General features: G+C 43.0%; 2 protein-coding genes, 1 long non-coding RNA gene and 1 other non-coding gene across 6 annotated transcripts in view; 1 reads left to right on the top strand and 3 right to left on the bottom strand.

Moving 5' to 3' along the window:
- The first annotated feature begins 5,776 nt into the window (after nt 1-5,776).
- Nucleotides 5,777-14,521, top strand: LOC138963852 (macrophage-expressed gene 1 protein-like). 2 transcript variants are annotated; one of them, XM_070335709.1, is made up of 8 exons: nt 5,777-5,974; nt 6,302-6,493; nt 6,874-7,034; nt 8,822-9,005; nt 9,148-9,249; nt 9,997-10,241; nt 10,618-10,930; nt 12,131-14,521. In XM_070335709.1, exons 1-8 carry the CDS (start codon nt 5,777-5,779, stop codon nt 13,193-13,195), a joined length of 2,460 nt encoding a protein of 819 aa, XP_070191810.1. In that variant the 3' UTR covers nt 13,196-14,521. The 2 variants fall into 2 exon arrangements, with proteins under 2 accessions (XP_070191810.1, XP_070191811.1); XM_070335710.1 differs by lacking the exon at nt 9,148-9,249.
- LOC138963857 (uncharacterized) lies at nt 5,866-46,006 on the bottom strand. 2 transcript variants are annotated; one of them, XR_011454941.1, is made up of 3 exons: nt 45,886-46,006; nt 33,591-33,780; nt 5,866-6,003 (listed from the first exon to the last, which is right to left on the bottom strand). It is a non-coding gene; the product is annotated as an uncharacterized lncRNA (long non-coding RNA). The 2 variants fall into 2 exon arrangements; XR_011454940.1 differs by lacking the exon at nt 5,866-6,003 and adding an exon at nt 16,934-21,972.
- Nucleotides 15,544-15,617, bottom strand: Trnah-gug (transfer RNA histidin (anticodon GUG)). The gene has a single exon. It is a non-coding gene; the product is annotated as a tRNA-His (tRNA).
- A 14,725-nt stretch (nt 46,007-60,731) lies between the features above and the next one.
- The window catches only part of LOC138963866 (zinc finger protein 184-like), a 24,153-nt gene continuing 12,795 nt past the window's right edge, over nt 60,732-72,089 (bottom strand). The window contains exons 2-3 of the mRNA XM_070335722.1: nt 70,593-70,782; nt 60,732-65,579 (exon numbers count right to left, since the gene is read on the bottom strand). Of these exons, the coding sequence (XP_070191823.1) occupies nt 62,833-65,579; nt 70,593-70,689 (2,844 nt within the window). The 5' untranslated portion in view covers nt 70,690-70,782 and the 3' untranslated portion in view covers nt 60,732-62,832. The remainder of the gene's footprint in view (nt 65,580-70,592; nt 70,783-72,089) is intronic.

Raw genomic sequence — 72,089 nt, forward strand, 5'->3', positions numbered from 1 at the left:
ACAGTGGTTAGAGCGGAGCGTGAGTTCGAACCCCACCGGGGGGGGGGGGGGGGGGGGGAATACAAATACCCGATTTCTCCGAGCGCTCTCCAGTCCAGCCAAATGGTTACCTCCCTAACCTTCGCCGTAGGTCGTGAGTACTTTAGTAACAGTCCGGACTTTAATTGCGAATATCTCGAAAACTAGGTGGAATTCTGTAATGAGCTTTTAGAAATGCCTCAAACACCTAAAAATCTATTATCTCCTAAACCCGCATTAAAATTGATTGACAGGTAATTAAATAAACAAAGGTCAAACATCGACTATCTTCGCAGCACGTCGTGAGTACTTATGTAACCATACTTCTAACAGTGTAATGTGACTTTCTGGTTCTCTTTCTGAGAAGAGTTCTGATCTATTTCAAGATGGCTCAAGGAACAAGCAGCGAACTTGAGCGGGAGTTTGAGAACCGCGGGTAATTTTTTCTTCTACATCCTTTTTTTTTCTTTTTTTTTTCTTTCCTGTTCTTTTTGTATCGTGTGTGTGTGTGTGTGTGTGTGCCTACGTTTGTGTGAGATGTGGTTGTGCCTTGTTCTTGTTTTGTTTACCCGTGCATGTTTTTCCTTCTTTGAGAAGTATGGTTACATTGGTACTCACGACGTGCTGCAAAGAATGTTTTTAGCGACCTACGGCGAAGGTTAAGGGCAGATTATACCTGCGCAGTTTCAGCGGCACAGACGACGCACTGCATATTATTTATGCCGCGATAGGGATCATGACGAGTACTTGGCCTGTTTTCCTTTCACGCAACGTGTCGCGGGCTGGGATAATCTGCAGTGCGTCATCGGTCCTGCTGAAGTTACATAGGTGAGCGCCAGGCCTTATGACCAAACATGCTATGGGACTGCCTTTACCAGCAACGTTGGCTTTAGTTCATGACCTTAAAAGAAGCTCATTACTCTTGTCGATAAATCCAGTATATGTCATTGTCCCCAATTGCTTGAACACATTTGTGTTGAGTGAAAGTGAGATGTATATTCTGTTTGGATGTTAAAAAGTGTTTTCTGTTCAAAAGGATAATTTGCTGACGTTTTTATTCCATCTCTCTATTTTCGCTTTCGCTATACACTTTGTCTTCTCAGTTTGCTGCGTAGTTTTGTTTACCTGGTTTTTCTTTTGTCATTTACGGTATAAGTTCACATGCTGCTCAATCCAATGTTACGACTGCAAACTAGACCCAACTCAGATAATGACTGCATTTAATCCTATTTATTGTAAGACAGTTACAATTAACACCTTGTGCGCTGATGTGTTGCTAGAAAGAATTACTAAAAATTATGACAATCATTCTTGTAATTAACGTTTCTGGCTAGCCTCTTTTCATAAGAACTTTAATCTGAGTAACTTTAGCTTGACCTGTTATCAGAAAAGCCAAGAAAGCGGCTCATTCACGTGTCGAGGGCCCCAAAGGGGGGGGGGGGGGGGGTATCATCACAATCACGGGAAGGGAAATTTTAGCTTTCACGATCACAGTTACCTTGATTTTTGTTTTCACGATCACGAACACCAGTGGCAAATCACGGTCACGGTAAAAGTTGCAGGTACAGAAAGCACGTGTCAAAGTAAACACAACCACACAGTTATTCGCTCCTCTGGATCTATTGTTTATTCAACACAAAGTGACAACTGTTGCACTTTTTTATTATTTTTTTGGAATTCTCTTTCATTCACACATAGAAATACATATCATGATTTGTAATCAGTAACAAGAATGTTGTTTTCATTGTTTTTTCTCTCGCTCTCTGAGTCTCTCTCTCTCTCTCATACAGACACTTAAAGGAATATACACTCCAGGGCCGGAGAAGTTAAGCCAGAGGGGGGGGGGGAGTTACAACCTGGGGTCCAGGGATAGACCTTGTGGGGTACATGGGCAAGGCCCCGTTGGGGGGTCTGGGGGGCTTAGCCCCCCAGAAGCTGAAGAGTTTTAGCTATTTTATGAACAATTTATGGCTTATCCTTGATTTTAAACATGATCAACTGGTGTCAGCAGCCACTCATTATTTCTTTTAAAGTTAGTATTAATTTTTTTTTGACAGCCGGGGGGGAGGGGGGATTCCGGAACCCCTGTAACCCCCCCCCCCCTAATCCGACACTGCACTCATACACATTCAACTCCCACACCCTCATTCACACACATGAATATATATATACTTGCACAATTTCACATTTCCAGAGCTAAATCTTTTACACCTATTTTCTCAAAAACTATTGGGTGGATTGAAATTAAAGTACATGCCGTATGTGTGATGGTAAAATCTATAATCCTGACTAAAAGTCAGTCTAGGAATCATGAAGGTGGGCACGGCCCAAAGGAATATACACTCTTACACATTCAACTCCCACACCCTCACTCACACACATGAATATATACTTGCACAATTTCACATTTCCAGAGCTAAATCTTTTAAACCCATTTTCTCAAAAACTATTGGGTGGATTGAAATTAAAGTACATGTATGTGTGATGGTAGAGTCTATAATAACAAAATCCCCAACGAACATGACTTTGATCGACTTTGACATGAGGATCAAGTGACCCAAACTGGCACGTCTCCCCGCCATAGTTCCTGAATTTAACCCATTGTTGATAAGTTTACAGGCGCTAAAATAAATCCAAGCCTAATGCAAAGAAGCGACAATTAGAATCTATGCCAAGCGTGTCCACGTTGCTGGGATGAAAAACACATTTCCAGTTTCGGTTTTGGCTACACGCAGGTTCGATCAGACTCGAGCCAGTCGAGGTTACACTGAGCGAGTGACAGCCGGACGTGGCAATGTCGACAATGTCAATGATCTCAATCAAACTCAAAGATCTTGAACAAATTTCAAGATCTTTGCCTACATTCAGAACAGTCATAGAGCAACATAGATAGGGCCGGACTAGGGGGGGGGGGGGGGGAGGGGGGGTTACAGGGGTTGCGCACCCCCCCTGGCTTTAGCATACTACCTCCCAAACGCTTTTTTTGTTTTTTGTGGGGGAGGGAGGGGGTGGTGGGGTTGCATCTGGATCATCATGAAATCCGAGGAGAAATCGCACCTCTCACCCCCTTTCGAAAGACATTTTTCTTCAACGATTTTTGTGATGAAAAGTAGGTTATGAGTCCTCACAATCTCAATTCTTCTTCATTGCCTATACAGCTTGCTGTCGAATTTACCTTTTTCGTTCAAGGAGAGGCTTCCTTTCCCTCCAGAAACATAAAAAAACGTTCAGCTTCACCCCCACCAAGGGCCCACCAAGGGGCTTTTCCCCCTGGACCGCCATCTGTAACCCCCCCCCCCCCCCCTAGTACTTACCTAGTCCGGCCCTGAATAGATCAACATACCTTGACATTTCGTCTTCGGAAAGACAGACCCGTAGCCTGACCTTTCCATCAAGGAAGGCATTCTCGCCGCCTTTGGTCTGGTTTGAATCCACAAAATATACCAGAGGTTCGATGACAGTACCGCTGCATGCCATTTTTGATCTTCGAATTCGAATTTGACTGAATGCACTCAAAAGGCTTTAGCACGAAGCCCTTCCATTGGATGAAGTTTGGCAGACTTTTGCAATTCGCCTTCTGATTGGATCTCTTTTTTTGTGTGTGATTAGTTCTCTTAAAGGGAAGCAATCGCTGTCAAAATCATATTTCTGAATGTGTTGTTGCTTTCCTTCAATCAGGATTGGCTCCTTGACGAATAGAGGATCATAGAGTGATACAGCTGTGAAAAATGTACGTTGAAAATAAAATGCTTTGCAATAATGCCCATCACGATCACGAAAACAAATGACGATCACGATCACGAGACTTGATTTTTTTGTCATCACGGATCACGGGCAAAGTCCCATCACGATCACAGGAATGGAAATTTCGGCAATCACAGTCACAGAAAGGTCAAAAACGCCAATCACGATCACGATTTTAAACCCTTTGGGGCCCTCACGTGTTGATAGTTCGGTTTAAAGTCGCAATATCAATGCCACAGTGGCACTCAAATAAAAGTTTGTCAAATGGCATGAAATTGCATTTCACTTGCACTTTTAATTTTACCTCAAACCATGAACAATATCACACAACAATATCACACAACAATATCACACAACAATATCACACAACAATATCACACAACAATGATTCTTGGTTTAAACATTGTTTGGTTTAGCAATTGATTGGTACATTACATGATTAACATATTAGAATCAAAAACAAGCTTAGCTATGAGCTTATAATGGCAATCCTAGAAAGAAAAGAAAACTACAAATAATTAAATCTTTATTACGAGACCTCTGACTCATTGCCCACACAATTTAACAAAGACTAGAAAGGTTAGAACAATTGGAATAGACAGAGAGAGAGAGAGAGAGAGAGAGAGAGAGAGAGAGAGAGAGAGAGAGAGAGAGAGAGAGACAATGACAATGACAATGACAATTCTTTATTAACGAGGGTAGTAGATTAAGCAGTGGTCTGCTTTTTTACATCCAGCCCTCGCCCTAAAGAGGGACTAACTACAACAATGAAGTAAAAATACAAGATAAAAAATATAAAAAAAAATAAAAAATTCTACATTTTAACAGATAACTAAAGTGAAAACACATTATACATATGTACACAAAATGCATTGCATTGAGGTAGATTGCGAGTTAAATGATGTGAAATAGAGCAGCTTGCACTTTCTCAACATCATGCTCTAAGCCATACATTGCATTTTAAGGAAAACAATCAACCAAGCAAGTCATTGCAAAAATCATCACACATCTAAATAGTGGTTGGTTTTTAAGTCCCTTCATCCGAAAAGGGAAAAAGAGAGAGAGAGAGAGAGAGAGAGAGAGAGAGAGAGAGAAAGAGAGAGAGAGATAGAGAGAGAGAGACACACATACACACACACACACACACACACACACACACACACACACACACACACACGTACACACACACACACACACACACGCACACACGCACACACACGTATACAGCTTAATTGACATGATTCTGATGACTGTATGCTGTTCGTTGGCAAGCTGACCACTTGCAAACAACTTTGGCCAGCACAATGGGCACATTTGATCAGTCCAGGGACCTATATTAGATAGATGAAAGATGTTTACGTGACATAAAAGCAAATTACTTCCTCCATTGAAAGTAGGAAAATCCCGACATGTCTTAACCTGTGACGCTGCGTTATGAGTAATTTGCACGTGATGGTAATTAATTAACCTTACTAGGAAAAATTAACACAAATTAGTCACATTTTTATACTGCCAAATTAAGGCTTAGATCATCAAAAACAAAAGTCTTATTTATATTTATGTCTTTCCATTCAGTTCTCGACATTTGTTTTCGATGGCATGCAAGTTAAGAAGGCTAGTGGGGTGAATTCTAACACGTACTAATTCTATCCATAATCAGCAACCCCTCAATTTGAGATCTCGCTAAGCGGTTCTTATATACACACAACGGGCAATGCCAGTCAGCCTTTGACGATCACTGTTTTCCACGATTTTTCACGTGTTGCGTTATGTTTAAACCTGTTCTTTTTCGATAATTTACAAAGATCATCGTGATATTTTGGTTACACACACGCGCGTATAACCGCGCGTACGTAGCCCCACCCCCTACTCACACCCACACACACAGGGCAGCACCACAACTAAAACACAACACACATGCGTAATATCGGTATACGCTGTCCAACCAAAATAAGCTGACCACCATCGACAGAAAAAAAAATACAACATATAATTTTGCAGGTGATTGCCAACCATGACGCGTGCCTCTGTGCTGCTGCTTGGACTGGCCTTGACCTCTGACACAGTCCTGTCGTCTGCTGTTCGCTACGTCGCCGAAAACAGCAACAACGACGACAGCATTCCCTATGCCGGCCAGGGCCCTCCGCTCTATCCTCTGGGTGACCCACGGCGATGTCTGGAAGTCGGCAGGAGGAACGGTTATGAAATGATGGTAAGGGCTTGGATTTTATGTTGTCTTTCCTGGAATAAGTAGAGATGTGTCACTGTCATCATCATCATCATCATCATCATCATCATCATCATCATCATCATCATCATCATCATCATCATCATCATCATCATCATCATCATCATCATCATCATCATCATCATCATCATTTCCTTTTTTCCTCTTTCTTCTTCTTCCACATCGTCGTCACCCTGTTTATAGCGATTTTAGCTACAAAATTGCCTGTCATAATTTAAACCCTAACTTTGAAAGAAAAAAGTAAAAATCATATTTGTCACCAGTATCATTTTATCATTTTATCATTTTCAGCGCTTTGAAGTGCTGCCCGGTTTTGGTTGGGACAACCTTCGCAATGTGTACGAAGGTCAGGTTGTGACCTTCAACTACTCTCAATGTCGCACCACTGACGACGGCCGTTTCTTACTACCAGACTCCGTTAGCGCTGTACCGATAAAAGCCAGCTACGTACACACCTTTGCTGAGCTGATCACGCATTGGAAGGTATATATTACAGAGTACTTAATTACAGTATTGTACATATTTTGCATTTTGGGGGGCATATTTTGGCTTCACTTGTGAAGTAACGGAATTTTTTCAAAAGATATTTTTCAAACAAATCAATTTTAAAGCACTCCTCTCTCAGACTCCCCCTTCCCATCCTTTCCTCCCTTAGTCCTCCTCTTCCGTTCCTATCTTCCTTAGACCGTCTCTTCCTACTTAGACCCCCTCTTCCTATCCCCTCCCCTGTGTGTGTCCGTCTGTGTTTGTGTGTCCGTGTCTGTGTGTGTATTCTGTGTGGTTCTATGTCACTGCCTTCAACCTCTCTGTCCGTCCGTCTTTGTACCTTTCTTTCTTTGACTATCTGTGTGTGTGTCCCGCAGAACTGGACAAGCAGCACTGCCCGGTCAATCAACGTGGATGCTGGCCTGAGCTTGACCAATTTTGGCATCAGCGGCAAGTTTTCCTCGGACTTTGAAGATGTCAAGTCCAAGCAGATAGGGGACAAGTCTCTGACCACTCGCGCTCAGCTCAGATACACCAGGTGGGTAATGGCCAGTTAGGGTTTAAACGTCCGTGAGAGTTGTGAGCTACTGAGGAACTGATGTTTATTTCTTCTTGGATTTGAGCTGAATCTTTTCAGAGGTTGTTGTTGTTGTTGTTGTTGTTGTTGTTGTTGTTGTTGTTTGTTAGCCGTCTGCTCAGCTCTAGTCAGATACATCAGGTGAATATGGGTACCGCTCAGTTGGCGTCTAAAGCTTTCTGAGCTATTCAGGAAAGTGTACTTTTTTCCTGTTTAAAGATGAGTCATGTGTTTGTTTTGTTGTTGTTGTCGTTTTGGGAATGTTGTTGTTGTTGTTGTTTTGTCGTTGTGTGCGTGAGTGCGCGTGAATGTGTACGTGCGCGCGCGTCTTTGTGTATGGGAATAACAAAAGAAATACGTACAACCCACAAGATGTTCCTGCTTCATCAGAAAAAGTACTTCAACTGAAATGTAAACAGGTCAGCATGACACAATATCCGTTGTTCTGAATAGACTGGATGTTACAGGAAGCAGAATATTTTGTGATATTGAGAGATTCTCAAGGCCTACCCATGACGTAGATTATCCAAGCTGACCGCATGTTAATCAGCCTGGAATACTTCCAACTCAACATTATGAAGCAAAGTTTTAGGTTATGTCAATGAGCATCCTGAATGCTGAACAATACACTGGGTTTTTTTTTCTCAGAAACAAATCACCATTCGACTCAAGTTTTGTCACGTATTGTGTACATTGAATAATAAACTGCTCGTTGTTGTTTTCTTGATATTTTTTTTTTATATCTGTCACACCCACGACTGTTTCAATGAATTTCAAGGACAGAGTCACAGAGAGTTGTCTGACAAAAAGCTATTCTTCCATTGTTTTCCTCGTCTAGTCGAAAACAAAGAGATAACACAGCACACGAGGAAGGACTTTAACGCCTGACAGGAAAACATGATCAATTGAATTGACAACAATTCAACGTTGACGCTCCATACCCAACCCCCCTCCCCCCCCCCCCCCCCCCCCCGTCCATTTCTCTTTCCCTTCAAAGATGATCAGAATTATTGTCAAAGGACTGTTTTTCCGGCCTTTGTAATTCAAAATTAACATCTTGTTGTTCTAAACTTTGATTATTCATATCCCTCGACTTGTACTCTGCATTCTTTGACGTTGATATGATGATGATGAAAATGAAGATAAAGATGATGATGATGATGATGATGATGATGATGATGATGATGATGACGATGATAAGAAGGAGGAGGAGGAAGAGGATCGTGGTCGTTTTTGACGCACTTTTGTAGGTTGTCCAATGTAACTTAAACTAAATAAAATCCCGCGAAAAGTTGCTAGGTGGCATATCTTTTAAAACGTTTTGAAGTTAAAGATGAATGTCATAATAGGGCACAGTTGGTATTTGCTGCAACAGACTGGTGAACCAACAGTTAAATCAGCTACAGGAGAATGTACTACATTGCATAGTTATTTTGTGTTAATTATGTTTGTACTGTGCTGTACTGCACTGTACTCTGTATGTTGCATCTCATAGGTCTGGGGATTAGAATTGTATTGTATTGTATTACAATGTGTTGTGTTTTGTTGTGTTGTATTGTATTGTATTGTACTGTATTGTGTTGTATTGCATCGTATTGTATTGTATTGTATTGAATTGCACTGCATGGCTTTGTTGCATTGTATAGCATCATATCGTATAGCATCGCCTTGTGTTACATCACATCGCATCATATTGTAATTTGTATTGCATTATATTGTATTATATTGTTCTTTTCTCTCTTCTACAGATACCAAGTGCAGCTACAGCCAGACACCCCCCTCCACCCGGTGTTCAAGAGCCGGGTACTGTCCATCGCTGCGGCCAACGAGTTGGGGGAGACGGAACAGGCCCGCTTCTTGTCCCAGCTGCTGGTCAGGGACTTCGGTACACACGTGGTGACCAAGGCTGACGCCGGAGCTGCCTTGGAACAGGTCGGTAGAACAGCTGCTTAAAGAAGAAGAAAACATGTCTCTGTAGTGCGTTTCCCGATAAAGGTTGCCCTTAGTTGAGTCATAGACCATTTATCCTGGACCGCCAACTAGCTCTCTCTCCGCTCTTTCTCTCTATTACGAGGTAGCGCCTCTCGCATTTAGGAACCTACGCTTACATGGCCTTTCAGAAATCAGGGGGACGTCATATCCGGTGTCGATTGTAAACATGGACGAAGTTGCCGAGGTAAGTTCTGAAAATGCTAAAATAAACTCAGCAAAAGTGCATATGGAACATGTTTTTCGTTGAGGTTTGTTAAGTTTAGTTTGGAGTTTTGGAAAATCCAGTTCATTGTCACCTCCCATTGTCACAAATAACTGGAGCGTGCTTTCTTTTCACTGTCTTCGAATCGCTGGCCTTTCAAACCGGACGTGACGCGCCCCTGAAAGTCGAGAGGCGTAACTTGACCTCGAAGGGTCACGGGCAGTGACGAGTGGGCGGTCCAGGCTATTTGGTCTATGGTTGAGTGCAAAGTCGTCTTGGCGAAGTCTTCTTTTTTAATCAAAAATTCAGCGCCAAACGGCTGAGCGGCTTCGTGCAGCCAGCTTCGTGAAATAGACTTCGCGAAGTCGACTACGCCCAATTAATTTGAGGCGTAATGTTCAAGGTTAGTGCCTAAAGTGCAACTCTCTCGGTCAACAGTCCGACATGTTGTTGTATTCCTTAAACGTGAAAATAAGTCAGTTTATGGAATGCATCTAATTTCAAAGTTAAAAGGGTCCCTCAGTTTTTGCCGACGATTTTGCATCAGTTTCGAGTCAAGACTGGCATCCCGTCTGCAAAGTGTGGTTCTTTTACAGCAGCTCGTGAACATTACCAGAACGTGTCTGTACGTCTTCACGTTTTTGCTGCTGCCTTCTTGAAAGTGTTCGACATTTCAACATCCTACAAAACCAAAGCAGAAATAATGACGAAAGCTTCCTCTCTGTACAGGTAGACCAGATTCGAGAAGACTGGGTGCTGAGTCAGAAAGAAAAGAAGAGCGACATTCTGGCCTCTGCTTCCGCCTCTCTTTTCAAAGTCTTCAAGATGTCGGCCTCCTACGAGACCAAGACAGACGACAAGTTTGTTGACTCTTACCAGAAACAACGCACGTCTTCCAGCATTCTCACCAAAGGGGGGCCACTCTTTCGACCTGCCAATTTTACACCGGATATGTGGGCGCTTGCGGTGGATCAGTAGGTTTCATTTCTGTTTGTATGATTGTAAGTGTGTTTGGTAGAGGATGGGGGGGGGGGGGGGGAGGGTTGAGAAGGTTGGGGGAGTAGGCGGGAGAGCTTGTGGGGCGGGGGGGGGGGGATCTTTGCGTCTTTTTTTCAGGGGGGTGTAGGTTTGGGGGGGGGGGGGAGGGGGTGCTGGTTTATGTACGTGGGGGGGGGGGGGGGGGTATAGGGGTGCCGTTGTAATTGTGTGTGTGTGTGTGTGTGTGTGTGTGTGTGTCAGTGTGTGTGTGTGTGTGTACTTGCGTATGATGTGCGTGCATGAATGCGTCTGTCTAATTGTCTCTTGTATGCTTATTTCTCTCTCACATCGGAGTCACATAATTCTCTACAGGGACCTGGTAGCTCTGGACAGATCCGGGGATCCCATCTACTACGTCATCACGGGGTCCCAGCTCCCAGAACTGCCAGCCTCCACGCTGAGCGAGGTCTACACCAACGTCAAGGAAGCTGTGGAGACCTACTACTCCTTCAACAGGATTCCCGGATGTCTGGACCCCACCTCCCCCAACTTCTCCCCCTCCGCCAACACGGAGGATGGGTCCTGCAAGCCCCCTCCCACCAACCTGACCTTCGGAGGCGTGTTCCAGACCTGTGCCATGCAACCCGGGTCCGACAACGGTAACCTGTGTGCTGACCTTCCGCAAGTACGTGCAAGTGTTTGTTTATAAGGGTTAGCTCCATTATTCAGTTGTTTCCCGGCCTTTCTTCGCTAGTACGGTTTCTATGCGCTATCGTGGTTCCATGTCTTCAGCAGTCATGCGCAGTAAGATATTTACTCGCAGAAGGCTATTTGGTCGAATTCCACGTCGTAGTTTCGAAAACACGGTTGTACCTTTCTTTTCAGTGTAGTCTTTGCTAGTTTGTCTGCAGTACAGGCTCAAGACATTACAGTTGTCAAAAGGTCGATGTTTTGTGTGTTTGTCTGCAGCACAGGTTCAAGGTCGATGGTTTGTGTGTTTGTCTGCAGTACAGGCTCAAGACATTACAGTTGTCAAAAGGTCGATGTTTTGTGTGTTTGTCTGCAGTACAGGCTCAAGACATTACAGTTGTCAAAAGGTCGATGTTTTGTGTGTTTGTCTGCAGTACAGGCTCAAGACATTACAGTTGTCAAAAGGTCGATGTTTTGTGTGTTTGTCTGCAGTACAGGCTCAAGACATTACAGTTGTCAAAAGGTCGATGTTTTGTGTGTTTGTCTGCAGTACAGGCTCAAGACATTACAGTTGTCAAAAGGTCGATGTTTTGTGTTTTTGTCTGCAGTACAGGCTCAAGACATTACAGTTGTCAAAAGGTCGATGTTTTGTGTGTTTGTCTGCAGTACAGACTCAAGACATTACAGTTGTCAAACGGTCGATGTTTTGTGTTTCTGTCTGCAGTACAGGCTCAAGACATTACAGTTGTCAAAAGGTCGATGTTTTGTGTGTTTGTCTGCAGTACAGGCTCAAGACATTACAGTTGTCAAAAGGTCGATGTTTTATGTGTTTGTCTGCAGTACAGGCTCAAGACATTACAGTTGTCAAAAGGTCGATGTTTTGTGTGTTTGTCTGCAGTACAGGCTCAAGACATTACAGTTGTCAAAAGGTCGATGTTTTGTGTGTTTGTCTGCAGTACAGGCTCAAGACATTACAGTTGTCAAAAGGTCGATGTTTTGTGTTGCTCGACATTTAAGACCTCCTCCTTCAGTTTTTCAGAACCTCGTTACTCGGATGTTCAATTTATAGCCTCCCTAAATTGTACCTCAATTTTAAGATGCCTCCCTTTTAAAGCCTGATTTTCTAGCAATGTTGAAGGTCGTAAAAGGGAGGTTATACTGTATTATAATGGCGTGTTGTGTCTTGTAATTGCAGGTGAACCCACTGACCGGCGCCTTCTCGTGTCCACCCCAGTACCAGGCGGTCAAGCTCCACTCTGGCTCCATGACCTCTAGCCGCACTGACCACGTCTGTCATCGTCACTTACTCTTCTGGAAAAGGTGCCACGACGAGTACCACGGCAGCAAGGCCATCTACAACTTCTACTGGTGCGTGGCCTCGGGTCCCGTTCCCCCGAACTCGGGCTACCTGTTCGGGGGACTGTACTCCTCCAAGGTAGAGAACCCCGTCACGCGAGGCCCCACCTGCCCGCCTACCTTCTTCCCGCTCAAGGTGGGCGACAAGGCCGACCTGCACGTCTGTATCAGCGACGACTACGAGTTCGGGGAAGAGTTCTCCGTCCCCTTCGCTGGATTCATCAGCTGCGACGCCGGCAACCCTCTCGCCGTATCTGACCCCTCCACCAGCCAAGGTCCCAAGAAGCTTCAAGGTCATGGTCAGAAGAAGTCCCTGCCCCCGGGGTCCAACCCGCACGGGACCCTGAAGCAGTTTTTCCACGACCAGGCGAGCGAGTGGCCACAGCGCTGCCCCGATGGCTACAGCCGTCACTTGGCCACTGTGGACCAGGGCTGTCAGATCAATTACTGCGTCATGACCGGAGCCATGGCCGGGCCCGTCCTGCCCCCCATCAAGCGACCCCCCTTCGTGTCCGATCCCCCGGTCCCTCCCCCGGACCCCAACAACATGGTCATCTTCGACCCTGCCACCAAGACGTGGAAGCGCAACGGAGCCGCACAAGCCATGCTGCAGCAGCCTGCCGCGCAAAGCAGCGGAGACAACTCCGACTCCTCCTCCGAAGCCTCCTCCTCCCTCTCAGCCGGAGCCGCAGCCGGAATCTCCATCGGAGCGACCTTGGCTTGTGTTGCCATAGCGACGCTGGCTGTGCTGGCGGTCCGGTCCAGACGTCAGAAGGGCCGAGCTGGGTACCGCCGTCTGCAGAACCCGTTGCTCGACCCGCAGGAAAACTACGGCAGCGTGCGCGAGTCCGGCAGAACACCCAGCACCGTCACTGTGGAAGTGGCTGGCGAGAACGGGCAGTAAGCGATTGGGTCCTGCCTGCTTCGATGGACACTCTAGGACTGAGCTGGTTTTATGGACTTCCGGTGGTAACGCTGACAGTCGGACCGCCTCTTGGTTATCCAACTGGGGTTGTCCAAACAAGGGGTTGAATGTGGTTGATTTACTTCAGTTAGACAAAGCTTTGAAAAAGATCCTGTGTAAACCTGCCATGGTAGCACGAAGCAAGCCATGTACTGTAGTATTATCTTTGCGTGCAATTGTCTTCCACATTGCTAAACTCATGTTCAGCAGTCCCACTTTTTTTCGGGAATTCGCGGTTTTCCAAGAAGTGTGTAAATAACAAACACATTTAATGTGTTCAGATTTGTTGTCAAATTGAACCGTTTTGGATCTTCTTCTTCTTCGTTCGTGGGCTGAAACTCCCATGTACACTCGTGTATTTTGCACAAGTGGAATTTTACGTGTATGACCGTTTTTCCCCCCGCCATTTAGGCAGCCATACGCCGTTTTCGGAGGAAACCGTTTTGGATGTAAACTTCAAAATCCCACCACCCCTCTCCTCTCCTTAAATTTCAGGGATTGGTGCATTTTGTTTACGCAGTCGGAGTCCTGCATGTTTCATCAACTCAAGGTTTTGAGCTAGGATAGATAACAACTCTATGTTTCTGTGGTTTTCGGTAGAGTGTCTGCAGCATGCTTACCTATGTAAACAATCATTTAAAAATTAAAGATAGCTGGTTGTGCGAGAATGATAGTACCTTTTAAATTGTCATTGATGTAGCAAGCAATACAGTGAATTCACAGGAGGCGAAACAGTGCATTTGTAGACAGGATTTGTATTTTAGAAGTCGCACGTAGTCGGCAAACAATACAGTGAATTCACAGGTGGCAAACAGTACAATTACAGAGATGATTTCAACGGTATTTAGGGCGTGGGAATTAAATCGAAATCGTACAGTTGGCAAGCAATACAGTCAATTCAAAGATGAAAAATAGTGCAATCATAGATAGCATTTGTATTTCAAATTTAAGAATTGAATCGAATGGGGTACAAATCTTAAAACAAAGAGGAAATGGGAATGGAAGGCGGAGGGTCGATCATTCCATGGTTTGAACTGTGTACATATTTGTGACATCTTTCACTTTGTTGTTTATAGGTGTGTGGGTGTGTTTTTTTTGTGTGGGGGGTCTCTTCGCATTATGTGCGTGCATATATGTATCTTCGTTATTTTCATCTTTTCGTTATAATAGTCTGCTATGTATCTTGTTCGTTAAATTTAGGGATTGAGAGGTCGACATGTGCTTTAATGTTTTGTATCTTATACAAATAAAAATTCGATTTACAAACTTTGTTGTTTATTTATTTATTTATGAATTTTTGATTATTTCAACGCAAGTGGCGAGTTGTGTGTGTGTGTGTGTGTTCGAATCTATTTTTTCAGATTGTTGTCAATTTTAAAAGAGGGGTTAACTTTCTTTCTTTCTTTATTTGGTGTTTAACGTCGTTTTCAACCACGAAGGTTATATCGCGATGGGGAAAGGGGGGAGATGGGATAGAACCACTTGTCAATTGTTTCTTTTTTTTTTCTTTTTTTTCCCTTACACCTGTTCCTTGTCCCGGTGTGCTCTCACGCCGCCCCGTCCCTGCACTCGCTGTTCCATCCACATCTGAATTTCGTTCCGCTGCCAGACTTGTCGATTTTACAGACGCTCCACGGAGGGATGTCGGGTCGTTGCGGTAGGCTACCCTCGGAAGATGACACTGCACTTCTGCTGAGTCACTTCGACGGTGTTCAGTAGTGGGTCTGTCCCGAGCTAACGGACGCAGCCCACTACCTACTATGCCCCCTACTAACGACATTGACTGCTAAGTCACGGAGCCAGACTGAGTGAGGGTCCCCTCCAGAGAGCAGACCGCCACCACGTCCCTCCGTCGACCCCCCAGAACGTCACACGTTGAAGACTGACAGCAGAAGTACTATTCAGGGAAGGATGGAACAGGAACACTGAGACCAAGGTCACCATGAGAGCTCCGGGCATGAAGGGCCACAAGAGCAAGGACAATTTATAATTTTTGATGATTAATGAGATGAGGATGATTACAATGATGATGCTATGGATTTCCAATTTTTTGGTTTGAGACTACGTGACAGGGCAGCACTCTACGCTTACTGTCATAATATATCCTGGTGTCAACCAGGCTCGAGAACTGCCGCACCTGCTGTGTTGGTCAGGTATACAGAACCTGAGCACCCTCAAAGTCGCATTCGTTAAGTGAATGACACTCGGCTGTGTGATTCCAGCCTTCCCATAGGAACCATAGCACTTCCACTCTGGGTAGGAGCCGACCGTAGCCCGAAAAACCCACATGACCCTGATGGGATTCGAACCCACGACCTCCCGGCCCACAGCCCGATGCGCTAACCACTGCGCTACGGGGGCCGGTGTCAATTGTTTCTTGTTCACAAAAGCACTAATCAAAAATTTGCTCCAGGGGCTTGCAACGTAGTACAATGTATTACCTTACTGGGAGAATGCAAGTTTCCAGTGCAAAGGACTTAACAATTTCTTACTAAAATCTTTACAAAAATTGACTATATTCTATACAAGAAACACTTAACAAGGGTAAAAAGAGAAACAGAATCCGTTAGTCGCCTCTTACGACATGCTGGGGAGCATCGGGTAAATTCTTCCCCCTAACCCGCGGGGGGAGGGGTTAACAAAAAACAACAGCGGGAAGTTATGGACAAAATAAAACATTCACTGCAACCTTCAGCATAGGTGTTTCAAAATAAAGACCAGAGTTCTGATAGTAAATGGTAGACAAATGGTGGCAGTATCAACTAAGGACGAATAGTGGCAGCATCAACTAGTGACAAATAGTGGTAGCTTCAACTCAGGACAAATAGTGGCCGCATCAACTAGAGACAAATAGTGGCAGCATCAACTAAGGACGAATAGTGGCCGCTTCAACTCAGGACAAATAATGGCGGCTTCAACTAATGAAAAATAGTGGCGGCCTTAACTCAGGACAAATGCTGGCGAATTCAACTCAGGACAAAAAGTGGCGGCATCAACTCAGAACAAATAGTGGTAGCTTGAACTAAGGACAAATAGTTGCGGCTTCAACACAGGACAAATAGTGGCATCTTCTACTCAGGACAAATAGTGGCAGCTTCAACTAAGCACAAATAGTGGTGGCTTCCACTAAGGACAAATAGTGGCAGCTTCAACTAAGGACAAATAGTGGCAGCATCAACTAAGGACAAATAGTGGCAGCTTCAACTAAGGACAAATAGTGGCAGCTTCAACTAAGGACAAATAGTGGCAGCTTCAACTAAGGACAAATAGTGACAGCTTCAACTAAGGACAAATAATGGTGGCTTCAACTAAGGACAAATAGTGACAGCTTCAACAAAGGACAAATAATGGTGGCTTCAACTCAGGACAAAAAATAATGGCGGCTTAAATTCAGGACAAATAATGGCGGCTTCAACACAGGACAAATAGTGGCAGCTTGAAGTGACAGCCCGGAGACGCCTTAAAAGCTTGTCTTTCTCACCCGCATCTGATCGTATCATAATAAATCATAGCCCAGTACTGTGAAGGTGAAGGAATAAAATTGGCAGAGATTGTATTGTGAAAGACTATTAAATCACTCACACACGCACACATACACATATACACACACACTTCCCTCTACACACAAAGTCACTGTCGAAAGGCATTCGAGTACGCAAAATTATATATTTTGGTGCAGAATTTTCATGAGACAGTTTAATGCGAAAGGACAAATCATTCATGTACAAGTCTCAGTAAATGCCATCAACACAAAAATGTTAAAAAAATACTGACATGGATAAAATCATGATAGTGTGTGTAGTACGTAGTAACATTTAAATCCTCCCGGCAGACTGAAACACTCATTGCGAAAACTAAGTTTTATCTGTTCTGCATCAAATAGGTGTTGCACTAGACAATAGATATAACACACTTCACATCATAATTATAGCCTGAACCTACGAACTAGGCCTCATGTACATCCTAAAATGTTCATTTCAATGACAAGACATTTTGAACCTAACATCACACTGGTGTCTTTCCTGTTTGTGATAACGTGTGTTGCTTCAAACAACCAGGCACACAGGAAATAAAATCACACTCTCTAAATTACATAATTTTAAACTAATGAGGCAGACTGAGAGCGCTATTTAGAGATCAGATAATCAAAGGAAAGTAAGCGCTCTAAATGCGTATGACATGTGTAATAGAGTTTGCGAGAGTTATACGGAACCAATCTCCTGGCAAAAAAAGCATTGAAATGAAAAAGCGACTGTCATCCTCAACTAAGACATAAGACATAAGACATGTCTTATGTCTTAGTTGAGGATGACAGTCGCTTTTTCATTTCAATGCGCTTACTCTATCTATTATACATGTCGTATGCATTTAGAGTGCTTATTTCGCTTTGGTTATTTTATCTCTAAATTACATGGTTTTTTCTATCCTTCATGTCAAGGCTGTGCATAATTTATTTTCAAGAGGGATTAACCCCTTGACTGCCTTATGACGGGTATAGCCGCAGCGCCTTAGGACGGGTTTACCTGTCTTCTCCGTTCAGGAATTTTCCAGAAATGCTACGTCACTGCTGACACACAAATATCAATCAATCAATATGAGGCTTATATCGCTCGTATTCTGTGGGTACAGTTCTAAGCGCAGGGATTTTATTTTTTTTATTTTTATGCAATTTATATCGCGCACATATTCAAGGCGCAGGGATTTATTTATCCCGTGTGAGATGGAATTTTTTTTACACAATACATCACGCATTCACATCGGCCAGCAGATCGCAGCCATTTCGGTGCATATCCTACTTTTCACGGCCTATTATTCCAAGTCACACGGGTATTTTGGTGGACATTTTTATCTATGCCTATACAATTGTGCCAGGAAAGACCCTTTTGTCAATCGTGGGATCTTTAATGTGCACACCCCAATGTAGTGTACACGAAGGGACCTCGGTTTTTCATCTCATCCAAAAGACTAGCACTTGAACCCACCACCTAGGTTAGGAAAGGGGGGAGAAAATTGCTAATGCCCTGACCCAGGGTCGAACTCGCAATCTCTCGCTTCCTAGCGCAAGTGCGTTACCACTCGGCCACCCAGTCCATAAATAGCAGCCAATGGCTTGGAAGGATACCTCACTCTCATGAATAAACATAAATGGTGACGCGGTTTTGCGTCTGAAGGCTTTCTTTTCTTTATTTGGTGTTTAACGTCGTTTTCAACCACAAAGGTTATATCGCGACGGGAAAACAGGGGAGATGGGATAGAGCCACTTGTCAAATTGTTTCTTGTTCACAAAAGCACAAATCAAAAATTTGCTCCAGGGGCTTGCAACGTAGTACAATATATTATCTTACTGGGAGATTGCAAGTTTCCAGTACAAAGGACTTAACATTTCCTACATACTGCTTGACTAAATACTTTACAAACATCGACTATATTCTATACAAAAAACACTTAACAAGGGTAAAAGGAGAAACAGAATCCGTTAGTCGCTTCTTACGACATGCTGGGGAGCATCGGGTAAATTCTTTCTCGTCCCAACCAATATGGGACTCCCTCTAACCCGCGGGGGGCTACACTCTGTACACACACATTTGTTCTCTCCTGAATGTATGAACATGTGTATGTTCAAAGTACGAGAACTTGAAAACCCAGCATCACACTCTGAACATGCATACTTTTACATGTGTCGTACCATATGTTGCTTTAAATATCCTGATGTTGAAAACCTAGTACCACACTCTCTACATGCATGTTTTTCTCTCCTGTGTGTATTAACATGTGTCGCGTCAAACAACCAAGCCTTTTAAACCCAGCATCACACTTTGTACATACATGCGTTTTCTCTCCTGAGTGACGTACCATATGTTGCTTTAAATTTCCTGATGTTAAAAGAATAGCATCACACTCTGTACATGCATGCTTTTTTTTCCCCGAGTGTTCTGACATGTGTTGCTTCAAACCACGAGATCGTAAAAAACGAGCACCACACTCTTTACAAGCATGCTTTTTCTCTCCTGTATGTGTCAACATGTGTTGCTTCAAATCATAAGACCTTAAAAACCAAGCACCACACTCTTTACAAGCATGCTTTTTCTCTCCATGTGTCAACATGTGTTGCTTCAAAGTACCAGACCTTAAAAACCTGGCATCACACTCTGTACATGCATGTATTTTCTCTCCTGTGTGTGTCACCATGTGTTCCTTCAAACCATGAGATCGTAAAAAACGAGCACCACACTCTTTACATGCATGCTTTTTCTCTCCTGTATGTATCAACATGTGTTGCTTCAAACCCTGAAATCGTAAAAAACGAGCACCACACTCTTTACATGCATGCTTTTTCTCACCTGTATGTGTCAACATGTGTTGCTTCAAATCACAAGACCTTAAACACCTAACATCACACTCTGTACATGCATGTTTTCTCTCTCCTGTATGTGTCAACATGTGTTCCTTCAAACCATGAGACCTTAAAAACCTAGTATCACACTCTGTACATGCATGTTTTTTCTCTCCTGTGTGTGTCAACATGTGTCGCTTCAAACCATGAGACATTAAAAACCTAGCATCACACTCTGTACATGCATGTTTTTTCTCTCCTGTGTGTGTCAACATGTGTTGCTTCAAATCACGAGACCTTAAACACCTAACATCACACTCTGTACATGCATGTTTTCTCTCTCCTGTATGTGTCAACATGTGTTCCTTCAAACCATGAGACCTTAAAAACCTAGTATCACACTCTGTACATGCATGTTTTTTCTCTCCTGTGTGTGTCAACATGTGTCGCTTCAAATTACTAGACTTTAAAAACCTAGTATCACACTCTGTACATGCATGTTTTTTCTCTCCTGTGTGTGTCAACATGTGTCGCTTCAAATTACTAGACTTTAAAAACCTAGCATCACACTCTGTACATGCATGTTTTTTCTCTCCTGTGTGTGTCAACATGTGTCGCTTCAAACCATGAGACATTAAAAACCTAGCATCACACTCTGTACATGCATGTTTTTTCTCTCCTGTATGTGTCAACATGTGTTGCTTCAAATTACTAGACTTTAAAAACCTAACATCACACTCTGTACATGCATGTTTTCTCTCTCCTGTATGTGTCAACATGTGTTCCTTCAAACCATGAGACCTTAAAAACCTAGTATCACACTCTGTACATGCATGTTTTTTCTCTCCTGTGTGTGTCAACATGTGTCGCTTCAAATTACTAGAGTTTAAAAACCTAGCATCACACTCTGTACATGCATGTTTTTTCTCTCCTGTGTGTGTCAACATGTGTCGCTTCAAACCATGAGACATTAAAAACCTAGCATCACACTCTGTACATGCATGTTTTTTCTCTCCTGTATGTGTCAACATGTGTTGCTTCAAATTACTAGACTTTAAAAACCTAACATCACACTCTGTACATGCATGTTTTTTCTCTCCTGTATGTGTCAACATGTGTTCCTTCAAACTACTAGATCGCAAAAACCGAGCACCACACTCTTTACATGCATGCTTTTTATCTCCTGTGTGTCCTAACATGTGTTGGTTCAAAGCCCAAGGTCGTAAAAAACGAGCCTCACACTCTGTACATGCATGTTTTTTCTTTCTTGTATGTGTCAACATGTGTTGCTTCAAACCATAAGTCAATGAAAACCTAGCATCACACTCTGTACATGCATGCTTTTTCTCTCCTGTATGTGTCAACATGTGTTGCGTCCAATGACAAGACTGTGTGAACCTGGCACCACACTCTGTACATAAAAGCTGTTTCTTTCCTGTATGGGGTCCTAAAATATGTCTCTTGGTTGTATGTACTTGTTTTTCTGGGTGTTTTGACATGTGTTGTTTCAAATCGGTGGGTTGGGCAAAGGTAGAATCACACTGGGTACATAAATATGGCTTCTCACTAACATGTGTGACTGTAATATGAACTACATGAAGGGATGTAGCCTCACCCGTTTGAACTGGGACAGTTTTGCATGGCCCTCTTTCTTCTACTTCACACAGGGGCATGCGACTTTCCATGCAACCTGTCCCTGACACTGCACTGTTGCTGATGTCACCCACACCATCAGATACAAGTTCCTCTATCTCTTGCTTCAACTGCATGCCACTGTGAGTGTTGGCTGCTGTCTGTGTTTCTGGTGTCTGTATCTCGTGTTTCAGCCAAGTATCACTATGGGTGTTGACTGAAATCAGTGTTTCTGGTGTCTGTATTTCTTGCTTCAGCCAGGTATCACTGTGAGTGCTGACCGCAGTCTGTGTTTCTGGTGTCTGCATCTCGTGTTCCAGCCAGGTATCACTGTGAGTGTTGACTGAAATCAGTGTTTCTGGTGTCTGCATCTCGTGTTTCAGCCAAGTATCACTATGAGTGTTGACTGAAATCAGAGTTTCTGGTGTCTGTATTTCTTGCTTCAGCCAGGTATCACTGTGAGTGCTGACTGCAGGCTGTATTTCTGGTGTCTGCATCTCATGTTCCAGCCAAGTATCACTGAAAGTGTTGACTGAAATCTGTGTTTCTGGTGTCTGCATCTCTCGTTTTAGCCAGGTATCACCGTGAGTGTTGACTGCAGTCTGTATTTCTGGTGTCTGCATCTCTCGTTTCAGCCAGGTATCACCGTGAGTGTTGACTGCAGTCTGTGTTTCTGGCGTCTGCATCATAAATGTCTGCACTGCAGGTATAGTCACTGCATTCTCTGTATCCACAAGCTCCATAACTGGCACTAGAAAGAAAAGCAAGACACATCCATAAAGGCCGTGCTTAATATGACCCATTCCTACTTCTAGTATCAATATTATATGGACGAGGGCTGTCTCAAAAGTTTGTAGCCTAGACATGAAGGAAAATTAGCTAGCTAGAGCTATAAAAATCAAAACACTTGTGGAACCGCTTTGTAACGGGTGATACACAAAGCAGACCTGGGAACCCCTATTTTGTTCTTGGAGTATTCTTAAACAAACTTAGCATATTTTCAGAAAGGCAATGGCTATTTTGCCGGTACCGGCAAAATAACGATATGTTACGGTAGAGGCTATTTTGCCGGTTGGACGCTGCTGAAGCTAGTAAAGTGAAACGTCTAGTCGGATTCTCCATCTCACAAAGGCAATACACAAGTAATCTTCAATATTTGTATTTCTGATGTGCAAACTTCAAATGCAATTACAACCTTGTCTTATACACGAATAAAAGCCACTAGTGGTACCCGTGCTACGCACTTTGTGTGCTGCGCATGCGATGTCATTTTGTTGGTTATGTGCTTGTGAAAATGTTGTTTGCACCCCCCCCCCCCCCCCCCACCCCCCGCACATTATCCCGCATATAATGAATTATATTCTCTTGGTGAAAAATAAAATGTTAACCCTTACACCGGTGCAATTCTGTAACACATGTTACATAGCCACTTGTGAATTAACAGAGAGAAAAATAACAAAAAACAGTCATATAGGTTTTCGCATCAATGGGAGGTAATCGGAACTGACCAAAAAGACTGCGCGACCGCACGCGACTATACAAACAAACAAAATAAAATACAGCAGGTATGACGTTTGCATGAATCCATGATTACGTCTACATGAACAACAGTGATAAAAGTGCGCATCTCTTCCCAGCCGTGCAGCGCTTTGAAAGTTGGAAGCATTAAAATTTAAACGGGTAAAAAGCCATCGTGAAGATACGAAAAAAAGTATGACGTCTAAAATACTTAATGATTCAAACGCATAGTATAACATATGTAATTGACAACAGAAAATATATACATGGTTCACACACACAATCGAGTGCACACATCCATGCTTATTTAAAGTCATGTACACACACACACACATACATACATGGCATCAAGCAACACACAATTAAATGACACATATGGAATATGGAAAACGTATTATGGACATGAACATGGCAAGTAATTTACACCGTTACCTACTACAGTAAAACCTGAGTCCAGCGGACCCTTGTTGTAACGGCCACCTGCTACATATGGACAGTTTACCATGGCACGAACACAATTTCAACAATAACTAACCTTTAACGGGCGGACACCTGCCACTTACGGACGCGGACACGATTTTTCGGACCGTAGGAAGTGTAAACACTGTCACAAACGGACACAACGTACATAAAAACGCAACTTCGAAAACTCGACTGTTATGCAGTCAGTGCTCGGCAGCCGTAGCCGTAGCACAAATGGTTGTTGATTGGTTGTCCTGTCCCTTTTCTGACCAATCAGTGGCTTGTTTAGATGGAGCCCCACTTTCGCTCACTCACTTTCGCTTCGCTCACTTTCGCTTTTCCGCATTGTGGATACAGTCACAACCAAAAGCAACAGTAGACTACTGTGTTTGAAAATGGAATCTCCAGCAGGAAAAAGAAAAGCGTTGACTTTAAAGCAGCGTGTCGCTGCCTTGAAAAAACTAGATAGCGGCCAATCATGCCGAGATGTGGCGAAGGAGATGGGATGTGGTAAAACACAGATCGCGAGGATCAAATCGGAAAAAGAAGACGTGATGATCTCTCTCTCTTTGTAAGCAATCGTTCGAAGGAAACAATAGTTAACACAGCTAAATTCTTGTTCCATGCATTTATGCTGAGACTAGAAAAACTGAATGAAACAAGAGCTGACCCAATTTGGTCAAGACACACTGCGGAATTTCCCGTTGAATGACTGATGAAGAGTCAGCTATTTTTAGCTTTGTGACGTCCGACTTGCGTAAGTTTGAATGCACAGTGTGTGTAGGGAACGGGGTAGGGGGGGGGGGTTGTTGTTGTTGTTGTTGTTGTTGTTGTTTGCTACATGTATCATTTGTTTACTCACATTTTCAGTGAGTCTCATGTTCAATCCAATAAATACATACCGTACTACAGGACTGACAAAACTGAAGTGTCTTGTTCATTTTACGTGCTCTTTGTAAAATATTGCCCCGGCCCCTCCACCTGTGAAGAAGGGACACCTGTCTAATAGGGACACTATTACCATTCCCCAAGGGTGTCCGTTAGAGACAGGTTTTACTGTATAAAATTGATGATATATATATACCACTCACTTGCTATTCGCCTAAAAGCTTGCGGTGTGCTGTGACACATATAAGAAACCAGAAGAAAAAAGGACTTTACTTTGGCGAAAAGAGCATATGCTGCTTATTTTTGTACATAACTGCTATAACTGTATTTTTTCCGAACACTTACATGTAAAAAACATAGATATATCTTACCATTTCACTAAGACAGCCAAAATAACGGTCAAATTAAGGGGAGATCATGATGACGTACATGTCTATGGTTGCACCGGGGGAAAATATTTAGTCGCTGGAACCTATAAGGTTATACGGCGACTTATCAGGTGATAATGTTTCGAACTTATCTTTTAACAAGAAGAGCAAACGCTCGATCGAGTCACTTTCGCAGTTCTGAATATTATATGAGGCATCAGATGGACAGGAAGAAATTGCTATTCACAACACAATGCATACCTGAAGCATACCTGTGACCTTGAAAAAGGTCAAAGGTCACCAAAGCAGACGTCAAAGTGTAGAGGTCACTGGGAGTCACGTTCACATAAAATTTGAGCCCGGTCACTTTTATAGTTTCCGAGAAAAGCCCAACGTTAAGTTGTGTGTTGCCGAACAGAAAAGGCTAGTTATCTCCCTTGTTTTTCTGATAACGTTCGTAAAAGGCTACAGATGTAAATACTTTGATGTAAAGAATAATCCTACAAAGTTTCAATCACATCCGATGAACTTTGTCAAAGATATAAAATGTCTAATTTTTCCTTTGACGCTGACCTGTGACCTTGAAAAAGGTCAAAGGTCAATGAAACCATCGTTAAAGTGTAGAGGTCATTGGAGGTCACGACTAAACAAAATATGAGCCCGATCGCTTTGATAGTTTCCGAGAAAAGTCCAACGTTAAGGTGGTGTCTACGGACGGCCGGCCGGACGGCCGGCCGGACAGACTAACACTGACCAATTACATAGAGTCACATTCTCTCAAGTGACTCAAAAATTAAGTAAACAAATCTATGGAATATTATTTTAGGTTCGTCTGGGGTAGAGAAATAAAACACACAGCTAGGTTCGTCTGAGGTGCGGTCGCGTGTTTAGTCGAACCGAAAGTTGAAGAAGAACCAATCACAGAATCTCTTTCGGCGAGGTCAAAGTTCAGGTCAAAGTTCACTGTTGTCTGCTCAAATTTGCGAGACAAACCTCTTCAAACTTTGTTCGTGGACAAAATTGGAAGTCGGGACCTAGCGGAATCGATTTCCTGGGTCACGTTAGCATGGTAACCGAAGGAGAAGGCACAAATCCGCGCGGTTTGGTCACAGGAATCGAAAAACCACCGAAAACCCTACCAGTATTATATAGTAGATATTTCTCTCTCTCTCTCTCTCTCTCTCTCTCTCTCTCTCTCTCTCTCTCTTAAAACACCAAATACACTAATTTAACTGGCAAATATCCGATGATCTCTATGCAAGGAATTAAATACTGGTTATTGTCTCTCTCTGATCATTCTCGCTGACTCTCTGTCTCTATGTGTCATGAATCACATGAAATAGATTGAATATACGGACGTTGAATATACAACAAGTCATCGTCACATCTCTCTCTCTATGATCATTGTCGCTGACTCTCTGTCTCTATGTGTGTGTCATGAATCACATGAAATAGATTGAATATACGGACGTTGAATATACAACAAGTCATCGTAGCTCAGAATTTGTCTGTCTCGATCCACCGAGGACTTCTTTGAAAAGGGAACGGTTTGTCAACCTTGCATTTTTTCCGGCTAGGCAGTCCAATAGCATTTACTACTTTTTCTTTTGGTCTGCCTCTCTTCCGGGATTTTGGTGGTAACGTCACATTATCAAGAGACGTCGACGTAGGCCTTGGTGCGGATGAACCCTCCTCGTCAGACGTTGTGGGCCTTGAATGAACCCTCCTCGTCAGACTGTGGTGTTGTTGGTGGTAGTGGGTTTGGGGCGGCTGTCATATCATACACTAGTTCCCCAACGGCTACATGAGACGTCGTAGGCCTTGGTGCGACTGAACCATCCTCTTGAGACGTCGTAGGCCTGGGTGCAAATGAACCATCCTCGTCAGACTGTGGTGTTGTTGTTGGTGGTAGTGGGTTTGGGGCGGCTGTCATATCATACACTAGTTCCCCAACGGCTACATGAGACGTCGTAGGCCTTGGTGCGACTGAACCATCCTCTTGAGACGTCGTAGGCCTTGGTGCAAATGAACCATCCTCGTGAGACGTCGTAGGGCCTGGGTGCAAATGAACCATCCTCGTGAGACTGTGGTGTTGTTGTTGGTGGTGGTGGGTTTGGGGCGACTGTCATATCATACACTAGTTCCACAACCGCTACATGTTTTCCAGATCCCCACATTTTTACTACAAAATCTAACACGCTCAATTTCTCTTGGCAATCAAAGTTGTTTTCTGCAGCTAAAGAAGCCAATTGTTGTCCGAGGTGGAGTTGATAATAAAACTCACTATAAAAGTTCAAATTTGTCAATCAGTGAACACTTCTCTCCCCCAAAGAAATTCTCATCAGAAACTGTCATTTATTGGTGAGTATTTAATCACAGGCGGTAACTTTCACTTTACTAGCTTCAGAGAGAGAGAGAGAGAGAGAGAGAGAGAGAGAGAGAGAGAGAGAGAGAGAGAGAGAGAGAGAGAGAGAGAGAGAGAGAGAGAGAGAGAGAGAGAGTGAGAGAGAGAGAGAGAGAGAGTGAGTGAGAGAGAGAGAGAGAGAGGAGAGAGAGAGAGCCTCTACCGGCAAAATAGCCTCTACCGTAACATATCGTTAAAAAATAGCCATTTCGTTTCAGAAAAATGAGTGTACTCCACACAACATTTGAACATCGATGATTCAAACATGATTCGCACGAGTCCATTGCTCTTGCACAGTTAAGTTTACCGATACATTGATCAAATGCAGAGTTATAAAGTTATTTTTAATCATTAAAATAAACAGTGCCCCAGTAAATAGACAGGAATGACAGGGATACATTTGTGAAGAAAAGTAGTCTGGGACTGATTGTATTTTAGGCAAAAAGGGCGTACAAAATACGGTGAAATCGTATGGGTTCCCAGGTTTGACAAAGGGTCATCTATGTAGTCTTAATAGTTGTGACGTCACAATTAGTCAAAATGACCTACCTGCCACTGCCTGAAAAAAATGGACAAAATGCAGTGCAAAGCGGCTCAACATTTCCAGATAAAGGGCTGAAGTGCCAAACATTCATGTAAACACATAGAAAGTTTATTGGTGGAAGGTCCCTCCTATCCTTTGAATTTCAAAGCCACATTCATTAGATTGTATAAATGGCATCTGCTGAATTGCATGCAGCGCACTGTTTTGGTCAAACGACGCACATCTTGTCTGGTTCCCATGGTGCATAGCAATTAGGCCGTCTTGAAATCGGAGGTTACAAATCATCGAATACAATTTGCAGAACACCCCTGGTACTAAAAGTAAAAGAGACTGACATGCCATGTTGAGACGCAGTTGACTTTCTTTCTTTCTTTATTTGGTGTTTTACATTGTTTTCAACCAGGAAGGTTATATCGCGACAGGGAAGGGGGGAGATGGGATAGAGCCACTTGTCAATTGTTTCTTGTTCACAAACGCATTAATCAAAAATTTGCTCCAGGGGCTTGCAACGTACATACAATATATTACCTTACTGGGAGAATGCAAGTTTCCAGTACAAAGGACTAAACATTTCTTACATACTGCTTGACTAAAATCTTTACAAAAATTGACTATATTCTATACAAGAAACACTTAACAAGGGTAAAAGGAGAAACAGAATCCGTTAGTCGCCTCTTACGACATGCTGGGGAGCATCGGGTAAATTCTTTCTCGTCCCAACAAATATGGGACTCCCCCTAACCCGCGGGGGGTCGCAGTTGACTGATTAGAATATCTTTTTCATGACAGTTCCATCCTAATACCCATACATATCCTTTTATAACTACACATGCAGTCAGAAAAACAAACAAATAACCTGGGCCGCTTTTGGAGGGGTTGAATTTCATGATAAAACAGTTACCCCCCTAACCATGCTTATCTTCCGCCAATCCGTGCCCATTTCATGCCAAACTATGTCGTCTTATCAGTCTAGTAAATATGAACTTGACTGATCACAAGTCTTGCGTTTTTATTGATTATCCCCCTTTAGCATGATGGGGGATACTTGTGTTGCATGGTTTGTATGTCTTGTCATAAACAAAACAAACAAACAAAACTTCTGCCTCCCCAATTTATTTTCTGTTCAACTGTTTATATTATCTGTGCAGCATCTGTTGGAATATCCGGATAACTCAGATCTGCTGGATATAGTACAAATGTCTCATGGGATCTGTGCACATTCAGTAGAACCCCCCTTTTAAGACCCCCTTAGTTAAGACTCCCTCCTTTTTACATTTAGTCAAGTTTTGACTAAATGTTTTAACATATCAATCAATCAATCAATGAAGCTTATATCGCGCATATTCCGTGGGTACAGTTCTAGGCGCTCTGCAGTGATGCCGTGTGAGATGAAATTTTATACGGCCAGTAGATTGCAGCCATGTCGGCGCATATTTACCTTTCACGGCCTTATTCCAAGTCACACGGGTATGGTAGACAATTATTAACTGTGCCTAAGCAATTTTGCCAGGAAAGACCCTTTTGTCAATCGTGGGATCTTTAACGTGCACACCCAATGTAGTATACACGGGGGGTGGTTCGGACACCGAAGAGAGTCTGCACACAAAGTTGACTCTGTGAAATAAATTTCCGCCGAACCTGGGATCGAACTCGCGCTGACAGCGGCCAACTGAATACAAATCCAGCGCGCTACCAACTGACCTATATCCCCGCCCCATAGAGGGGGAATCGAGACGAGGGTCGTGGTGTGTGTGTGTGTGTGTGTGTGTGTGTGTGTGTGTGTGTGTGTGTGTGTGTGTGTGTGTGTGTGTGTGTGTGTGTGTGTGTGTGTGTGTGTGTGTGTGTGTGTGTGTGTGTGTGTGTGTGTGTGTGTGTGTGTGTGTGTGTGTGTGTGTGTGTGTGTGTGTGTGTGTGTGTGTGTGTGTGTGTGTGTGTGTGTGTGTGTGTGTGTGTGTGTGTGTGTGTGTGTGTGTGTGTGTGTGTGTGTGTGTGTGTGTGTGTGTGTGTGTGTGTGTGTGTGTGTGTGTGTGTGTGTGTGTGTGTGTGTGTGTGTGTGTGTGTGTGTGTGTGTGTGTGTGTGTGTGTGTGTGTGTGTGTGTGTGTGTGTGTGTGTGTGTGTGTGTGTGTGTGTGTGTGTGTGTGTGTGTGTGTGTGTGTGTGTGTGTGTGTGTGTGTGTGTGTGTGTGTGTGTGTGTGTGTGTGTGTGTGTGTGTGTGTGTGTGTGTGTGTGTGTGTGTGTGTGTGTGTGTGTGTGTGTGTGTGTGTGTGTGTGTGTGTGTGTGTGTGTGTGTGTGTGTGTGTGTGTGTGTGTGTGTGTGTGTGTGTGTGTGTGTGTGTGTGTGTGTGTGTGTGTGTGTGTGTGTGTGTGTGTGTGTGTGTGTGTGTGTGTGTGTGTGTGTGTGTGTGTGTGTGTGTGTGTGTGTGTGTGTGTGTGTGTGTGTGTGTGTGTGTGTGTGTGTGTGTGTGTGTGTGTGTGTGTGTGTGTGTGTGTGTGTGTGTGTGTGTGTGTGTGTGTGTGTGTGTGTGTGTGTGTGTGTGTGTGTGTGTGTGTGTGTGTGTGTGTGTGTGTGTGTGTGTGTGTGTGTGTGTGTGTGTGTGTGTGTGTGTGTGTGTGTGTGTGTGTGTGTGTGTGTGTGTGTGTGTGTGTGTGTGTGTGTGTGTGTGTGTGTGTGTGTGTGTGTGTGTGTGTGTGTGTGTGTGTGTGTGTGTGTGTGCGTGCGTGCGTGTGTATAGAGCGATTCAGACAAAACTACTGTTCCGATCTTCATAAAAATTTCACATGAGAGTTCCTGACTATATTATCCCCAGACGTTTTTACATTTAGTCAAGTTATGACTAAATGTTTTAACATCGAGGGGGGAATCGAGACGAGGGTCGTGGTGTATGTGTGTGTGTATGTGTGTGTGTGTGTGTGTGTGTGTGTGTGTGTGCGTGTAGAGCGATTCAGACCAAACTACTGGACCGATCTTTATGAAATTTGACATGAAAGTTCCTGGGTATGATATCCCCATTCATTTTTTTCTTCATTTTTTTGATAAATGTCTTTGATGACGTCATATCCGGCTTTTCGTGAAAGTTGAGGCGGCACTGTCACGCCCTCATTTTTCAACCAAATTGATTGAAATTTTGGTCAAGTATTGTTCGACGAAGCCCGGACTTCGGTATTGCATTTCAGCGTGGTGGCTTAAAAATTAAATAATGACTTCGGTCATTAAAAATCTGAAAATTGTAAAAAAAATATTTGTTTTAGAAAACGATCCAAATTTACGTTCATCTTATTCTCCATCATTTGCTGATTCCAAAAACATATAAATATGTTATATTTGGATTAAAAACAAGCTCTGAAAATTAAATATATAAAAATTATTATCAAAATTAAATTGTCCAAATCAATTTAAAAACACTTTCATCTTATTCTTTGTCGGTTCCTGATTCCAAAAACATATAGATATGATATGTTTGGATTAAAAACACGCTCAGAAAGTTAAAACGAAGAGAGGTACAGAAAAGCGTGCTATCGTTCTCAGCGCAACTACTACCCCGCTCTTCTTGTCAATTTCACTGCCTTTGCCGTGAGCGGGGGACTGACGATGTTACGAGTACAGTGGTACTCCCCATGTAAGACCTCCAAAAATCTTACAAATTTAGGTCTTAAAGGGGGGGGGGGGGTCTTACATGGGGGGGGGGTCTTACATGGGGGGTGAGGTCAGGTCAGAAAAAGACAGTGAGAGAGAAAAAGTCAGTGACAGAGAGAAGCGGTAAAATCGTCATGTCCAAGAATCACTGACTCCATCACGGCTTTTTCTTGGATGAGTCTTCCTGTGATGGGTATGTTGCGTCGACGTGCATCACAAAACCAACTCCAAACGCGTTCGTTGAGGTCACCATAAATACATTTCCTTGCCTTGGAGTATTTGCGGTCACAATTTTCGCCGGTCTCCCATCGATTGACCACGTTTTCTTGGTCGCTGACGATCGATTGAATCTGAGTTTTTCCTACCTCAAACGACCGCGCGATCGAAATTGCCGTTTCGCCCTTACGGCTCCGTTTCACCACTTCCATCCTCTGTTCCAGAGTCAAAATTTTCCTCTTCTTTCCGCGCGATTGAGCGTTTGAAGTTGAAGGAGAGTTCGAGTCGAAGAAGAAGATCGTTGATGCTCGCACGTGTCAGAGACATAGATAGAAGAGATGCGAAGCGCTGTCTTCCCGCTTGCGTTATCCTCGCCTACGGCAGGGGCAAGTAATCCTCCCACTAGCGCCAAGCTGGCAATTGTTCGCGTACTCTTCGCCTACGACAGGGGCAAGTAATCCTCCCATGACTGGCGCCAAGCTGGCAATTGTTGTGTTTTTAAAGAGTTATAACTGTTTCATAGAAAATCATAGATACTAAAACATGCAAAATGTTGATTATTTGCACTCAAGAGAAACAGAAAATCACAAGAAGAAGACTATTGCATTATTTGGTGATTAGAAGATGAATCCTAAAGTAAGCAGTTTCGCTCATTTCTCCTTAAAAACTTTGTATCCACACGCCAGTGTATGTGCGAGAACCACTTGAGTGAGACTTATAAGCATCAAATTTAATTACAGCGCGTCAAAAATTATACAAACAGATTAATGTATACACCAGTAATGCATTTGCCAGTCAAGGGAAAGCAAAGTTTCGCACAAAAGAAAATATTAGCTCCCAAACATTGCCTCCACGCACAATGGACTTAGAAACAATGGCCGCAAGAACCGAAGGAACCGTTTTTGACTCACTTCGGGAAGCCAATCCTCTCAAATGCATTCGTGTGCACACTATTGAAGCTACAGAATATGAATCAAGTTTACTTACCACTGATATCTCTCGTCTGAAGCTGGATATATCCAAAGAAATATGACAGAAAAGCACTTCAAATCGGTGTCAGAGAGCAAGCGAACAACAACTTAGTACGGGATGGCGCGAGGTCATGCTGACCGAGCGCGGCCCGCGTAGCCTAAGAGTTCACGCGAGCGGCCCTCGCTTCGCATCTCTGTATGTATGCCTCTGCACGTGTGTTTGTTGATTTTTCGAAAGGAAGTGGACAAAGAAAAGGGCATGTTGGGATCGTAAAATTGTGAACGCCGGACATGCGCAATCAAGACCTAAACGCGTCGTCTGTTATATTTCCGGCCGAGTGATTTTTGCGATCTTTTTTCAGAGATTCAAGCAAAATGTTACGATTTTTTGTTAGGTTTTGATTTGAAAATGTCGTTACAAGGTCGCAAATTGTAACAACTAGTCGGTCGCAAATCGGGTTCTGGGGGGAGTCGGCCATGGGGGGTGATTTATATAGCAAAACTAATCCGTCAGCAAGAATGAGGTCTGAGAAGGGAGAGGGTCTCTGATGGGGGGGGGTCGTTCGTCGGGAGTACCACTGTATACGGTCTTGCTGCGTTGCATTGCGTTTAGTTTCATTCTGTGAGTTCAACAGCTACTTGACTAAATGTTGTATTTTCGCCTTACGCGACTTGTTTTTTGTTGTTGTTGATAAATGTCTTTGATGACGTCATATCCGGCTTTTTGTGAAAGCTGAGGCAGCACTGTCAACGCTCTCATTTTTCAACCAAATTGGTTGAAATTTTGGTCAAGTAATCTTCGACGAAGCCCGGACTTTGGTATTGGATTTCAGCTTGGAGGCTTTAAAATTAATGAGTTTGCTCATTAAAGATGTCATTAAAATCTTTTTTTCCGCAAACAGATTTGAAATTGATTGCATTGTATTCCTCACCTTCTCCTGAATTCAAAAATATATAGATATGTCAGGTTTACTCTAAAAATGTGCTCAGAATGAAAGAAAATAGGTTCAGGAAGTACTACGGACGCGTGCTTCGCGGCGGCGAGCGTGACCCGTCTTCGATATAGTTAGCCGAGACTATTTGAATGTAGTCTCGGCGATGATTGGTTTGTGGTTTTGATCTTGACTAAATGTTTTTATATGGCTTCGCGCGACTTGTGACTTTCTGTTCTTAACCTCTGTAAAATTACCCGAATTTTAAGACTCGATTTTCTCAGACTTTTGTAGGTCTTAAAAGGGGGGTTCTACTGTATATGTTATCAGAGTCACAATTACAGCAAGTAGTCTGCAGGAAAGTAACATGATTTCAGCAAGTTTTACACATGGTGCATTTGTTATAGTTCTAGACATGCGGTTAGCCTTACCGTATGGCTGTGCCATGTGCCAACACTGCGATGTCTCCTCGGCGACATCAATCTCTATCTTGACGTCTGTCACAACTGCTGAGTCTCCTTCCTCCATGCTGCGGTGAGAAGGCCCTGAACATTCACTGTTAAGTCACTGACTTTTCCTGCTTCTTCCAAGTGCACATCGTTGACGATCCTCGAGTTCTCACTGTGGGAAGAGAAAGAAACAAGTCGCGTTAGGCGAAATTACTACATTTACTGATTTACTCAATCTGTCAAACTCACAGAATGAAACTGAATGCACTGCATTTTTTCACCAAGACCGTATAGCATCGTCAGTCCCCGCTCACGGAAAAGGCAGTCAACGGGCGCAGTGGCGTGGTGGTAAGACGTTGGCCTCCTAATCGGGAGGTCGTGAGTTCGAATCCCGGTTGCTGCCGCCTGGTGGGTTAAGACTGGAGATTTTTCCGATCTCCCAGGTCAACTTATGTGCAGACCTGCTAGTGACTTTAACCCCCTTTGTGTGTACACGCAAGCACAAAACCAAGTGCACACGGAAAAGATCCTGTAATCCATGTCTGAGTTCGGTGGGTTATGGAAACACGAAAATACCCAGCATGCCTACTCAACGAAAGCGGAGTGAAGCTGACTTATAATGCTCTCAGAGTATAGTTTGGGGAACCCAAATGGGCAAACGAGCTCACACGTAACCAGAAAATTCTGGAACGCTGAAGAAGAAGAAGAAAAGGCAGTGAAATTAAGTGGTTGTGCTGAGCATGACAGCACGCTGTATCTCAATTCTTTTTAACTCTCTGAGCTTGTTTTTAATCCAAACAGTAACGTCTGTCTGTATGTCTAATCCAAACATAACATATCTATATTCGTATGTCATCGTTAAACACGTACGTGAGTACAGTATGTTTTGGTCTTAAATTGTATATCATATTAATAACATCAAATCATCATTGATTTTAATTCTATCTTTTTGGAACCTAGTCACAAATGGTTGATCAATAATCAATTTTGTTTCTTCAATCATTTTCAACCCTGCATGGTCACAATGACACACAATCCACATTGTTAGAGTTCGGTGGGTTATAGAAAGACGAAACCTTTAACTAGCATGCTTAACCCCCCCAACCTGATAGAAGAAGTCCGACTGATCCTGCTACCAATGCTTTATCAATTTTTTCAGGTCAGATACGTCAGCATCTGCATAATCTAGCTGGCATTTGGTGCACATTTCACAAACACAGCTTAGTTTTGAAAGTGAAGTTGGTAATTAAATAAGTACGAAGAACTCTTTGTCTGAGTTTGTAGTTTTATTTACTCAAAACAATGACCACAACATCTGAAACGACAAAGAAAGGAAAGTTACTAAAAGGATGAAAGTAACCCTTGAACTAGATGAAGTGAAGATAAACTGTAATTACTTGGAGTAAACTAAAAGGCAACAATATCTACTCACAATAAGAAATGATTTAGCCACCGTGCGTGTATGGTACGTTTGCCAGGAAGTGACTTAAAAGGGAAACACAAGAAGCGACTTAAAAGGGAAATCTCCCCAAATACATACATATTACTCTAGTAATCTTAAACTTTAGCGTGTTAAATTCATAGCTAGCTCAGAATCCAGTGACATTCTTTACTTATTTTTAATACAAGTCCATGTAAGCAAGCCAAAGAACATTTGTCGTGAAATTAATTGAAGGATTGAGCTCCAAACTTAAGCATACTTATATAATTTGGTTGTTCAATCGACGAAAATGCACCGAAAATGGCGTACGTTGTCAACCATGGGACATCATTTACACGAAAGAGTTTTCTCCCTTGTCTGCTCATACGGATACTTCCTTCTTTGACCCATGTATACGAAATGCATTTGTACAGTTCATCGGAGTTCATTCCGTAACTTCAAAGGGATCTAAAATGACTTGATTATGATTACAACCACAAGTTCTACAAATTTGGAGACTTTAATGCCTCTGAATTATGAGCTATGAATTTAACACGCTAAAGTTCAAGGGCAATCTGGATCTGGATCTGGATTTGTTACGTTGCAGGAACCACTGTTGGTCATCTTCGCAATGGATGCGGGAGAGCGCATACAATAATTTCGAATACAATAAAAGTCCTGACTTTGGTGGGACAAGTCATATATACAGTAGTCCCTTCCATTTCCGGCCCTTTCGTGGGCGTGAACCTGCCCGGAGCGGCCAGCTTTCCCATGACTAATGAGTTTTCCTTTTATAATTGACTCTTAATGGCCGTTAACCTGTCTGACGCGGTCAACGGTCACTGATTTTTGCCCTAAGGTGCCCCTCTTACTCGACAGGAGCGGCCACTTGTCACTTTCGCGGGCGAGCGCCTGTGGTGTGTGTGTGTGTTGTATGCACAGACGGCACAGCACGAGCAGACGACATGAATACTGACGCATGCGCAAACTGTAAATACAGACATGCGCATGCATGTACATTTACGGCAGTCACTTCCGGATCGATCACAGCTGATGTGAGTTTGAAACACTTGTTTATCTGACACTCAAATACATATATATAATAATCCAAACAACACACATAGAAACATACGAAACAATAGCTTAGCCAGGACGATCGAGTTAAACACGCAAATAATTAAGATGTATAAACGAAAGCAAAACTAACAAAGACAATGAATCGGCGGCTCGTGGATGATCGCTTTCTTTTCTTCATGAAAACTTGATCGTGTTTTTGGGGGTTTTTTGGAGGAGGAGGGGGCCTGTAATGAACGGCCACCTGATATTTGCGGTCACCTTTGCAATGACTAATGGGTGACCGGATATGGCAGGTACTACTGTATACTGTCCCGTCACATCAATGTCTTTCCGCTCTTAGTGACTTATTAAAATGTTAAAAACTGAGCTCTGTAGGTGGTCAGTGTTGGGGCAGCCCTGATGACGGCAGTCTCAGCGCTGAAGATGCTGCGCTGGCTGGCTGGGCTGGTCGTGCTGGGAGGTCTGCGTCACTCAGCCGATTCCACTCTGCGACTGTCTGTACGAAGAAGGAGTTCTTGTACTGGTCTGTCTTGCAGGTGGGGATGCGGAAGCCTCGTGTGTTGTTTACAGCTTGCCGCTCGATGATGTTGCTGCTTTCATACCCCTAGAACCTTGTGGGGACGACTCTCCGCCGTCCGCTCACTTTCTTTCTTTATTTGGTGTTTAACGTCGTTTTCAACCATTCAAGGTTATATCGCGACGGGGAAAAGGGGGAGATGGGATAGGGGAAAGGGGGGAGATGGGATAGAGCCACTTGTTAATTGTTTCTTGTTCACAAAAGCACTAATCAAAAAATTGCTCCAGGGGCTTGCAACGTAGTACAATATATGACCTTACTGGGAGAATGCAAGAAACACTTAACAAGGGTAAAAGGAGAAACAGAACCGTTAGTCGCCTCTTATGACATGCTGGGTAGCATCGGGTAAATTCTTTCTCGTCCCAACCAATATGGGACTCCCCCTAACCCGCGGGGGGTGTCCGCTCACGGCGGGGGTGAGAAACTTGTCTGGAGGGAGTGCGGGGATCAGGCCCTCAGAGATCCTGTTGAGGAGGTTGAGGCGTAACTGCCTGCGTCGCTCTTCCAGTGGGGGGAGGTTCAGGTTGTTCAGCATGTCGCTGACTCAGCCCGGGCTTCTCGACTTGTAGTCTCGCGTGATAAAGCGGGCTGCTTAGCGCTGAACTCTCTCCAGCCTCTCGATGTCCCGCCGGAGGTAAGGGTCCCACACGGTAGCTCCATACTCCAGCGTGGATCGGACAAGTGTTATGTACGCCAGGCGCCTGCACTCCTGTGGGCAATTCCGGAGATTCCGGCTTAGGAAGCCCACAGTTGATCCAGCTTTGCGGCAGATGTTGGAGATGTGGGAAGACCAATTCAGGTCGGCGGAGAGTAGTACTCCAAGGTAGGGGTTGCGTTGGACCTGCTGGAGGATGACGTTATCCAGGCTGTATAGGTAGGACGATTTGCTTCTGGTGGAGAGGATTCTTTCTTTCTTTATTTGGTGTTTAACGTCGTTTTCAACCATTCAAGGTTATATCGCGACGGGGAAAAGGGGGGATAGGGGAAAGGGGGGAGATGGGATAGAGCCACTTGTTATATGTTTCTTGTTCACAAAAGCACTAATAAAACAAGAAGAGCAAACGCTCGATCGAGTCACTTTCGCAGTTCTGAATATTATATGAGGCATCAGATGGACAGGAAGAAATTGCTATTCACAACACAATGCATACCTGAAGAATTCAAGACATACCTGTGACCTTGAAAAAGGTCAAAGGTCACCAAAGCAGACGTCAAAGTGTAGAGGTCACTGGGAGTCACGTTCACATAAAATTTGAGCCCGGTCACTTTTATAGTTTCCGAGAAAAGCCCAACGTTAAGTTGTGTGTTGCCGAACAGAAAAGGCTAGTTATCTCCCTTGTTTTTCTGATAACGTTCGTAAAAGGCTACAGATGTAAATACTTTGATGTAAAGAATAATCCTACAAAGTTTCAATCACATCCGATGAACTTTGTCAAAGATATAAAATGTCTAATTTTTCCTTTGACGCTGACCTGTGACCTTGAAAAAGGTCAAAGGTCAACGAAACCATCGACCGGCCGGACAGACTAACACTGACCGATTACATAGTCACTTTTTCTCAAGTGACTCAAAAATTGCTCCAGGGGCTTGCAACGTAGTACAATATATGACCTTACTGGGAGAATGCAAGTTTCCAGTACAAAGGACTTAACATTTCTTACATACTTTCTTTCTTTATTTGGTGTTTAACGTCGTTTTCAACCACGAAGGTTATATCGCGACGAGGGAAAGCGGAGAGATGAGATAGGGGAAAGGGGGGGGGGGGGGGGGGGGGAGATGGGATAGAGCCACTTGTTAAGTGTTTCTTGTTCACAAAAGCACTAATCAAAAAATTGCTCCAGGGGCTTGCAACGTAGTACAATATATGACCTTACTGGGAGAATGCAAGTTTCCAGTACAAAGGACTAAACATTTCTTACATACTGCTTGACTAAAATCTTTACAAACATTGACTATATTCTATACAAGAAACACTTAACAAGGGTAAAAGGAGAAACAGAACCGTTAGTCGCCTCTTACGACATGCTGGGTAGCATCGGGTAAATTCTTTCTCGTCCCAACCAATATGGGACTCCCCCTAACCCGCGGGGGGTGGTGGAGAGGATGTAGCACTTTTGCGTGCCCCACTTCTTAGCCCAGATCTCCAGCTGTTTGAGGTCTGCCTGCAGGGTGAGGTGGTCTTGGAAGGTGTGGATCTCCGGGTACAGCAAGCAGTCATCTGCGAAGAGTCGTACTGTTTTTTTGTTTTTTTTCCCACAAATAGCATATTATTACAAAGTACAGAAAAAAGTGCTTGTTCTGCTAATTAAGAACAGTACAGACAAGCATAAGGAGGTTAACCATAAGTTAAATAAAGTATGGTGAAAAGCAGTAACAAAAGCACCCGCAAAATACATTTTACAGAAAAAGACAATTTGTTTGTTTGTTTGCTTAACGCCCAGCCTACCACGAAGGGCCATATCAGGGCGGTGCTGCTTTGACATATAACGTGCGCCACACACAAGACAGAACTCGCAGCACAGGCTTCATGTCTCACCCAGTCACATTATTCTGACACCGGACCAACCAGTCCTAGCACTAACCCCATAATGCCAGATGCCAGGCGGAGCAGCCACTAGATTGCCAATTTTAAAGTCTTAGGTATGACCCCGGCCGGGGTTCGAACCCACGACCTCCCGATCACGGGGCGGACGCCTTACCACTAGGCCAACCGTGCCGGTCAGAAAAAGACAAACAAATAGCCACAACAACAAAGAACAAAAAACAAGACAAAAAAAGAAGATAACAACAACAAACATTTCTCTATTTCTCCCTAAAATATTACTTGAGTTGCAATGTGCTTTTACATTTGACCAAAAAAAACCACCAAAGAAGAAGAAAGACAACAGGCGAAAAGAAAACCTTCTAACTTTGGTAATAGAAAAAAGTCCTCAGTGAAAAAAGTGGCTATATTGCTTCCACTCTGTAACGAACTGTACATAACGTCCATCTATTATGCATTGATATTGTTCGGCCTCAAACCAATTTTTCACATAATTTACAAAGGCTGTGACGGTAGGTTCTCTCCCTTGTAATTTTGCTAAAAAAAATAATGTACTTAGCAATCAAAATCATTGAATCCAAAATTCTGTCTGAATACCAATTAATCTTTACACCACATATAATTAGCTCCAACGAGAACTGCACTCCATGACAGTGGGCAAAATTTGTAGTTAACCATGTAAGAACATCAGACCAATAATCCTGAATCTTTAAACACTGCCATAACATGTGAGATATTGTTTCTTCTGCTTGATTACATAGCGGACATAATGGCGTATCAACTAATTTCCGCAAGAACAGGAAACGTCCTGTTGGTAAAATTCTTTACAAAATTTTGTATTGGAACCAGCGGAGCTTCTGCTCAGTTGTGCTTTTTTAAATTTTTTGAAAAACCATGGCCTTATCCATATTAATTTGTAACTCGCGTTCCCACTTCTCTAGGGCTGTTACTGGTGGTAGGTTTTTAATAATAAAAAAATTAAATCTGATTTACCCTGCTATTACTCAAAAAAGACCAAACACAAGCCTCCCATACATCATATTTTTCATCTAATGTCAATTTCAATTTTCTCTGATATGCCTTTACCGAGGCAAGTAAGCCTTCGTATAACACAAAATCAACATAAACATTTGGATATAGTTGCTTAAAATCATCATAACTTAAATATCCATTGTCGCTTAACAAGTGTCCCACAGAAACAATTCCATTTTCTATCCAATCTAACATACAAATACATTTACCAGCTCTACATATACTTCTGTTATAATGTAATGGTTCTGAAACGAACTGTTCTAATGTAAGGGGCACACTTTTGTCATACAACATCTTGTAAATTGTCTAAAGACGTCAGCCCATAAGGGATTTTTCACCCTCAACATCAAAACATTTGCATACTCTCATCCACCATATTGCTTAACTTTTCTTACCAATGGACATATTGCATACAAAATTTGTGTTACTTTTCCATCATTACACAATATGCGCTTTAGCCAGCTAATTTTCAAACTTGCGAGGAATGACTTCACATCAATCATTTTCAAACCGCCATCTTCATACAACTGACATACTGTTAAACGTTTTATCTTATCGTTTTTTCCATTCCAAAGAAAACTGTACAACATGGCATTCAAGTCTTTTAAAAACTTTTCATCCGGGTCCGGCAGGTTTGTTAACAAGTGGGTTATTTTGGACATTGCAAGTGTTTTTATCACAACAATCTTTCCAAATGGTGATATATTCCTTCTTGACCAAATTTGAAGTATTTTTCTTATTTCATTTAACTTCATGTCAAAATTCAATTCAACAATATTTTTCAAATCACATGTAAAAAGAACACCAAGAACCTTGAAAGTAGCAGGATTCCAATTTAATTTCATTTCTGGTTTATATTTCACATTGGAAAAACACCGGGCTCCTATCCACACAACTACGGTTTTATCAAAATTTATATTAAGGCCAGAGACTGATGCAAATAACTGCAGCGTTTCAACACAAGCATCAAAACAATCTTTACTACCATCAAGGAAAAAGGTTGTGTCATCAGCAAACTGAGAAAGTAGAATTTCTTCATTCCTTATCTTAATACAGGTCCTTTGTCGCTGCCCTACACGCCACCAGGCGTGAAAGGCAGTAAGTAAGTAAGTTATCTTAATACCTTTTACCTTTACATTTTGATATATCATAAGTGCAAGCACCTCCGCACAGAGAAGGTACAGATAACAAGATAGGGGATCCCCTTGTCTGGTACCCCTTTTTACCTGAAACCATTCTGAATATTGTCCATTCACAGACATACATGATTTGATTTTATTATAAAAAGTTACAACCCATCTTTGTACATCTTCTCCAATTTGAAAAGCCTTTAAAACCTTGCTCATAAAGGTCCAGGAAATGCTATCAAAGGCCTTTTCAAAATCAACCAACAAGAGAAGACCAGGCACTCTATGCTCATTTGCATATGCTATTGTATCATACAACAACCTAATATTATCACCAATGGACACGCCGTGGATCGTGTAACTCTGCATTTGCGCCACCGCAACTTTTTCAGTGCATTACGCGGACGAAGTAGCACGCTGCAAGATAGGTCTCTCACAGAAAATGAAAATTTGTAGGACTTTCAGGCATCATCTAGATTCTTCATTAGTACATTTTAAAGAAGTATATACTCAAGGTCTAAGGTACGTGCTTTTTTAGTCGAAATGTCAGGTTTCGGCAGTTCTGAAGTCCGATTTCTGCTGGAATTGTAGCTGAAATTGCACGATTTGTCCCTTCCCTCGTAACTTCAACGAAACAGCACTAGTTGATGCATTCCCGTGATGATATCCTGTGAGCTAAACATGTCCTTTGTATTCTTGATGAATGCTGTTGCACAATTTTGTCTTTGGGTGACGCACGCGGCAAAAGAAAACACAAACAATTAGACTTCATGTTATACGCCACCGATGCTTGGTGTAATTCGCCACCGCAATTTCACGTCTTGGATGTTATTCGCCACCGCAACTGTCTAATGAATTGCATAATATGTTGAAGAGTTCAGTGATTCTGTCACTTCCAATTGAAAATATTGATTTGACACGTACGCTCACATGGTGACAATCGTACAACACACACTCACCATGTGGTACGAAGGATTAAAGCTGCTATTAGGAAATCAGAATTTGGAAAGATTTTTTTTTTAATTTTTGCAGATGGGCGGAATTAATTTACAGTTTTGAAATGGTGGAGGAAAACAAACTGGTAGGACCCGGAAGAAAACCACTGACGACAAGCTTTTAATGCATAGCGTAAACCCAAATTCACTTTATGAACTGTCCCGGCAAGGGATTGAACCCGCGGCCAAGGAAATCAAGCGGATCATAGGGGCAGTACGCTATCCATCCTGCCATTCGTCGCCTTACACTAAGTAATGTTCAAACCATGCGGAACGTTTTTGTACATTCTTGTATGTGTAGTCAATCTTCCGAATGTAAATGAATGCATAAGAGAACATGAGGACAAACTTTTCATCAGCGTGCCTTCCTAAAAGTGAAATCTCATTGGTGAAAACGTTGGTCTTCATGTTCTGATGTGTCTTTATTTTGCTGCGTAATCTGTTCAGATCATCACTAGCAGTCATCGATGCATTTCCCACTTGTAAATATAGTATTATTTTCACTCTTACGGGTAAGCACTGTTATATTTCCTATTGATGTCATCATACCCTAAACCTCTTGAATCTCACAGTCCCAGGGATTTGTTTGGGGGGGTCATATATATAAGCACATTCCAGTACATGTGGGTTATACACTCAAGTACAGATAAGCATACTTTTCATACAGAAGAAGAAGAAGAAGAAGAAGAAGAAGAAGAAGAAGAAGAAGAAGAAGAAATACTACAGTTTGATTTGTCAACTCATGGTGCCTTTAAATCCTTTGCATAGGCAACATCACGCCACGCCCCTGAGTTTAAAACTTGCAGCACTAAAGTTAAAATGCTCCTATCAATTGCTGTCAGTTTTGTGACAAAAATAAAGGTTTAAATGCCTCCACGATGTTGATGCGTTTGAAAATAACAATTTGCGTAGTGCGGTGGCGAATAACAAAAAATGCGGTGGCGAGTTACATCTAACATTGAATTGATGCGGTGGCGAATTACAGAGAGTTGTTGACACTCTGTTTTTATCTGCTTCTTGCAAAGTATATATGGAACTATATACAGAGAAACTACACGTGGAGATTCATAAAACATTAAAGTTATCAGTGAACATGTCCAAGAATAACCAGTAATCTCCGTTTTGTTGCATTTGACGCAGAAACTGAAAATATGCCCAAAACATGGGGAAACGAGAAGAAAAACAGATCGTCACGATCACCAGGGCCATCAAAGCATCAAAAAATATATACAGAAATATAGCTAAGGATATAAGTTAGTGAAATGCAACACTTGAGAACATGCTGAGTGCCTAGAATTCTAACAATTTCATTTATCATTCGAGAGACCTACCTCGCAGCTTGCCTCTTCGTCGGCGTGAAGCGATAAAAAGTTGCGGTGGCGCAAATGCAGAGTTACACGATCCACGGCGTGATGGACCTTCCCTTCAAAAGACCAGTCTGATCTTTACTGATCAACTTGGGCATAACTGCCTTTAATCTGTTGGCAATACATGAAGAAGCAATTTTGTAGGCAATATTAAGGAGAGTTATTGGCCTCCAATTTGTTAAAAACTGCTTATCTTTTCCTTCCTTGGGAATACAAATTATGACCCCCTCTTTCTGCGTGGCAGACAGATCTCCTGACTGAAAACCATAGTTCAGTGAACGTACAAGAAAAACTCCCAAATCTTTGAAAAAGAATTTATAAAATTCTGAGGTAAAACCATCAGAACCAGGACTTTTATCATTTTTCATTTCTTTCAATGCAAACAACGCTTCTTGTAATGTAATACAACCTTCCATCTTTTCACTATCCTCCTTTGACAATACCGTTGGTTTTATCAAATCACTTAAGTTAAACTGCATCAGGTCATCCTCTCGTCGCGATATAACCTTCGTGGTTGAAAAGGACGTTAAACACCAAATAAAGAAAGAAAGGTCATCCTCCCGTGACATATACAACCGCTCATAAAAACTCTTCGTTTCTTTTATTATCAAATCGCTATCGTGTACTAATTCACCAGAGTCATTCTGCAAAAAGTTCATGGATTTTTGCACAAAATTTCGCTTTTCCAAACTACAAAAATATTTTGTGCTCTTCTCCACTTCGCCCTTGACCTAACAATCATTCCATTTAACTTTTTCCCTCTCAATGCTCTGAGCTCCTCTTTTTTGTGTTCCAAAATATGCACATCATCTTGACACAAATTTCCCTCCAAAAACTTAATGCTGGACATAAGTTTTGCTTCCAATTTATGCTCTTCTTTTTTCTTAAAACATGCGTAAGAAATACATTTGCCTCTAATCTTCAAAAGTAACATTTCGAAAAAAAGCTGATCATCAATGTCAATGACAAACTGCAATTCATTATCATCAATTAAGTGTAAACTGTCTGGGTGATAAACCGGAACAACATACTCACGTTTAACTTCCAAAATCACTTCCTTTACAAGGTTCATAAACACTTTATCTCGGAGAAAGGAATTATTAAATTTCCAGAGGGAACGTTGTCTTTTTCTAATTTTAGTTTTAAAGGCAACCGATACAAGAGAATGATCAGAACAATATCCAGGCAATATACTTGTACTCACTACATCAAGGCAAAGTTCATCAGAAACAAGAAAAAAGTCCAATCTGCTTCTTTGTATACTGTTAAAGCGACGCCAAGTAAATTTTCTTAATTCAGGGTGCATGGTTCTAAACACATCTACGAGATCGTACTTATTCATAAACTCCAAAATTGTTTCCCTACTTTTACAACGGTACACCTTTTTGGGCTGGTTTGAGTCAATTTTTGGATTCAGTGCAACATTCCAATCTCCACCAATAACCATCAATTCATTATCCATGTACACAATCTTCTCAAACAAGCTTTGAAAAAATTCAGGGTGATCGCCTGCACGCGCATATACATTCACAAGAGTCATGCGCTTGCCCATCATTTCAACATCCAGAATAATGAAACAACCATTCTCATCTCGAACAACATCATGAACACAATATTCAAAGTTGTTGCGAAACAACACTGCAACAACCTTTACTTCCAGAGTCGCATCCTGCTACAAAACACTCAAAGCCCCACTGTGATCTTACAGTATTCTCCTGATCATATTTCAAATGTGTCTCCTGCAACAAAAATATGTTACCGTTTTGCTCTCTCAAAAAAGCAAATATATATACATCCTTCCTCTTTTTAAAATCTGCAAGTGCAAGGCCATTTCACTCCATTTGCATTGAATTTGAAGGAAAAAACCTTCAGTTCCTCTAAAGATGAACCCATCATGTTAATACCCAATTATATTTAGAATCATAATAACATGTTTAAATAGATGTACAGTCTTTGGTAGTTTGTTGAAATGCTTGGTGCCATTTGGTTTAGTGAAGTAGACAAACCGTGAAAACAAAAACACCAGTACCAGACTGACTGACACACAGTGACAGTGACAGTACGAGCCACAGTGGGAGAGAAAAATAGAACGAACAGACAATAAAAAAAGAGTGAAAACAACAAAAATACAAACACATACGTCAAAACAAGTACTTCCTTGTGATCATCCTGCAACCTCAGTGTCCATTTTGTCTCAGTATGGCATTACTGCCGCGTTTAAAACCGCTCGTGACAGCCACGACACCGCGATCTTCGCCATTAGTCTACAGAACGACTGAAAGTTACACACATTACGCACCATTGGCTATAACAAGTCACGTGTCAAAACGTGTAGTGTTCGGAATGCCGTGCGTCGTCTGCTAATGTTTTCATTGCTTACTTACGGTTTGACGACGAAAATACAGTTTAACGACCTCTCTGCTTAGAGCAATTTGGGTCAAAGATATCAGAGCCGAAGCTCTACGATGTGTGCCTGGGTGAAGATGAGCAACAACAAAAACAAAACAAAAAAAAACAAAAAAAATTTTACTTTCCGTAATGGAAATGCTGGAAGAACAGGATTTAAAATCAATTCCTTGCAGGAGATACACGATTGTAGAGATTTATTCTTTCATTCCGAGGCAGAAATGCTTTTGTATTCAAGAAACGTGGAACGTTGCTATTCCGGAAGGGAATTGATTTGATTTGTTGGTACTTTAGAATAAAATTGTGAAAAGTGGCATCCGACTGATCATGGCAAAGGAGTGAGTGTCAGACCAAGGAGGGTCGTGGTGGAGAAGCTGAGGCACCCTCTACGTACTTGTGGATTCGGCGGCTAGTCAACTGGCGAAAAGCAAACCCGGTCCTCCCTAGGACCTATACTGGCCGGTTAAAAACATATGTACAGGGCTGCGACTTTATGTCGGTTTATTCATCAACGCCTTTATGGCACCCTCTGTCTACAGAGGCATGGGAAGGGGATCAGGTGAGGAGGCCAGAGATGTGTCTCTGTAACCCCCTCTGGGGTGGCTTACGGTTTGACAGTGTATGCGAGCTATTTGTAGTGTGTCTCTGATGTGTTGTGCTGGCTTTCTGAGCTAGAGTGTTGAAACATGGTTTTCGTAGGTCAGACAGGTCATCAATCTTATGAACTTTGGACTGGCTGTCCTGGGCGAAAATCCACCCCTCCGACGACCAGGTTCGCTGTACTTGAACTTGAACTTGAACTTGCGATGTTTAAGGCCTTAGGCCTGTTCATCGATCCTGTCGAATGGTACTCCAATAACACTTTTTTGGTGGCATGCGCGGGCGGTTATTGGTAGCACGTTGGCGAGAATTTCTCTGGTCTGTCTGCCCAGAATTTGTCCAGCCTTCCTTTACTTACTTGTACTTGTACCGGTACTTGTGCGACGATTTAGGTTAAAAACCTGTACGCCGATCCACAAAAGTAAGCTGCATACGCGGGGGGGGGGGGGGGGGGGGGGGGCTAGTAGCAGCTTGGTGTGTAGACACTTGATGTGTCTTTCCAGTGGCTGTCCAGTCGTGCTTTAAAGCAGTTAACGCTATCAGCTGTCACAACATTGTCGGGCAGGGTACGTGTTCCAGTCTAAGACAACCAGGGCCGGACTACCGGGGGGGTTATGGGGGTTGCGCAACCCCCCCCCCCCCCCCCCAGCCTAAACATGTACCTTACTTATTTTTTTATTTTTTTATTATTGCTTATTTTATGCCGTTTAATGCAAGGAGCGACCATTTTCCTATCTCAGAATATGACCTACCCATCAGCTTCAGGGCTTCGCCCCCTGACCCCCACAACGAGGGGGGGGGGGGGTTCTAGGGTTTCCGGACCCCCCCCCCCCAGCCAAAAAATAAAAATATTGAATGAGGTATGCATTTCTTTATTTTACATTGAGTTTCAATTTTTGGAGTATTAATCAGTGACAAAATCTGCTGCCTGAAACTGGTAATGATCATCCTCAGAATGCACCAGATTGCACCATTTTGCATCCTTTTTTTCAAAATTTTCCGGGGGGGCATGCCCCCGGACCCCCCTAGCAAGCTATGCGCTTCGCGCCATCGGCTCGGCGCTTTGCGCCTTCACACCCATATCTTCACAATATACTTTTGAAAAAAAACACCCATAAAATGAACTGATCCGCCCCTGCCGCCAGGGAGGACATCCCCCTGGGCTACCGCTGGCAACCCCCCCCCCCTCCTCTTCGCCTAGTCCGGCCCTGACAACTCTGTCTGCGAAGAAGGCACTCCTTACTTTCGACTTGGCAAAGTTTTTAAACAGTTTAAAACTGTTTCCTCTCATGTCCCTTTCAGTGGGTGGGGGTCTGGGTAGATTGGGTTTCTGGGTAATGTATATACCTTTGAGGTATTTAAAAGTGTCAATCATATCACCCCTGCGCCGACGATGCTGGAGACAAGGAATTCCCAGGACCCTAAGCCTTTCTGAGTATGACAGTTCCTTCAGACTTCCAATCATCCTTGTTGCCCTTCTCTGGACATTCTCTAGGTCTTTGCAGAGCCCTTTAGCCTGTGGATTCCAGACTGAGTGACCATATTCTAGAATGGGCCTGACCAAGCTTTTGTACAGCTGTACGAAGGTTTCCTTGTGCAAGTTCTGAAAGGTCCTTCTAATTACTCCAAGTACTCTGTTTGCCTTTGACACTGATGTTGTAATGTGTTCCTTGAAAGACAGTTTGTCGTCAATGTGCACACCTAGATCTTTCTCTAGCGTCGTTTCAGATAGATCATGCTGTACTCCATCTGCTGAGTTTGTCATGTGGTATTTTGCGTCCGATTTCTTTGGACCTATTTTCATGGTGTGACATTTCTGGGGGTGGAAGGACAAGAGCCATGTCTCTTGACCATTCCTGGAGTCTGTCCAAGTCATCTTGGATTGAGTTTGTGAGTTCGGTTGAGTCACTTCTTGCGTAGAGCTTGGTGTCATCAGCGAAAAGCTTCACACTGTTGTTCACCACTCGTGGCAGGTCATTGATGTACATGACAAACAAAACCGGGCCTAGTACGCTGCCTTGTGGGATACCACTAGTAACTGCTGCTGGTGCTGAGTGAGAGCCGTTAACAACAACTTGCTGGTGCCTATTGCTTAGGAAGGCTTGGATCCAGTTCAGGAGTTTCCCCTGTAGTCCAATTGCTTTGAGCTTGGATAGCAGACGCCCGTGAGGAACCGTGTCAAATGCTTTTTTGAAATCCACAAACCACCCTCCACCTCTTTTGAAACTGTTCACTGATGGTGCTGTCACAACTGTTTCTGGCAGACTGTTCCAGTGAGGAATCACCCTTTCTGCGAAGAAGCAGCTCCGAACGTTCAGCCTACAAAATGGTTTATACAACTTGAGGCTGTTTCCTCTAATGTCTTTGGTTTCAGCTGGAAATTCGGGTTGCCTGTGTCGTAGATCCCATGCATGTACTTGTAGAGGTCGATCATGTCACCTCGGAGACGCCTGTGTTCGAGACTGGGTAGTTTGAGTATAGCTAGTCGTTCTGGGTAAGTTTTTTCACTGAGAGCCGATATCAGTTTGGTAGCCCTTCTCTGCACGTCCTCTATTTCCTTGCACAGCAGTTTCTGCTGTGGTTGCCATACTGAATGTCCATATTCAAGGATTGGCCTGGAAAGACTCTTGTAGAGTTGTACAAACACCTCCCTATCCAGATGTGCTTATCTTTTGCCATCTCTGAGGTATGGCGACCACAGACAGACAGACACACACACACACACACACAGACAGACAGACACTCTCTTTTATTTATATGTATAGATAGAGTTCATTAAATGGAAAGAATACTGTTCAAAAAAAGAAACGCATAGTTGCTACTTGCCAAATTTGTTTTATTTTTCGAAAAAAATAACAGAAAATCCAATATTTAGATTATTTGTTTGAAATTTGGTATGGACACAGTTGAATGCACACACAGTTCATTTGCATCTTCAAATCAATCAGTCAATCAATACGATTGGGTGCCGAGGCTGTCAAGTCAGTAGGGGGAGTGACTGCCTTGAGCAGCAACAACTGCCCGGCACCTTCTGGGCATGGACTGGATCAGATGCCGGATATCTTGCTGTGGGATGGTGTCCCACTCCTCCTGAAGTGCCTGCAATAGATCGCGGTGATTTGCCGGCGCTTCTTCTCGCCTGCGCACACGTCTGTCCAATTCATCCCAGAGGTGTTCTATCGGGTTCATGTCTGGCGACATGGATGGCCAGGGAAGCACCTGGACATGGTGGTCGGTGAGGAACTGGGTGGTGAGTCGTGCTGTGTGCGGGCGAGCGTTGTCCTGCTGGAATATGGCATCCTGGTCAGCCAGAAGAGGAAGGGCGTGTGGGCGCAGAATTTCCTCCACGTATCGCTGGGCAGTTATGCGCCCTTGGACGTGCACCAGGGTGCTCCTTCCAGCGGTATTGATCGCCCCCCACACCATGACGCCTTCACCACCATGAACGGGTGCCTCATCCACACAGTTGGGCGCGTAACGTTCGTTTACTCTCCGGTAGACCCTCCTCCGACCATCATGTCGCTGGAGCAGGAAGTAGGACTCGTCGCTGAACCACACGTGTCTCCAGTGATTCCGGACGGTCCAGCGAAGGTGCTGGTTGCCCCACTGCACTCGGTTCTGGCGATGGCGGCGGGTGAGGACAGCTCCTCTGTGAGGTCTGCGAGCTCTCAAACCAGCTTCATGCAGGCGGTTCCGCACGGTCTGGTCCGATAATCGGTGTGGCCCGGGGAGAGCCTGGACAGAAGATGAGGCCGACAGGAAACGATTCCGGAGGTGGCGGAGCCGTATGAAGCGGTCGGGAGCAGCAGTTGTCGCCCTTGGTCTTCCCGCTCGTGGCAAGTCAGCAACGGAGCCAGTGGCTTGAAACCTGACCCACAGTCTACTGATGGTGCTCTGGGACACGTGGAAGTGCCTGGCGATTGCACTTTGACTTTGGCCTGCTTGTAAACGACCCAATGCAATTTGGCGGTCTTCTCTGCTCAATCGGGCCATCTTTCGTCGCTGAATTGTCGTCTGATTTCTTTGTGGCGAACAATCCGCTTTTATGGGTTTTGGAAAACATGGTGAGAGCTCAATATTCCCCGAGTTTCACGAGATTACCCTGAAGCATGACGAGTGGTCATGCCAAATGAGCAATTTTGACATTGTAGCCACTGATAACGCATGCGTCACGTGCAGAGCTCACTTGTGGCAATGGACGAAAGGTCGACGACCAGATAAACATTTTCTGCAGTTTGGTGGGTATCCTTGTAGCCATATAACTAAATTAACCAAATATTACAAGCTATGCGTTTCTTTTTTTGAACAGTATAAAAGAATCCGTATTGGTGGATTGCCGCAGGGCGTCCGGAAGAGCGTTCCGGCAGAGGCTGCTTCCTGAATAAACAAGACTTGATTTAAATAGGTCTATCCTAGGAAGAGGAGTGTTTAGTTTTATAAAGTGGTGCGATTTCTTCAAAGAGAACTTTGAACAAATGGTTTCGGGTGCATTTTCTGTAATAATTTGATGCATCATTATTCCTTTGTTATAATTCATTCTTGACTTTAGAGGTAGGACCCCTATGTTGATGACGGTCTGAGTCGGTGAGAGTAGTCTGAGTAATACTACTTTTAGCGCTCTTTTGTGTAATCTGCTGAGTAGTGTAATGATATGATGTATGTGTAGTATGACACTCACACACATAGACAACACTGTGAAGGCGTGTATAGCAATGATTACACTGTATTGAATATAAGACTAAAAGGTAAGGTTAAACACAAGCACAAAGTAGAGAATACTGAAGCAAGAGACTGTTCACTGTGATAGCTGAATGCAGACTGCTGCAGAAGGCAGGGATAAAACTGAGGCTGGCTGTGTGGCCAGGCAGTATGGATAACCATGACTAGTGAGCATGCAGATATCACTACATCTCCCTTCTTAAGAAAAAGACTATTGTTTATTAATACGTTTTTTTTAAAGTTGATTGGGTGTATTTGTAATTTTGCTGTACTAGGTAATAAACATTGCAATGTAGGCAAACCATAGCCTTTTAAACACATAGTCTTTACATGATACCAATGTATTAAGTAACACCAATCATGAAGTTCTAACGATCATAACCATTAATATTTTAAATCTTCAAATGTCAGTTTTTCTGTGCATTCCTTTGCACTGCCTAAAGAGAGATACGGCAGTAGTGTTTGTACAGAGTCTGGGTCCAGCTACTGGCATGTGTTATCTATTACTGGTGGGAGCTGACTAGGGGCACCGTTATCTGCTAGCCATGCCAGAGACTGGAATTTCCTAAATTGCAGTCCTGTGGAGAGTCGCAACTGAATATGCACTATATTCTAGTAGCAATATCACTGTTGGTCTGTTCAAGTGTATCCGTATGACTGCAAGATTTTTTTTACACTATATGTTACTGTTCTTCACTACAACAGTCCTGTGGATATCTGTTTCTGCAAATAGAAACTGTGAGTCTACAGGTCTAATTTCTGCGGGGCTTTGACGATTCGGCCTGATCGGGTTGTTGTAGCTCCCGCTTGTGAAGGAAGCTGCTGTTGTAGAGGTTCTTGTTGTAGTGGTTTGGGTGTAGCCTCTACTGCTTGGGGAACGTCTCTGATGTGGACTCTGTTCCTCCTGAGCATCTGTCCTTGTTGCGTGGCAAGCTGGTACGACCTCGGCTCTGCCCTCGGTCCGGTGACAGTAGCTGGGATCCATTTCCCTGTCTGGTAGTCCTGGACACGGGCTTGTTGACCAGGCTGAAGGACTGGCAGGTCTTTGGCATGCCGATCGTGGTACATCTTCTGTACATTCTGGCGATCTTGAAGCTCTTCTCTGATTGAGTTTGGGAGAGAGTTCAGCTTTATGGGCATGTTGGATCGTGCTTTTCTTCCTGTCAGGATTTCGAGGGGACTTGGAATAGATGAGGACAGAGGGGTGGTGCGCAGACATAGAAGGGCAAGGTCAGGATCAGTTCTGGCTTGGCTGGCCTTCTGTAGAGCATCCTTGACTGTCTGCACGTGTCTCTCACTCATACCGTTGGATCTGGGGTATCTGGGGGAAGAGGTTATGTGGTCGAATGCCCACTCTCTTGCAAATGTGACGAAGGCGTCCGATGAGAATTGGGGGCCGTTGTCACTTATCAGCTTGCTGGGAATGCCATGCTCAGAGAACATCTGCTTTAGTGCTCTGATGACAGTGTTGCTAGTTGCGTCACCAGCAAGCTTTCTGACGATGAAGTACTTGTTGTAGTAGTCAGTGAGCAGCAAATACTCATAGCCATGGAGTCTGAACAGGTCTGTTCCAAGGGTCTCCCATGGGCGACTGGGCACCTCATGTGGCATGAGGGACTCAGGGGACTGCGATGGTTTGTGCTCCTGGCAGATGGGGCATGACTTGGTTCTCTGCTCAATGTCCTTGTTGATTCCAGGCCAGAAGACAGATTCTCTAGCTCGAAGTCGCGTCTTCTCGATGCCTTGGTGACCATAATGGAGTTGTTCCATGATGTCTTCCCGTTGTGATTCTGGGATGAGCAAGCGTTGTCCTTTCAGGATGAGCCCGTCTTCAATAGCTAACTCGTCTCTGAAATGCCAAAATGTTCTGATGGCTGGTGGTACTTCCTGGAGAGTGTCTGGCCATCCTGTCACGATCGTACTAGTCAGCTGGCGGCAGGTTGCATTGTCCTCGGTTGCTGCGCGAATGCGGCTGGTACGTTCCGAACTGAACCGCACCATGCTGACCCGTATGTCGAGGTCAATCTCCTGCAGGTTCTTTGCACTTGGCAGTCTCGACAGGGTGTCCGCCAGTGCCATGGTTGAACCAGGTTGATACTCCATAACGAAATTGTAGCCCTGTAGTTTCAGCAGCATTCGCTGGAGTCGTGGAGGAGCTGATGTGAGGGGTTTGGTCAAGATCATCACCAGGGGCTTGTGGTCTGTGACGACCTTGAATGGTCTCCCAAAGAGATAGGTGTGAAATCTTTGGACTCCAAAGACAACTGCCAGGAGTTCTCTTTGAATGCAGGCATACCGTGTTTCTGCATCTGAAAGTGATTTGGAAGCATATGCGATGGGCTGTTGGTCCTGGATTAGGCTGGCTCCAAGGCCTTTGATGCTTGCATCTGTCTGCAGTGTCGGAGTCTTGGAAGTGTCAAAGTATCTCAGGGTCGATGTTTCTGAGATTGCTTCCTTGATCTTCTCTCAATGCTTGCTTGGTGATGACTCTCCCAGATGAAGGGGACGTCATTCTTCAAGAGGTCTCTCAGAACTGCTGATTTCTCCGAGAGTTTGGGGATGAATGGCGCAAGGAATTGGATGAACCCGAGGAACGTCTGGAGTTCCTTTTTGTTGGTCGGGGTTGCCATGTTGTGAAGGTCTCTTACCTTCTCAGGGTCAGGGTGCACTCCATTGGTGTCGTACTTCATGCCGAAGAATGTAATGGAGTCTGTCTTTATGGTACACTTTTCTGAGTTGAAAACTAGACCATTCTCAGCTGCAACTTTGAAGAGGTTGTGGATGATCTTGTCATGTTCTTCGTTGGTCTTTGCGTAGACAGCAACGTCGTCGGCGATGCCAACTGTCCCGTCCACTTGCTCCAGGATCTGGTCCATCTTCAGCTGGAAGATGTCTTGTGACACGGACAGTCCAAAGGGTAAACGCTTGAAGCAGTACCTGCCGAAGGGTGACTGGAAAGTTGTCAGCAGTTGAGAGTCAGGATGTAGCTGCACTGACCAGTATCCGGACTTGGCATCCAGTTTTGAAAAAACTTTGGCGCCTTGGAACTTGTGTGTGAGCTCTTCAACAGTCGGGGTTTTATGGTGTGGTCTCTTCAGGGCTTTGTTTAGATGCCTGGGATCGAGGCACACTCTCAGTTTTCCTCCCTTCTTGTGTGAGTAGGCGAGGCTGGACACCCAGTCTGTTGGGTCTGTGACTCGCTTGATGACTCCACTCTCTTCCATCTTGTCGAGCTCGTTCTTGATGGAGTCTTTGAGGGCAATCGGAGTTTTCCTTGGGGGGTCAATGTGGGTAGGCACATCTGGATCCACGACGAGTTTAGCTTCTCCTGGGAGGTCTCCAATCCTGTCGAACTGTTGTGGGTATCGACGCATCAGATCCTTGGTGGAACTGATTGGCTCAGACCTTTCTGTGTCAATGCTACAATGGAGAGTGACAACCTTGAGTTGTTCGCATGTTGGCAGGCCCATAACTGCAGGTCCTGTGACGTCTACAATGTGGAACTGTGCTTCTTTCCATGACGAATCTCTGAACTTGCATGGGAAGCTGAAGATTCCATGACATGGTATTGTTGTGCCATTGTATGCCGTCAGACGTACAGATTTTGCTTTGTCTGCAATTTCGCTTGTTGGCATCTCGTCTTCTCGCAGGTGGTCAGGGAACATCTGCCGGAATGTACGTAAGGGTAGAGTATTTCCCTGAGCTCCAGTGTCCACTTTCAGATTGAGATTGTGGATCCCTGGTCGGCTGGTCAGCTTGACGTTGAGCTGTACGAAAGCCTCGTCTCTTCTTGTGATGGACAATATCTTCACATTGTTGAAGGACAGCATGTCAAAGTGGTCTTCTACGTCTGTGGATGCTTGAACATCATGCACAGCTCTGCGGCTGTCATGATGTGCTCCACGTCCTTGGTCACCTCTGGTGTTCTGGTTCCTCTGGCTCTGTTGTTTTTGATTTGAACCTGTGGCAGAGGACCGACACACCTTGGCCCAGTGGTTTTCTTTCCCGCATGATCTGTACTGGGATCCATAGGCAGGACATTTTCTGGGCTCATGTGAACGTCCGCAGTTCTTGCATCTGCTTGTCTGAAGGCTGTGGACATGGGTGCTGGGAAGTCTCATATCCTGGAGTTGCTGTACGTGGCAGGCTGTGGCTTCAAAAGTCCTGCCTATTTGCACGGCGTTCTCCAGTTTCAGCCCTTTTTATATTTAGTCAAGTTTTGACTAAATATTTTAACATCGAGGGGGAATCGAAACGAGGGTCGTGGTGTATGTGCGTGCGTGTGTGCGTGTGTGCGTGCGTGCGTGTGTGTGTGTGTGTGTGTAGAGCGATTCAGACTAAACTACTGGACCGATCTTTATGAAATTTGACATGAGAGTTCCTGGGTATGAAATCCCCGAACGTGTTTTTATTTTTTTGATAAATGTCTTTGATGACGTCATATCCGCCTTTTCGTGAAAGTTGAGGCGGCACTGTCACGCCCTCATTTTTCAACCAAATTGGTTGAAATTTTGGTCAAGTAATCTTCGACGAAGCCCGGGGTTCGGTATTGCATTTCAGCGTGGTGGCTTAAAAATTAATTAATGACTTTGGTCATTAAAAATCTGAAAATTGTAAAAAAAAATAAAAATTTATAAAACGATCCAAATTTACGTTTATCTTATTCTCCATCATTTGCTGATTCCAAAAACATATAAATATGTTATATTCGGATTAAAAACAAGCTCTGAAAATTAAATATATAAAAATTATTATCAAAATTAAATTGTCCAAATCAATTTAAAAACACTTTCATCTTATTCCTTGTCGGTTCCTGATTCCAAAAACATATAGATATGATATGTTTGGATTAAAAACACGCTCAGAAAGTTAAAACAAAGAGAGGTACAGAAAAGCGTGCTATCCTTCTTAGCGCAACTACTACCCCGCTCTTCTTGTCAATTTCACTGCCTTTGCCATGAGCGGTGGACTGACGATGCTACGAGTATACGGTCTTGCTGAAAAATGGCAGCTACTTGACTAAATATTGTATTTTCGCCTTACGCGACTTGTTTCTGGCTGAGGAGGTTTTTCTGGTAGTCTGCGTCAGTTGTATTGGCAATGATTAATTCGATAATGCGCTCGTTGGTTTCTTCTGTTGAGAAATCGCATTTGATCGCTTGCAGTTTACACTTGTTGACGAAATTGTCCAATGATTCCGATGGGCCTTGTCGAAATGCCATTAACTTCAGGCGTGCAACCCGAAAGTTTTCTGAGGGCTCCAGCTGCTCTCTGAAGCGCTTGAGGATGGCAGCTGGGGTCTGCTCGTCGTCATCCGTCAAGGTCCAGGAGTTATATCTCCTGAGCCCTTCTTCTCCGACCTGAAGGAGGATGTGGGTTGTCTGTTCCGCTGTGGGAACTTTCTTGGCTTTGAAATATAGTTCAATTCTCTGCGAGAATAGTTTGAAAGATTCTGCAGGGTTGTCCGTGGTCCAGTCCATTTTGGGCGCATGTTCCATTTTGAGATGCTTTCCGTAGGACTGTTACCTTATGGAAAGGGTTTTTGGCTCTCTTTGTCTTACTCTGTTTCAAATGTAGCACCTTTATTGCACTAATGTTCAAGCACACAACATGCACCAGTCCTCACATCACTTTCAGAGCAAATATGAGGGGTCTGACACAGTTAGGTACTATAAACATCAAGGCAGGGTGTATAGAATTAAGCTGATCGCGGGATGCGATAACGATAGTTCCAATCAGTGAAACAAAAGGTTTGACACTTACTTTAAAGTCTTTGTTTTTTCCGCTGCCACCATGTAATGATATGATGTATGTGTAGTATGACACTCACACACATAGACAACACTGTGAAGCCGTGTATAGTAATGATTACACTGTATTGAATATAAGACTAAAAGGTAAGGTTAAACACAAGCACAAAGTAGAGAATACTGAAGCAAGAGACTGTTCACTGTGATAGCTGAATGCAGACTGCTGCAGAAGGCAGGGATAAAACTGAGGCTGGCTGTGTGGCCAGGCAGTATGGATAACCATGACTAGTGAGCATGCAGATATCACTACAAGTAGCTTTAGGGAATTATCACTTGCTGAGTCCCAGAGAGAGACAATGACAATGACAAATCTTTATTTAACAGGTGTAACAGTTTTTTTGGTCACTGGAGACAATTTATATTCTCTACAAAATCAACTGAGTTTGTACGGTAACATAAATTGTCTCCAGTGATTGTTAATTGAGTTTTAATCAAGTACTCTAGGACGTAAGCAGTGCACAAATTAGGAACAATGGCTTATTAGGCCGCATATGTGATTATTGTGTTATGTTGTGATTTGGGCGAGAGAGAAACGCTGTCAGTAGAGCTCTCGGCTTAAGAATTCACGAGTACTCTTCAGCCACTCAGTCAGCGAGGACGACATTAAGCGTCGTGAAGAGTAGCTTCCCTCAGAGCATTTCCGGTCATTGGAAACTAAGCAGACGAATGTTGTGGTTAGCTTACATGACATTGTAACATAACTTATTTGGCTATTCTTTGTTGCTTCACAGATGGCGATAGCACTGTGGATGCTGTTCTGTCACCTTTTAAATGTGATTTGGACTTTACTGAAGCGTGTATAAAAACGGAATTTCTACTTATTTAATCGCGAGCAGAAGAATGGAGGCAAAGATGGACTGGGTGCTATCACATGCAAAGCAAAACTCTCGGGCGACGGAGGAATATTGCTATAATTGCCGTGCGTGGTCATGATCAAACACACAGCTGATATCGAAAGGAAATTTTCAACACATCTGCATAACAGATTTACAGTACAGCAAATTATGAAATCCAGCCATTCGGATTTTTGATCAAGGCCTGTGCAGGCCTGTGCAGTGTGCGTGAGTTACAGAAACCAGTTTCAGATTGAGGACACTACAGCGGCATCAACTCAGGACAAATAGTGGTAGCTTGAACTAAGGACAAATAGTGGCGGCTTCAACAAAAGAAATATAGTGGCAATAGTGGCGACTTCAACTAAGGACAAATACTGGCGGCTTCAACTAATGACAAATAGTGGCAGCTTCAACTCAGGACAAATAGTGGCGGCTTCAACAAAGGACAAATAGTGGCATCTTCAACTCAGGACAAATAGTGGCAGCTTCAACTAAGAACAAATAGTGGTGGCTTCAACTAAGGACAAATAGTGGCAGCTTCAACTAAGGACAAATAGTGGCAGCATCAACTAAGGACAAATAGTGGCAGCTTCAACTAAGGACTTTCTTTCTTTATTTGGTGTTTAATGTCGTTTTCAATCACGAAGGGTTATTCAACTAAGGACAAATAGTGGCAGCTTCAACTAAGGACAAATAGTGGCAGCTTCAACTAAGGACAAATAGTGGCAGCTTCAACTAAGGACAAATAGTGACAGCTTCAACTAAGGACAAATAATGGTGCCTTCAACTAATGACAAATAGTGACAGCTTCAACAAAGGACAAATAATGGTGGCTTCAACTTTCTTTCTTTATTTGGTGTTTAACGTCGTTTTCAACCAGTGGCTTCAACTCAGGACAAATAACAGCAGCTTTAACTCAGGACAAATAATGGTGGCTTCAACTCAGGACAAATAGTAGCAGCTTCAAATAAGGACAAACAGTGGCGGCTTCGACTAAGAACAAATACTTGCTGCTTCAACTAAGGACACATAGTGACAGCTTCAACTAAGAACAAATAATGGTGGCTTCAACTCAGGACAAATAGCGCCGACTTCAACTCAGGACAAATAATGGCGGCTTCAACACAGGACAAATAGTGGCAGCTTGAAGCGACAGCCCGGAGACGCCTTAAAAGCATGTCTTTCTCACCCGCATCTGATCGTATCATAATAAATCATAGCCCAGTACTGTGAAGGGGAAGGAATAAAATCGGAAGAGATTGTATTGTGAAAGACTATTAAATCACACACACATGCACACACATACACACACACACATATACACACACACACAAACACACTTCCCTCTACACACAAAGTCACTGTTGAAAGGCATTAGAGTACGCAAAATTATATATTTTGGTGCAGAATTTTCATGAGACAGTTTAACCCTTACACTGGTGCAATTGTAACACATGTTACATAGCCACTGGTGAATTAACAGAGAGAAAAATAAAGAAAAACGGTCATATAGGTTTTCGCATCCATGGGAGGTAATCGGAACCGACCAAACAGACTGAGCCAGTAGCGCGACATATGTCATGACAACCAGGAGACAGTATATGTAAAGTAGCGCGACATATGTCGCGACAACCAGCCTAAGGGTTAATGCGAAAGGACAAATCATTCCTGTACAAAATCTCAGTAAATGCCATCAACACAAAAATGTTAAAAAAATACTGACATGGATAAAATCATGATAGTGCGTGCAGTAGTAACATTTAAATCCTCCTGGCATATCATACAGACTGAAACACTCATTGCAAAAACTAAGTTTTATCTGTTCTGCATCAAATGGGTGTTGCACTAGACAATAGATATAACACACTTCACATCATAATTATAGCCTGAACCTACGAACTAGGCCTCATGTACATCCTAACATGTTCATTTCAATGCCAAGACATTTTGAACCTAACATCACACTGGTGTCTTTCCTGTTTGTGATAACTTGTGTTGCTTCAAACAACCAGGCACGCAGGAAATAAAATCACACTCTCTAAATTACATAATTTTAAACTAATGAGGCAGACTGAGAGCGCTATTTAGAGATCAGATAATCAAAGGGAAGTAAGCGCTCTAAATGCGTATGACATGTGTAATAGAGTTTGCGAGAGTTATACGGAACCAATCTCCTAAAAGCATTGAAATGAAAAAGCGACTGTCATCCTCAACTAATAACTCTCGCTTACTCTATCTATTATACATGTCGTATGCATTTAGAGTGCTTATTTCGCTTTGGTTATTTTATCTCTAAATTACATGTTTTTTTCTCTCCTTCATGTCAGGGCTGAGCATAATTTATTTTCAAGAGGGATTAAGGGGAAAAAATAAACGCCTCGACAGACTCGAACTCACGACCTCGAGATTTTGGGACGTATGTCCTAACCACTAGGTTACTGCGCCAATTGTAATAATTGATGAAAAAATTATGATTTTATTTTATGCTATTCTTGACACAGCATCTATTCTATACCTCTATCCACCTATTGCTCAGAAGTGAATATTACTTTTTCTTTGATAGCTGTATGGAACTGCACAGAGTTTTAGAGTGATTTAATTACAGTTCTTTGACATTTTTGTTTGTTTATTTCCCGTTGCTTAACGTCCAGCCGACTACGCAGAGCCATATCAGGACGAGGAAGGGGGGGATGAAGGGGGCCACTTGTCAAGCGATTCCTGTTTACAAATGCACTAACCCATTACTTGTGTCCCAGCAGGCTTTAGTAAAACTAAATTAATACCTACTGGAAGATTACCAGTTTCCAGTATGTTAAAATAGGCTTAACCTATCTACTGCTGGACTTACATCAGAACACTAACAGATTAAACTATACATGAATCGCGAGACAAGCGGCAAGAGAAGAGATTTTTGGAAAAAATACAGGTGAATGAGCAAGAAGGCAGAAAAAAGAAAAAAATTCATGAAGAAAAAGAGAGCATGACAGGAAAGAGGAACCAAAAATCTACCTAACAGCAAACTAGAAAGCTCCTGCGGTTCCAAAAACAGGAGGGGCTTTTAATTTCATAACCGCAGTGCCCCACTGCGGGATTCTTTGACATTGTAAATAGAGATATCGCAGCCATCAAAAGGCACGACACTGCATGAAGCATATGGCAGCTACGTAAATATTAGTTAGTTAGTTGTTGCTTTCTGGGTCCAGCGGACCATATAGGCCAAATCAGGACCCCCTATGTAAATATGTGGTGCAACTCAGTGAAACATGTTTGCAAAAATAACGGCGAATTTTAAATGAAGGTTGAATGAAGGTGTAACGGTCATGCACGCAGTATAGGTCGAGTTTCAGGCCGCCTTCGCTGTACAGAAACCTGTACAGGTTTCTTGGCGCCATCTTTTCAGACTCGTGGGCCCGAATAGTCATAAATAGATGACAGCTTTAACATGTGCCTCTTCAAACTCTGAGACGTTTTGTACAAACTACCACAGTCTGTGCATCCTTGCGTTTAGTCTCATGTGTGCGTTATCTTGTGATGCTTTAAAATTCTTTATTATAAAAACCTAGCACTTCACTCTGTACATACATGCTTTTTCTCTCTTGTATGTGTTAGCATGTGTCGCGTCAAACTATGCAACCGTACAAATCTAGCACCACACTCTGTACATGCATGGTTTTTCTCTCCCGAGTGTATTAATATGTGTTTCTTCAAAATAGCAAACATCGTAAATCTAGAATTACACTCTGTACACACACATTTGTTCTCTCCTGAATGTATGAACATGTGTATGTTCAAAGTACGAGAACTTGAAAACCCAGCATCACACTCTGAACATGCATACTTTAACATGTATCGTACCATATGTTGCTTTAAATATCCTGATGTTGAAAACCTAGCACTCACTACATGCATGCTTTTTCTCTCCTGAGTGTATTAACATGTGTTGCAAACAACCAAACCATTTAAACCCAGCATCACACTTTGTACATACATGCGTTTTCTCTCCTGAGTGACGTACCATATCGTCGCTGTCGTCCGCAAACCGTGCAACTGCAGAATCAGTGATTTTACAGGAGCCTCAAAAAATGCGTTGTCGACGGCTGCAACGTCATCCCACATTTGACATGAACTTGTTTCTTATGCTTTACCTATGTGTAAACATGTGATATAATAAAAAAAAATGCAAACTATCTAAAAATGTTCGTATTATTTCAGTTACACGCTTGACGACAGAAAATCTGACTGAAGTTACACGGTTAGAGTCAAGAGAGAGAGAGCTAACCGTGTAAGTTGTAAAGAGAGAGAGAAGAGAGAGAGAGCCTAACCGTGTACTCTGTCCCCTAACTGTGTACTCCGTCCCGCCTGCTCGCGTCTCTCATGCACATACACGGTTAGCGTTTACAACATGTGACAATTTAGAGCATTTCCATTGGTCGCAGACACAAGATATTTATAGAAGACGTGTGAAGTCTGTGATTAGGGTTTGAGATGAAAAACACCAAATTCATATTTTGTCGGTTACACGGTTAGCGGACGACAGCAACGATATGTTGCTTTAAATTTCCATGTGTCAACATTTTTCTCTCCATGTGTCGCTTCAAAGTACCAAACCTTAAAAACCTAGCATCACACTCTGTACATGGATGTTTTTCTCTCTCCTGTGTGTGTCAACATGTGTTGATTCAAACACTGAGATCGTAAAAATCGAGCACCACACTCTTAACATGCATGCTTTTTCTCTCCTGTATGTGTCAACATGTGTTGCTTCAAACCCTGAAATCGTAAAAAACGAGCACCACACTCTTTACATGCATGCTTTTTCTCACCTGTATGTGTCAACATGTGTTGCTTCAAATCACGAGACCTTAAACACCTAACATCACACTCTGTACATGCATATTTTCTCTCTCCTGTATGTGTCAACATGTGTTCCTTCAAACCACGAGACCTTGAAAACCTAGTATCACACTCTGTACATGCATGTTTTTTCTCTCCTGTGTGTGTCAACATGTGTCGCTTCAAATTACTAGAGTTTAAAAACCTAACATCACACTCTGTACATGCATGTTTTTTCTCTCCTGTATGTGTCAACATGTGTTCCTTCAAACAACTAGATCGTAAAAAACGAGCAACACACTCTTTACATGCATGCTTTTTCTCTCCTGTATGTGTCAACATGTGTTGCTTCAAATCATGAGACCTTAAAAACCTAGCATCACACTCTGTACATGCATGTTTTTTCTCTCCTGTATGTGTCAACATGTGTTCCTTCAAACCACGAGACAATAAAAACCTAGCATCACACTCTGTACATGCATGTTTTTTCTCTCCTGTATGTGTCAACATGTGTTGCTTCAAACCCCGAGATACTAAAAAACGAGCACCACACTCTTTACATGCATGCTTTTTCTCTCCTGTATGTGTCAACATGTGTTGCTTCAAAGCCCAAGATCGTAAAAAACGAGCACCACACTCTTTACATGCATGCTTTTTCTCTCCTGTATGTGTCAACATGTGTTGCTTCAAAACCCAAGATCGTAAAAAACGAGCACCACACTCTTTACATGTATGCTTTTTCTCTCCTGTATGTGTCAACATGTGTTGCTTCAAACCATGAGACCTTAAAAAACAAGCACCACACTCTGTACATGCATGCTTTTTCTTTCTTGTATGTGTCAACATGTGTTGCTTCAAACCATAAGTCAATGAAAACCTAGCATCACACTCAGTACATGCATGCTTTTTCTTTCCTGTATGTGTCAACATGTGTTGCGTCCAATGACAAGACTGTGTGAACCTGGCACCACACTCTGTACATAAAAGCTGTTTCTTTCCTGTATGGGGTCCTAAAATATGTCTCTTGGTTGTATGTACTTGTTTTTCTGGGTGTTTTGACATGTGTTGTTTCAAATCGGTGGGTTGGGCAAAGGTAGAATCACACTGGGTACATAAATATGGCTTCTCACTAACATGTGTGACTGTAATGTGAACTACATGAAGGGATGTAGCTTCACCCGTTTGAACTGGGACTGTTTTGCATGGCCCTCTTTCTTCTACTTCACACAGGGGCATGCGACTTTCCATGCAACCTGTCCCTGACACTGCACTGTTGCTGATGTCACCCACACCATCAGATATAAGTTCCTCTATCTCTTGCTTCAACTGCATGCCACTGTGAGTGTTGGCTGCTGTCTGTGTTTCTGGTGTCTGTATCTCGTGTTTCAGCCAAGTATCACTATGAGTGTTGACTGAAATCAGTGTTTCTGGTGTCTGTATTTCTTGCTTCAGCCAGGTATCACTGTGAATATTGACTGCTGTCTGTGTTTCTGGTGTCTGTATCTCTTGTTTCAGCCAGGTATCACTGTGAGTGCTGGCTGAAGTCTGCATTTCTGGTGTCTGCATCTCGTGTTTCAGCCAGGTATCACTGTGAGTGTTGACTGCTGTCTGTGTTTCTGGTGTCTGTATCTCTTGTTTCAGCCAGGTATCACTGTGAGTGCTGGCTGAAGTCTGCATTTCTGGTGTCTGCATCTCGTGTTTCAGCCAGGTATCACTGTTAGTGCTGGCTGAAGTCTGCATTTCTGGTGTCTGCATCTCGTGTTTCAGCCAGGTATCACTGTGAGTGTTGACTGCTGTCTGTATCTCTTGTTTCAGCCAGGTATCACTGTGAGTGCTGGCTGAAGTCTGCATTTCTGGTGTCTGCATCTCGTGTTTCAGCCAGGTATCACTGTGAGTGTTGACTGCTGTCTGTGTTTCTGGTGTCTGTATCTCTTGTTTCAGCCAGGTATCACTGTGAGTGCTGGCTGAAGTCTGCATTTCTGGTGTCTGCATCTCTTGTTCCAGCCAGGTATCACTGTGAGTGCTGACTGCAGTCTGTGTTGCTGGTGTCTGTATCGCATATTTCAGCCAAGTATCACTGAAAGTGTTGACTGAAATCTGTGTTTCTGGTGTCTGCATCTCTCGTTTCAGCCAGGTACCACTCTGAGTGCTGACTGCAGTCTGTGTTTCTAGTGTCTGCATCTCGTGTTCCAGCCAAGTATCACTGAAAGTGTTGACTGAAATCTGTGTTTCTGGTGTCTGCATCTCTCGCTTCAGCCAGGTACCACTGTGAGTGCTGACTGCAGTCTGTGTTTCTGGTGTCTGCATCTCTTGTTTCAGCCAGGTACCACTGTGAGTGTTGACTGCAGTCTGTATTTCTGGTGTCTGTATCTCTTGTTTCAGCCATGTATCACTGTGAGTGCTGACTGCAGTCTGTATTTCTGGTGTCTGCATCTCGTGTTCCAGCCAGGTATCACTGCGAGTGTTGACTGCAGTCTGTGTTGCTTGTGTCTGTATCTCTTGTTTCAGCCAGGAACATTTATCACTGTAAGTGCTGACTGCAGTCTGTGTTTCTGGTGTCTGCATCATAAATGTCTGCACTGCAGGTATAGTCACTGCATTCTCTGTATCCACAAGCTCCATAACTGGCACTAGAAAGAAAAGCAAGACACATCCATAAAGGCCGTGCTTAATATGACCCATTCCTACTTCTAGTATCAATAATATATCGACGAGGGCTGTCTCAAAAGTTTGTAGCCTAGACATGAAGGAAAATTAGCTAGCAAGAGCTATCAAAATCAAAACACTTGTGGAACCGCTTTGTAGCGGGTGATACACAAAGCAGACCTGGGAACCCCTATTTTGTTCTTGGAGTATTCTTAAACAAACTTAGCATATTTTCAGAAAAATGAGTGTACTCCACACAACGTTGAACATCGATGATTGAAACATGATTCGCACGGGTCTATTGCTCTTGCACAGTTAAGTTTACCGATACATTGATCAAATGCAGAGTTATAAAGTTATTTTTAATCATTAAAATAAACAGTGCCCCAGTAAATAGACAGGAATGACAGGGATACATTTGTGAAGAAAAGTAGTCTGGGACTGATCGTATTTTAGGCACAAAAGGCGTACAAAATACGGTGAAATCGTATGGGTTCCCAGGTTTCACAAAGGGTCATCTATGTAGTCTTAATAGTTGTGATGTCACAATTAGTCAAAATGACCTACCTGCCACTGCCTGAAAAAAATGGACAAAATGCAGTGCAAAGCGGCTCAACATTTCCAGATAAAGGGCTGAAGTGCCAAACATTCATGTAAACACATAGAAAGTTTATTGGTGGAAGGTCCCTCCTATCCTTTGAATTTCAAAGCCACATTCATTAGATTGTATAAATGGCATCTGCTGAATTGCATGCAGCGCACTGTTTTGGTCAAACGACGCACATCTTGTCTGGTTCCCATGGTGCATAGCAATTAGGCCGTCTTGAAATCGGAGGTTACAAATCATCGAATACAATTTGCAGAATACCCCTGGTACTAAAAGTAAAAGAGACTGACATGCCATGTTGAGACGCAGTTGACTTTCTTTCTTTCTTTATTTGGTGTTTTACATTGTTTTCAACCAGGAAGGTTATATCGCGACGGGGAAGGGGGGAGATGGGATAGAGCCACTTGTCAATTGTTTCTTGTTCACAAACGCATTAATCAAAAATTTGCTCCAGGGGCTTGCAACGTAGTACAATATATTACCTTACTGGGAGAATGCAAGTTTCCAGTACAAAGGACTTAACATTTCTTACATACTGCTTGACTAAAATCTTTACAAAAATTGACTATATTCTATACAAGAAACACTCTACAAGGGTAAAAGGAGAAACAGAATCCGTTAGTCGCCTCTTACGACATGCTGGGGAGCATCGGGTAAATTCTTTCTCGTCCCAACCAATATGGGACTCCCCCTAACCCGCGGGGGGTCGCAGTTGACTGATTAGAATATCTTTTTCATGACAGTTCCATCCTAATACCCATACATATCCTTTTATAACTACACATGCAGTCAGAAAAACAAACAAAACAAACAAATAACCTGGGCCGCTTTTGGAGGGGTTGAATTTCATGATAAAACAGTTACCCCCCTAACCATGCTTATCTTCCGCCAATCCGTGCCCATTTCATGCCAAACTGTTATCTATGTCATCTTATCAGTCTAGTAAATATGAACTTGACTGATCACAAGTCTTGCGTTTTTATTGATTATCCCCCTTTAGCATGATGGGGGATACTTGTGTTGCATGGTTTGTATGTCTTGTCATAAACAAAACAAACAAACAAAACTTCTGCCTCCACAATTTATTTTCTGTTCAACTGTTTATATTATCTGTGCAGCATCTGTTGGAATATCCGGATAACTCAGATCTGCTGGATATTGTACAAATGTCTCATAGGATCTGTGCACATTCAGTAGAACCCCCCTTTTAAGACCCCCTTAGTTAAGACTCCATCCTTTTTACATTTAGTCAAGTTTTGACTAAATGTTTTAACATAGAGGGGGAATCGAGACGAGGGTCGTGGTGTGTGTGTGTGTGTGTGTGTGTGTGTGTGTGTGTGTGTGTGTGTGTGTGTGTGTGTGTGCGTGCGTGCGTGCGTGCATGTGTATAGAGCGATTCAGACAAAACTACTGTTCCGATCTTCATAAAAATTTCACATGAGAGTTCCTGACTATATTATCCCCCGACGTTTTTACATTTAGTCAAGTTATGACTAAATGTTTTAACATCGAGGGGGGAATCGAGATGAGGGTCGTGGTGTATGTATGTGTGTGTGTGTGTGTAGAGCGATTCAGACCAAACTACTGGACCGATCTTTATGAAATTTGACATGAAAGTTCCTGGGTATGATATCCCCATACGTTTTTTTCATTTTTTTGATAAATGTCTTTGATGACGTCATATCCGGCTTTTCGTGAAAGTTGAGGCGGCACTGTCACGCCCTCATTTTTCAACCAAATTGGTTGAAATTTTGGTCAAGTATTGTTCGACGAAGCCCGGACTTCGGTATTGCATTTCAGCGTGGTGGCTTAAAAATTAATTAATGACTTTGGTCATTAAAAATCTGAAAATTGTAAAAAAAATATTTCTTTTAGAAAACGATCCAAATTTACATTCATCTTATTCTCCATCATTTGCTGATTCCAAAAACATATAAATATAATATATTTGGATTAAAAACAAGCTCTGAAAATTAAATATATAAAAATTATTATCAAAATTAAATTGTCGAAATCAATTTAAAAACTCTTTCATCTTATTCTTTGTCGGTTCCTGATTCCAAAAACATATAAATATGATATGTTTGGATTAAAAACACGCTCAGAAAGTTAAAACGAAGAGAGGTACAGAAAAGCGTGCTATCGTTCTCAGCGCAACTACTACCCCGCTCTTCTTGTCAATTTCACTGCCTTTGCCGTGAGCGGTGGACTGACGATGTTACGAGTATACGGTCTTGCTGCGTTGCATTGCGTTTAGTTTCATTCTGTGAGTTCGACAGCTACTTGACTAAATGTTGTATTTTCGCCTTACGCGACTTGTTTTTATATTTAGTCAAGTTTTGACTAAATATTTTAACATCGAGGGGGAATCGAAACGAGGGTCGTGGTGTATGTGCGTGTGTGTGTGCGTGTGTGTGTGCGTGTGTGTGTGTGTGTCTGTGTGTCTGTGTGTGTGTGTAGAGCGATTCAGACTAAACTACTGGACCGATCTTTATGAAATTTGACATGAGAGTTCTTGGGTATGAAATCCCCGAACGTTTTTTTCATTTTTTTGATAAATGTCTTTGATGACGTCATATCCGGCTTTTCGTGAAAGTTGAGGCGGCACTGTCACGCCCTCATTTTTCAACCAAATTGGTTGAAATTTTGGTCAAGTAATCTTCGACGAAGCCCGGACTTCGGTATTGCATTTTAGCTTGGTGGCTTAAAAATTAATTAATGACTTTGGTCATTAAAAATCTGAAAATTGTAAAAAAAAAATAAAAATTTATAAAACGATCCAAATTTACGTTTATCTTATTCTCCATCATTTGCTGATTCCAAAAACATATAAATATGTTATATTCGGATTAAAAACAAGCTCTGAAAATTAAATATATAAAAATTATTATCAAAATTAAATTGTCCAAATCAATTTAAAAACACTTTCATCTTATTCCTTGTCGGTTCCTGATTCCAAAAACATATAGATATGATATGTTTGGATTAAAAACACGCTCAGAAAGTTAAAACAAAGAGAGGTACAGAAAAGCGTGCTATCCTTCTTAGCGCAACTACTACCCCGCTCTTCTTGTCAATTTCACTGCCTTTGCCATGAGCGGTGGACTGACGATGCTACGAGTATACGGTCTTGCTGAAAAATGGCATTGCGTTCAGTTTCATTCTGTGAGTTCGACAGCTACTTGACTAAATATTGTATTTTCGCCTTACGCGACTTGTTTGTTGTTGTTGTTGATAAATGTCTTTGATGACGTCATAGGGACTGGGTGGCCGAGTGGTAACGCACTTGCGCTCGGAAGCGAGAGGTTGCGTGTTCAGGCCTGGGTCAGGCCGCAATTTTCTCCCCCCTTTCCTAACCTAGGTGGTGGGTTCAAGTGCTAGTCTTTCGGATAAGACGAAAAACCGAGGTCCCTTCGTGTACACTACATTGGGGTGTGCACGTTAAAGATCCCACGATTGACAAAAGGGTCTTTCCTGGCAAAATTGTATAGGCATAGATACAAATTTCCATCAAATACCCGTGGGACTTGGAATAAAGTAAAAAAATTCCATCTCACACGGCATTAAGTCTCAGGAAACATGAATACACGCATGCAGGAAAAAAAAAAAAAAAAAATATGCCGTATGTATGGCAGCTCGCTTTCCCCGGGGAGAAAGCAGCCCGAATTTCCATGAGGGTAACCTCACTGGACTGTAAATCTTATCCAATCCAATCCAATCCATATCCGGCTTTTTGTGAAAGTTGAGGCAGCACTGTCAACGCTCTCATTTTTCAACCAAATTGGTTGAAATTTTGGTCAAGTAATCTTCGACGAAGCCCGGACTTTGGTATTGGATTTCAGCTTGGAGGCTTAAAAATTAATGAGTTTGCTCATTAAAGATGTCATTAAAATCTTTTTTTCCGCAAACAGATATGAAATTGATTGCATTGTATTCCTCACCTTCTCCTGAATTCAAAAATATATAGATATGTCAGGTTTACTCTAAAAATGTGCTCAGAATGAAAGAAAATAGGTTCAGGAAGTACTACGGACGCGTGCTTCGCGGCGGCGAGCGTGACCCGTCTTCGATATAGTTAGCCGAGACTATCTGAATGTAGTCTCGGCGATGATTGGTTTGTGGTTTTGATCTTGATTAAATGTTTTTATATGTCTTCGCGCGACTTGTTAAGACCTTGTTTTCTCAGACTTTCTGTTCTTAACCTCTGTAAAATTACCCGAATTTTAAGACTCGATTTTCTCAGACTTTTGTAGGTCTTAAAAGGGGGGTTCTACTGTATATGTTGTCAGAGTCACAATTACAGCAAGTAGTCTGCAGGAAAGTAACATGATTTCAGCAAGTTTTACACATGGTGCATTTGTTATAGTTCTAGAGATGCGGTTCGCCTTACCGTATGGCTGTGCCAAGTGCCAACACTGCGATGTCTCCTCGGCGACATCAATCTCTATCTTGACGTCTGTCACAACTGCTGAGTCTCCTTCCTCCATGCTGCGGTGAGAAGGCCCTGAACGTTCACTGTTAAGTCACTGACTTTTCCTGCTTCTTCCAAGTGCACATCGTTGACGATCCTCGAGTTCTCACTGTGGAAAGAGAAAGAAACAAGTCGCGTTAGGCGAAATTACTACATTTACTGATTTACTCAATCTGTCAAACTCACAGAATGAAACTGAATGCACTGCATTTTTTCACCAAGACCATATAGCATCGTCAGTCTCCGCTCACGGAAAAGGCAGTCAACGGGCGCAGTGGCGTGGTGGTAAGACGTTGGCCTCCTAATTGGGAGGTCGTGAGTTCGAATCCCGGTTGCTGCCGCCTGGTGGGTTAAGACTGGAGATTTTTCCGATCTCCCAGGTCAACTTATGTGCAGACCTGCTAGTGACTTTAACCCCCTTCGTGTGTACACGCAAGCACAAGACCAAGTGCACACGGAAAAGATCCTGTAATCCATGTCTGAGTTCGGTGGGTTATGGAAACACGAAAATACCCAGCATGCCTACTCAACGAAAGCGGAGTGAAGCTGACTTATAATGCTCTCAGAGTATAGTTTGGGGAACCCAAATGGGCAAACGAGCTCACACGTAACCAGAAAATTCTGGAACGCTGAAGAAGAAGAAAAGGCAGTGAAATTAAGTGGTTGTGCTGAGCATGACAGCACGCTCAGTGATGTTCCTAGGACTGGAGGGCAACAGGACAAAATGTCCTGAATCAAAAAACTAATAGGACATCATGTCCTGACTACAAAAAAACAATAGGACATTCAGATCAAGCGAACCAATCACCTTTTTAGATGACTGAGAATATATGAATAAAGGCAAATAAAAACTGAACAGTTCCAAATTTATTTTAATATTTTAAATGCAACAGTGTTCAGTAGGGTTACTTTCACACACACAGACACATGCTTCAGAATGTCATAAGTGATCTTTCACACACACTCACACACACACACACACACACACACACACACACACACACACACACACACACACACACACAGAGCCTTTTTGTGATCGTCTGTTCGTACATGGTCTGCCAGTGCGGATTTGCGAAAGTTGCTGCAACCAACGGTGAACGAGTTTGGGGCAACGCCATCCTCCTGACAGATGAGGGCCCCAAAGGGTTTAAAACCGTGATCGTGATTGGCGTTTTTTGACCTTTCTGTGACCGTGATTGCCGAAATTTCCATTTCTGTGATCGTGATGGGACTTTGCCCGTGATCCGTGATGACAAAAAAACCAAGTCTCATGATCGTGATCGTCATTTGTTTTCGTGATCGTGATGGGCATTATTGCAAAGCATTTTATTTTCAACGTACATTTTTCACAGCTGTATCACTCTTAGTCTATGATCCTCTAGTCTATTCGGTAAGGAGCCAACCCGGATTGAA

The sequence above is a fragment of the Littorina saxatilis genome, linkage group LG4, assembly GCF_037325665.1.
Source record: "Littorina saxatilis isolate snail1 linkage group LG4, US_GU_Lsax_2.0, whole genome shotgun sequence".
In the NCBI taxonomy this organism is placed as follows: domain Eukaryota; kingdom Metazoa; phylum Mollusca; class Gastropoda; order Littorinimorpha; family Littorinidae; genus Littorina; species Littorina saxatilis.

Coding starts and splice junctions, on each gene's coding strand:
- LOC138963852 (XM_070335709.1), top strand. CDS start 5,777: ATGACGCGTGCCTCTGTGCTGCTGCTTGGACTGGCCTTGACCTCTGAC. Junction 7,035..8,821: donor GCTCAGCTCAGATACACCAG/GTGGGTAATGGC, acceptor TCTCTTCTACAG/ATACCAAGTGCAGCTACAGC. Junction 10,931..12,130: donor TGTGTGCTGACCTTCCGCAA/GTACGTGCAAGT, acceptor TTGTAATTGCAG/GTGAACCCACTGACCGGCGC.